The sequence below is a fragment of the Cajanus cajan genome, chromosome 8 (assembly GCF_000230855.2).
Source record: "Cajanus cajan strain Asha chromosome 8, NIPB_CcT2T_4, whole genome shotgun sequence".
In the NCBI taxonomy this organism is placed as follows: domain Eukaryota; kingdom Viridiplantae; phylum Streptophyta; class Magnoliopsida; order Fabales; family Fabaceae; genus Cajanus; species Cajanus cajan.
Window position 1 is genome coordinate 15,047,170 of NC_138524.1, and position 71,910 is coordinate 15,119,079.

General features: G+C 33.3%; 6 protein-coding genes across 6 annotated transcripts; 4 read left to right on the forward strand and 2 right to left on the reverse strand.

Moving 5' to 3' along the window:
- The first annotated feature begins 10,602 nt into the window (after positions 1–10,602).
- On the forward strand, positions 10,603–19,522 carry LOC109799433 (vesicle docking protein). The gene is made up of 7 exons (XM_020359992.3): positions 10,603–10,949; positions 11,955–12,098; positions 14,221–14,370; positions 15,397–15,885; positions 17,094–18,629; positions 18,879–18,947; positions 19,201–19,522. Exons 1-7 carry the CDS (start codon positions 10,902–10,904, stop codon positions 19,327–19,329), a joined length of 2,565 nt encoding a protein of 854 aa, XP_020215581.1. The 5' UTR covers positions 10,603–10,901; the 3' UTR covers positions 19,330–19,522.
- A 1,384-nt stretch (positions 19,523–20,906) lies between these two features.
- Positions 20,907–26,986, forward strand: LOC109799337 (Ribosomal protein L1p/L10e family). Its single transcript, XM_020359867.3, has 10 exons — positions 20,907–21,543; positions 22,810–22,887; positions 23,457–23,498; positions 23,572–23,674; positions 24,137–24,204; positions 24,298–24,342; positions 24,437–24,544; positions 24,641–24,728; positions 25,002–25,048; positions 26,643–26,986. Exons 1-10 carry the CDS (start codon positions 20,983–20,985, stop codon positions 26,718–26,720), a joined length of 1,218 nt encoding a protein of 405 aa, XP_020215456.1. The 5' UTR covers positions 20,907–20,982; the 3' UTR covers positions 26,721–26,986.
- Positions 26,987–33,575: 6,589 nt separating this feature from the next.
- Positions 33,576–35,908, forward strand: LOC109799567 (peroxidase P7). Its single transcript, XM_020360148.3, has 3 exons — positions 33,576–33,869; positions 34,138–34,329; positions 35,247–35,908. Exons 1-3 carry the CDS (start codon positions 33,588–33,590, stop codon positions 35,802–35,804), a joined length of 1,032 nt encoding a protein of 343 aa, XP_020215737.3. The 5' UTR covers positions 33,576–33,587; the 3' UTR covers positions 35,805–35,908.
- Positions 35,909–39,805: 3,897 nt separating this feature from the next.
- On the forward strand, positions 39,806–44,841 carry LOC109799441 (shaggy-related protein kinase eta). Its single transcript, XM_020360007.3, has 12 exons — positions 39,806–39,992; positions 41,337–41,429; positions 41,897–41,956; positions 42,070–42,342; positions 42,430–42,504; positions 42,581–42,637; positions 43,023–43,163; positions 43,272–43,322; positions 43,403–43,498; positions 43,757–43,840; positions 43,994–44,095; positions 44,317–44,841. Exons 1-12 carry the CDS (start codon positions 39,876–39,878, stop codon positions 44,410–44,412), a joined length of 1,245 nt encoding a protein of 414 aa, XP_020215596.1. The 5' UTR covers positions 39,806–39,875; the 3' UTR covers positions 44,413–44,841.
- Positions 44,842–49,895: 5,054 nt separating this feature from the next.
- Positions 49,896–56,178, reverse strand: ASP1 (aspartate aminotransferase 1). The gene is made up of 10 exons (XM_020359873.3): positions 55,952–56,178; positions 55,543–55,628; positions 53,185–53,391; positions 52,984–53,089; positions 52,775–52,879; positions 52,504–52,676; positions 51,276–51,435; positions 50,756–50,851; positions 50,429–50,523; positions 49,896–50,321 (listed from the first exon to the last, which is right to left on the reverse strand). The coding sequence occupies exons 1-10, from the start codon at positions 56,123–56,125 to the stop codon at positions 50,249–50,251; spliced, it is 1,275 nt and encodes a 424-aa protein (XP_020215462.2). The 5' UTR covers positions 56,126–56,178; the 3' UTR covers positions 49,896–50,248.
- Positions 56,179–62,760: 6,582 nt separating this feature from the next.
- TPS7 (trehalose-phosphatase/synthase 7) lies at positions 62,761–67,859 on the reverse strand. The gene is made up of 4 exons (XM_020359953.3): positions 67,534–67,859; positions 64,979–67,012; positions 64,091–64,364; positions 62,761–63,305 (listed from the first exon to the last, which is right to left on the reverse strand). The coding sequence occupies exons 2-4, from the start codon at positions 66,964–66,966 to the stop codon at positions 62,985–62,987; spliced, it is 2,583 nt and encodes an 860-aa protein (XP_020215542.1). The 5' UTR covers positions 66,967–67,012; positions 67,534–67,859; the 3' UTR covers positions 62,761–62,984.
- Positions 67,860–71,910: the final 4,051 nt, after the last annotated feature.

The window sequence follows — 71,910 nt, forward strand, 5'->3', positions numbered from 1 at the left end:
CGTCAGATGTGTCGTTTGGCTGACACGTGCCGTGACCGTTTTGAATTTGGGGAGAAAACCTTTTCTTTCTCTCTCCCGCGTCTCTTCTTATTCACTTTACTTTCTTCCACTCTTTGGCTTCTCGAGTACGATAGTTCTCTTTGCTTTCTTGCTTCCGTTCGTTCTCCGTCTCCATTTTCGCGAACCTCGTCGTCGTTTTTGGTAACCAAGTCATTGTTAGGGTTATTTTCTGAGGAAGAGTACTAGGTACTTTCTTTCTGCAGTTTTCTTTTTCTTTCTTCCCCACTCTTCTTTGGGTCTTTCTTGTCGTCTTTATGGCTGGAGGGAGTGGTGCTGGTTCCTCCGCGCCTGCCAAGGGCAAGGCACGGGGTAAGGCGGCGGCTGCCGGAGCGGCTACCGTCGCGAAAAAGAAGGAGGTGGCTCCGCCATCGGACCTCGTTCCAGGAATTCCTGGGTACGACTGGGTTCGGCGCGAGATGGCGGGGGCCCAAAGCGTTTTTCGGTCCTTTCGTGAAGTCAATGCGGTTTTGAGATCCCTCAGAATCTGTGACCCTTCTATGTCCCGAATGATCCGTCTTGAACCGTGTCAGGTCGGAGAGGGCGTATATATGGGGAAGTCCACTGACTCTCCCCATTTCTATATGTACCATTATTTTTTTAGGGATTTAGGTGTGTGCCTTCCCTTCACCCAATTTGAGTGTGATTTTTTGAATTTTGTCAACTCGGCCCCCTGCCAGTTGCACCCCAATAGTTGGGGTTTCTTGAGGGTTTTACAAGTCCTCTGTTCAGTGCTAGGGGTAGAGGTGTCCCTTCCCGTTTTTCTTCATTTTTATCAGTTGAAGATAGGCGTTCCGCCTTATCGCATACTGTCCCTGAGCGGGAGTAAGGATGGGGGTTTGTTTACCCTCTACGCCCACTCATACAAGAATTTCAAGCAAGAGTTTTTCCGGGTTGCTCTTGTGGGTGTCGACCCATTGGAGGATGGGGCATTTTACTTCGGCGGGCTGCCGAAGTTTCCTTTCTATTGGTGCTCCGAACCGTCCAGGTTTCATGGGGTTGGCCAATTGAAACTGACGGCTTCGGAGGCGGCCGCCGTTGAGAATCTCGCAGCGCTTCCTCGTCCGCTGGATTGCAAGCTCGTTCTGTCGCTTGCGAACTCAGCATACAGGGAGAGGGGCCTGGAGAGTGAGTAGTTCGCCCTCTTTTTAGATTATTAGGGTTTGTGAAAATCCTTTTTCTGATGTGCTTCAGTATGTTGTGTTTGTAGGCATAATGGGCAGGAATAAGTGGCGCGAGTTGAAGCACCGCTACAACGTGACCGAGCTCGAGGTCCCTGAGCCTCTAGAGGAGGAGGTTTCCCCCCTGATGGTCAACCGAAAAATAAAGAGGGGCGATAAAGAGATCGGGGAAACCTCTGCCCCTCGCAGAATGGAGGAGGTGACCTCCAAGGCTGCATATGCCAATGCAGTCGATCTCACTGGGAGCCCTCCGCCTGGGGAGGTTCCCCAAGTGGCTGTTGCAGGGACTTCTAAACAAGTTGTTCCCTCTGCCGAGGTAGGTGTTTTGTGCATTAATTTATTTTCTATGTTGATTTGGCTTGGTTTGTTGAGGTGATGTCTCTCTTTGCAGGCTGGGGTAGCTACCGAGGTGGAGGTCCTGGTTGCTGAGCAGGTCGTCCAGGCTGCCAAGGTGAGTACCTCGCTTTTCGCTTTTCCCTTTATCCTGTATGTTAGATTCTTGTTTCTTGACATGAGGTCGGTTTTTGCAGGAAAGGGGCGTTGTCGAGACCCCGGTGCCTTCGAGGTCGGAGGTGCCAGACGTGGACCCCCCTGTTGCCGAGCAGGGGACGCCGGCTTCTACTTCTGTTACGGCTCGCGGCAAGGGGCCAAGTTCCGAGGTCCCTCCGACTATGCTTGTGGCCTCTGCACCATCGTCAGGGCCGTCACAGGGGGCTTCCCAGAGCCGATATATTTCTCACCGGTTCGGAAAGGGTCGCTCTGATGTGCGCTTGGACCATGTGAGCGCCTCGGCCGACATGAACTCGCTGTGGAGCGCTGGGGTGACCGCCGAAAGATTCTTCCCCGAGGGCACGCTGAGCTCGGAGGATCAGGGGATGATCGAGGAGGCCGGGCCTGTGGAAGGCTTTGACGCTGCTCAAGTCTTCCTTCAGAGTACTATGGCTTTTGTGGACCACTGGAAGCACAAGTGGTCCAAGCAGCAGGAGGACCTGGCCAGACTGAAGGGTCGAGTTAAGCCCTTGAAGGAAGAAGCCAAGGCCCTAAGGGAGGGGAGCAAAGCTTTGAAGGACGAGAACCGGGCCTTGGCAGGTGCTCTCGGGGAGGCTAAGCTGCGTAACGAAGCCGAGCTTCAAGCTACTCGGATGGAGGTGGAGAGGCTTCGGAAGTCTCTGGAGATTTCCCTACGGTCGAACGAGACCTATGCTACTCAGGTTCGCAACTTGCAGGAGCTCTCCAGTTCCTCCCGAGCTCGTATGCGTGCCTTAGAGGATGAGGTCACTGCACAAAAGGCTGAGCTGGTGGCGGCGGCCGAGAAACGTCTCTACGACGAGGTGGTTCTTGGCGGCCAAGTGGAGGAGAATGCCGCTTTGAGGGTGGACCTCGCGAAGCTGGAGGAGGCCAAAACGGGGCTTGAGAGGAAACTCGAGGAGACCGAGCACTCTGTTGTGGTAGAGCATAAGAGGGGTTTCCTCAAGGCCGCTCGCCAGGCCAGGCTCCTTGCGTCGGGGTTTGACTTCTCCGCTATGCATGTGGAGAAGGTCGTCCGCTTTGGGAAGCTGGTAAGGGAGGATGATGTCAAGGACAGCTCCAGCGAGAATGCCTTTGAGTAGGCTAATTTTGTAATGGCTTAGCTAAATTTTTTCTGCTTTATCTTTCTGTTTCGAATTCGAGTGTAGAACTCTGGAAACATCACTTGTATATATGTATTTTTGTCTTTTTGTTGCGTTTTCTTTCGCTTTTGCGTTTAAGCCTGATTTTTCTTTTTTGTGTGTTTTGAGAGATATGCCCGGTGTCTATTGTATCTTTGTGAAGGTTCGAACTCGACCTCCGATTTTTTGTTAACTAATTCTTCTGAGGGTTCGAATTTGACCTTAAGTCGATCATGCCGAGGTCCTCGGAAATTGGAGTAAAATGATTTTATTAACGTTCGAACTCGACCTTGGATAAGAGTATTAAGGTTCGTATTCGACCTCAAACTTTAACGAGGTTCGGGCTCGACCTCGGATAAGAGTACTTAAGGTCCGTACTCGACCTTAAATTGGAGTAAAATGATTTTATTAAGGTTCAAACTCGACCTTGGATAAGAGTATTGAGGTTCGTATTCGACCTCAAACGTTAACGAGGTTCGGGCTCGACCTCGGATAAGAGTACTTAAGGTTCGTACTCGACCTTAAATTGGAGTAAAATGATTTTATTAAGGTTCGAACTCGACCTTGGATAAGAGTATTGAGGTTCGTATTCGACCTCAAACTTTAACGAGGTTCGGACTCGACCTCAGATAAGTGTGCTTAAGGTTCGTACTCGACCTTAAATTGGAGTAAAATGATTTTATTAAGGTTCGAACTCGACCTTGGATAAGAGTATTGAGGTTGGTATTCGACCTCAAACTTTAACAAGGTTCGGGTTCGACCTCGGATAAGAGTATTGAGGTTCGTATTCGACCTCAAACTTTAACGAGGTTCGGGCTCGACCTCGGATATGGCGTGCTTAAGGTTCGTACTCGACCTTAAATTGGAGTAAAATGATTTTATTAAGGTTCGAACTCGACCTTGGATAAGAGTATTGAGGTTTGTATTCGACCTCAAACTTTAACGAGGTTCGGGCTCAACCTCGGATAAGCGTGCTTAAGGTTCGTACTCGATCTTAAATTGGAGTAAAATGATTTTATTAAGGTTCGAACTCGACCTTGGATAAGAGTATTGAGGTTCGTATTCGACCTCAAACTTTAACGAGGTTCGGGCTCGACCTCGGATAAGAGTATTGAGGTTCGTATTCGACCTCAAACTTTAACGAGGTTCGGGCTCGACCTCGGATAAGCGTGCTTAAGGTTCGTACTCGATCTTAAATTAGAGTAAAATGATTTTATTAAGGTTCGAACTCGACCTTGGATAAGAGTATTGAGGTTCGTATTCGACCTCAAACTTTAACGAGGTTCGGGCTCGACCTCGGATAAGAGTATTGAGGTTCGTATTCGACCTCAAACTTTAACGAGGTTCGGGCTCGACCTCGGATATGGCGTGCTTAAGGTTCGTACTCGACCTTAAGTTGGAGTAAAATGATTTTATTAAGGTTCGAACTCGACCTTGGATAAGAGTATTGAGGTTTGTATTCGACCTCAAACTTTAACGAGGTTCGGGCTCGACCTCGGATAAGCGTGCTTAAGGTTCTTACTCAACCTTAAATTGGAGTAAAATGATTTTATTAAGGTTCGAACTCAACCTTGGATAAGAGTATTGAGGTTCGTATTCGACCTCAAACTTTAACGAGATTCGGGCTCGACCTCGGATAAGCGTGCTTAAGGTTCGTACTCGACCTTAAATTAGAGTAAAATGATTTTATTAAGGTTCGAATTCGACCTTGGATAAGAACATAAAATAAGAATATGGATTGAACAGAATGAGTCATTTTATTGATTATGTCCGTGTGCCTCATTAAAAACCCTCTCAGTCAAAACAAAGACTGAGGCGGGAAAAGAGTGCACAACTCGTTCATACCAAATTAGTTGAAATGGAACTTAAGGTGCGTAGCGTTCCGAGTTCGTGGCATTGGCTCTTCGCCGTGTTCTTGTAGTCGGGGGGCTTCGGTTTCTTGAGCTTTCTCTCCGGGCTTGCTAGCGAGGCTCGATTTTTCACTACAGGGATCGGTCCTCGGGCCAAGGTCAGTGGCCTCCCTGCGGGTGATGTGAGCTACGGTGGGGGGATCTCCCTTGCTTTGCTTGCTGGACGAGGATATCTTCAGACTCTCGGCGTAGCACTGCCGAGCCGTCTTCTGATTTGCTTTGACGGAGATGATTTTACCGTCGCTTCCTGTGAACTTCATGGTGAGGTGCGGAGTGGACACCACTGCCCCAAGCTGGTTCAATGTCGGCCTCCCAATGATGATGTTATAGGAGGTGTTGGCCTCCACAAGGAGGTATCGAACCATGATTCTCCTTGTATCCGGGGAACTTCCGAAGGTGGTCAGTAGGTCCACGTATCCTCGAGTGTGCACTTACTCTCCTACGAAACCGACTAGGGGCTCTGTGTGAGGTTGGATGAGAGAATGAAGGACGTCTAACCTGAGGAACGTCGGCCAGTACAGGACGTCGGCCGAACTCCCTTGGTCAATGAGTGTCTTTTGCACCTCCCAGTTGGCTACTTCTACGACGATGACCATGGGATCATCTTGGTTAGGGCTGACGCCTGCGTAGTCCTCGTCAGCGAAAGAGATCGGCGGTGAGCTCTGGTGCGAAGCCGAGGTGGTAGAGTGGACACAATTGATGTTTCGCAGGTGTCTCCTCCGGGCCGAGCTGCTAGCGCCTCCCCCAGCGAAACCACCTGCAATTATGTTGATTACTCCCCGTAAGGGAGCTGACCCTGTTTCCTGGCTTATCTCGGCTTGTACTGTGCCGCCGGAATTTTGTTGGGAGCCCAAGGGTTGGTCCGTGCGAGCTCCCGAACCACGACCTCTGCCCCGTCCTCGTCCACCATAGCCCCCTCGGTGACCCTGCTGTCGCTGGACGTACTGGCCGAGGTGACCTGCCTGGATGAGCTCTTCGATACGGTCCCGAAGCGTGCGGCACTCCTCCGTGGTGTGACTGTGGTTCCTGTGGTACCGACAGTGTTTGGACTTGTCGGCACTGTTGGGAGTGTGACCTAGTGGTGGAAGGGCGAGTAGGTTGCTGTTGCTGGCTTCCTCCAAGATGTGGACTCTGGGTGCGTTCAAGGGAGTGTAGAAGTCATATCTCCCCCCTCTGCTTGCCCTAGTCGACTTCTTGAACTAGCTGTCGTTATTGACTTTGATTTTATCCTTGTGCCCCTGTTTTGGCTTCGCTGGTCCTTTTTTGCGAACCTGGTCACGGAAAGCGGAGTGTTCCTCCATCTGGATATAGCCCGCCGCGCGAGCGCGAAGCTCGTCCATGTCGCGAGGAGACTCACGACATAGGCTGTCAACGAATGGTCCGGGCTTGAGTGCCATAAGCATTGCATGCACGGTGACCTCGGGGTTCAGATTTCTGATCTGAACCGAGGTGGCGGCAAATCGCTCCATGAACGCCCGGAGTGGTTCGTCGTCGTTTTTCCTGAGACTGGCCAGGGCGGCTGAAGTCACATGGTGAGGTCGGCTCGTCGCATACTGCGCTATGAACCTTCTGACTAGGGTGCCGAAACTATCAATGGACTCGGCAGGCAACTGGGTATACCAGTTGAGCGCGGCCCCCTTGAGCGAGGTTGGAAAAACCCTACACAAGATAGCGTCATTGTTAGTGTAGAGGTTTACCTATGTTGTATACAGGTCGATGTGCTCATCTGGGTCCGTCGTGTCATCATAGCGATCGAGGTGGAGAGGCTTCCACCCATGAGGGAGTGGTGTCTCCATGATGCCATCCACAAAAGGGTGGCGGCGAAAGGTTGCCTGATCCCCTGGGACATGAGTAGGGGCCTTGCTGACTTCATGGGCCGACTTGTGCGTCGGTGCATGAGACCGATGCGTGGCAGGTCGTTGAGTCGGTGCCCTAGTCGCGGTTCGGGGTTGAGAGACTGAGTGCTCCTCCTCCTCATTGTGGTTGCTCGTATGAGGAGGATGGTCAGAGTGCCGCCGAGGGAGTTGGGCGCAAATCCGCTCGTTTTTCGCGCGTAGCGCCGCTAGGTCAGCCTCATTGGCGGTCCGCATTGCGGCTAGGTCGATTTCGTGCTTGGCGTGCATGTTCTGCAGATCGGCGTCGTGTTGTTGCCGCATCTGTTCGACCTGATCGATCAACCTCCTCAATGCTGCTTCGCTATCCATGGCAGATGGTTGATCTAGGTCGTGTGTTGCGCGTTTGCTATGGCTTCTGGTGCAAACCATAAGCGTGGCTGATAAGAGCTGTCTTGATCGGCCCCACGGTGGGCGCTAAATGTTCTTACCAGAAATCTGCTGTAGAGATGATCCTCCGAGTAAAATTGGTGAGCCTCCTTCGCTGGTAGGCTTGATGCTCCAAGATGGGGGTGGTACCTGCAAAAGAGACTCCGATGCTAAAGTTAGGGTTTGTATGAGTATGAGTCTCGTATAAATAATGCACGTACCTTAGTGTGAGTTAGGGTTGCGTTGGGCCTAAGATAAGATATGATGTGATTAGATAACGGATCTCATCTAGGGCGAGATCCCCTAAGATCGGTTATGATCTATTTAAGTGCCGAGCTGACGTCGTACAATGCGCGTCCGAGGTCATTCTCCGCTGCAATGCCGAGCTCGAGCTCGGCGTGGCGGTACAGATAGTACAACTTTAATTTCATATTTTTTACATTTTTCATTCTCACTTGAATGTTATTTACACTCTTTTAAAAATAAGTTTATATATATATATATATATATATATATATATTGAATAAAATAATGTATTTCTTTTAGAGAGGGTGTATTTTTGTTTTCTAAAAAAAAATCTATATTTATTTTAAAGAAAACCAATTAAATTGAACCAAATCAACCCATCATTGATTGGTTTGACTTGGTTCGAATTGTAATTTTTTTTAAATTAATCCAAATCAAATCATTCAAAATTGATTAGTTCGGACTTTAATTTATTTTATGAACCAAATTGGTCCATGAACATCCTATTAAAAAAGATGAAAAATATTTTAAAAATTAATTTAATTTTCAACAAATACTTTTATCTAATTATAGTTGTGTTGTATAATAGGATTATTAATTATTTGAAATAACAACTTTAAAAGTATATTCAAAAGTAGTTTTTAATTAGTTTATATATATATATATATATATATATAAGATAAAATTATATCTAAAATAAGGTTTGTTTAAGTGGTTTCGGATTTTGTGGTCATTGAAAGAATGAGTGGTAGTGTTTAAGGGGTGTGGTGGGATGAGAAATGGATTGGGGAGGGAGATGTGAGATATGGAGATGCTTTATGGAATCATGGATGGATGAGGTTGACCCACCATTAATGTAGTATAGTGTCTTGCTAGATGGTTGTTTTCCATTTTCACATGTACCTGTCAACATCCTCTTCCTTCAATTATAAAACAATGGCTTGCCAAAAAAAAAAAAAACAAAGAAGAAGAAACATTTAAGAGAAGACAAAACCTAGATGTATGAGTTTTTGTTCCTATTTTATTTTAATCAGAATGGAAGTTTTGCATATGTACAATGTGATACAGATTTTATTTAAATTAAATATAAGTATAAATAACTTATGTGAAATTCTAATTTTGATTAAAAAGTATATTTAGTTCTTTTTAATAAAAATGCTTAAAAACGTGTTAGAACATGTTTAGCCCTTTTTCTCACTCATGGTTTTCTTGTGTTATTTTTTATTATTATTTCATTTATTCCCCGGTTTGTGAAAAAAGTTTCGTAGTATATAAATTTTTTTATAAGTCTTGAGTAATTTTCTATATCGAGATTAAGACGTGGTGGATGCTTTATTTCTTTTCCCTAGTCAAGATATGATGAATTCATTGTAATTAGTGGATAGAGTTTTTAATTTGTGGGCTATAAATATGAAAGGGAGTAAGGAACTTGTACTTTCGAAACGAAGATGAGAAAGCTTTATCTTGAAGGCAGACATAATATCATAAGATTCATAACATGATTTTGTATAAAAACTAAAAGCATAATTGTACACTAAAATTTCCGCATACTATTTTTATCCTTCATAGGTTTATTCGAATAGTTAGTGACTAGCACTTCTTTTGTCCCCTAACACGTCTACGGTCTAATATAATTTTTTTTATGTAATTTTTTATATATGTAATTAAGAAATATATTTTATAATTTTATTATTTTTAGTTTATGTGGATCAATGGAAGTCGAAGTTGAGATAACTCTAAATTAAGTTATAAATGATATAGTTTGAGTATATAAGAGTTGGTCTGATGAGAGTTGATATTAGGGGTGAACAAAATGAACTAAACTGAAATAAATTTATAAAAAGTATATCGAACTTAAAAGTAATTTGTCTAAATTGTAGTGTATATTATTTTAAATGAACTGAACTATTTTATTATTTCGTATCATTGAATTGAACTAAATCGCACTATAAAAACTTGAATTGAAATGTAATTCAAATTACAACAAGTAAGAGTTCAACGGTTGAGATTAACTTTTCTTACATCAAGGAAGCTTTTCTCAAGATGAAATGAAGAAAACAAGCTTTTAGACAATTCTTTCTTATGGAGAACAAGGAAGACGAACTAGAAAGTTCAAACTAAGTGATTTACCTTGAGTTTGGGTAGAACAAGAAAAATAGTTATAGAGAAGAAAGAATAATGAAGAAGATGAAGAGAAAAGATTTTTCTCCCTCTGTCGATTTAGCAAACCAATGCCTTAAGCCACTCAGCCATACCTCCAAGTTGTTGATCGGAATTGGATGTGCGATTGGTTGCCCGAAGGGCTATCTGATCCGATCAAGAAAGATTGAGCCGAATACAATACAAAGACACTTATTGTATCTATCCATATATCTATCTATATATCTATATATAGATAGATATATTAATGTATCTTTTTTTCGTGTTGAAATAGAAACGTAGTAAGCAGACAATATTTTACGAAAAAAGTTAAGTTATAACAATTTCTAAGAGAAAATGACTATTTCGTTTTTCTATGTGAATTTCACATAATAAATAGGGGGTGCTCTATTTTCTTATTATTTTATTTATTTATTTCTATATTAAATTTATATATATATTTCTCATTTTTTTTTAAGTTTTTAGTTTAGAATATAATCCATGTAGCTAGAAGGAAGAATGAGAATAGAGAGGTTAGAGGGTTTGACTTGAGTTGAAGGGGTAAGATAAGGTTTGGATAAATTTAAGCCGAATAATGGATAGTCATTACTTTTTTTGTTTTGTTATAGATTTTAAATCTTCCTCTTTATTTTAAACTCACAAGACTATAAAAATAATTAAGAGAAAGAGAAGAGTTAAAATATTTTAATTGAGTTTTTTTTTTTAAATTTAGGTGTAATAAAGGTGGGTCAACCCATTATTTTTAATTGACAAACTCACTACAGTGGTTTAACATATTATTAAATGAGATAAATTACATTTTTCAATCCATTTTGCTTGATAAACTAATTTGTCTCTTTTTTCTTTAAGTGAATTGACTTATTTTACAACTCCTAATTATATATAATGAATTTATTGTTTTAATAAATCATTTTTGTTGAAAAATCTAATTAATCATATTGAATATATTTATTATTATTATTATTTATTTATTTATAAAACTTGAGTTTGAGTTTTTATTTAAAGAAATTGAATTGTGATAATATATATAATAACTATCAAACTCATATAAGTATAGTAAAAAAAATCATTAAAATACTATATAATAAAAAAAAATCATATTTTGAAATACTATATTACAAAATCATTGAAATTTAAAAACAGAAAAGAAAAAAAAAACGGTGCGTGAACCGTACCGGTGAAGCGTGGTGGAGGAGACTGAAAAGAGAAGAAGAACGAGGGAGTAGGGAGATCTGCCTCTGATCGCAATTTCCGATTGCAATTTGCAAATTGCGATTTCTCTTAAAACCAGAGCTCTACGGCGTGTGCGATTCGTTCGAAACGAATGAAATTTTAGCTCAATTCCACGCTCTCACGCTCTCTCGGGACTCTGTATTTTGTTCGAAGAAAGTCACGTGGTTTGTTACCTTCCGTTCAAGCGGATAAAGAAATTAGGAAATGGCTACGGTTGATGTTATCAAATCTTGCATCGATTCCATTAGACAGGTAGCACAAGCCTTCTGAAGTAGAATGTTCGATTCATTCAGTTTTATGTCCATTTTAGCTTTCGCCGAATGATTCCCTAGGGCTCTGCGATGATTTAATTTGAATAATCTTAGTTTCACAAAATTAAGAATCCATTGGATATGAGTATAATGGAGGAATATTGAGATACCGGCTTTGTCGCTTTGATGATGTATGTATCCTTTTTACTGGGATGGTTTATGTGCTTCACTAGCCAAATTCAACAATGGGAGAGATTGGATGTAGCTTGGGTTTATATTAGTGTTCCTAGACCCTAGATAAACCTTGAGCAACCATTTTTAGGTGAAGAGCTATGACTTAGGTTCAGTTTAATGTGATTTAGCAAGTTATTTTGGCCTTAAAAGAGTTATGGTATGAATTTGGAGCAATGTTTTAAATTCTGGTTGTGGTTGCGGTCGCAAATTTGTCAATATACTCAATATTGCGGGAAATTGTGATAGATGCGGCTGCAATTGTGGTTGCGATCACATCGCAGTGACCCCATTAAGAGCCATGATTCTTAAATTTGCAAAATTAAGAATATTAGTATTGTGGTTGCGGGTATGATGTGGCTAAAATCATGGTTGTGGACTGTTTTTTAAAACCTTATCTGGGAAAAGCTAAAAGTTGTCACAGAACTAATTCTATGTTGAGATTGGAAGAAGTGATATTGGGTATGTTTGTCTGGCTCTGGGGAAGATAGCTTCTCGATGCTTTACTGTTGGGTTTCAGCTTAATCTTTATTTATAATCTTAATTTTGTACTTGTAACGGAGTAGCTCTTTATTTTTCTTAACATTAAATAAAGTTCTTCGTTTGTGGGTTTGTGATCAATATAGTTGCTGTTAGCCATCTTATGTTGCACATATGAATTTGAATTTTCTTCTGAAAATATTACCTGGTTGGTTATACTTGTTACAACAACTATGTGATACTTTTCATTTATTTTTTTCATGAATAGTAGTCATGCTCTATTTTATTTTTCCAGATATCAGAGCATATTCAAGGCGCTATTGTTTATTTAGATGCTGGATCAGTGGAGAGTTTCCAACTTATTGGGGCATATCCAGTGCTTCTTGAACTTGGAGCACGGGCTATTTGCAGTTTGGAAAACATGTCTGCACTTGATGCGGTAAGTGCTGGTTTCATATTCAATTGTTGAGTTGTCTTTCTGTGCTTCTGTGAGCTGCTAAGATTTGATTATCACCTCATTGAGTGATTTGCTTATTAAAAAAATTGAGATATTACTATTTTCCTGTTTTTGAAAAATATTATATGGCTTGCTATGACATGGAGTGAATATTTGTTGATTATCTGAGGGTTGAATTTTCACTTTATGGATACTTTCCTGTAGCCAAAGTTTGTAGCCCATTAATTTTGAGGGTGGTCTGATGGTGAATATCTGTGATTCACCTAGTAATAATTATCAAATGTGTGGTGTTTAGAATTTTGCTTTGAACTTTTTATATATAGAACTGAAAATATTATTAAATTAATAATTCTGAATTCTTTTATTTAATTATAACTGTTACTTAATTGCTAGTAAAATCTTCCAAGGCTTTCTAAACTTGAATTTTAAAATCCTTCTTGCTTCTTCTCGTTGTTATGGGGAACTGTTAATACCCTATTGTCATTTGTCAATGTTGTATTCCTGCATTCAATGGGTCTAGTCCTTTTGTGATCAAATGGTCTGAATGTCTCCAAGTGTTTGGATAATAGGAAGGTCTGTTTGAGTAGTTAGATTACCCTTATTCAGACAAGCTTGTCCAGTATTCCCTTCATTACATTTTCCTCACTTTGATACATGTGGGACTGGCATTTTGAAGTATTTTCTCTGGTCTTTCATGGCCAAGCAAAGTAGCAGAGACCATTTCATCAGTTGGGAGGTTTGTGGATAACCTCAGATTGAGGTATGGGTTGAGTTTTGATAATCTGATATGCAGAAGCACCACTTTGGCAGCTCAATGGCTATTGTGTATTTGTATGTTGAGAAATGCCTGTTTGCAAATTGCAATGGTGTCTCTTTACGCATAAAACTATTATGGGATAAATTGTATTTGTGGCCTCTTGGGTGCTCATTTCATGATTGCTTTGAGAATCTCTCTATTAATGATATACAAGGAGATGGGATTGCTTTGTTGCATGTTTAAGACTTTGAGCTGCTTTGATTCCTTATACTACCCCAGATTAGCCTCTTTACTTTCTTTTACTAAAATTTTCTTCTATTTTATAAAAATATTGTAATTCATGCATATAACATGAAATGTAAAAATTATACCTTAAATATAGTCATGTCACATTGCAGCTGTAGTGTTTTCATTCTGTGAGTGAATGGAGGCATATAATGCATGTTTGCTGAATGGAGCCTGTATGATGCATTAAGCTATTTATTTTTCTCTATAAAGATGTGAACTCTTCAAGCCAAAATATGAAAGGTCATATTTTATGTTTTCTCTTGAGATCCAAATTCCCATTCTTTAGACATTATTTTCTTAATATTATCTTCAGAGACAGAGGGAGGGAGGGGGTGTCTTGTTGGGGTCATGGTTACCTGCATCTTTTATGTGTATTTAAATCACCATAAAGATTATTTTGTAGTCCAGTGGCCCCTCAAATATATGTATAATTTCTGTATCTATCTTATCTAATTCTTTTGTTATGTACTATTATTGTACTCAATAGTCGATACTCAATACAATTACTAAGGGGGTTAAACTCGGTTGAATAGTGTGTATGAGGTGTTATAAACCTTTTGGTATCAAGTTCAATTCATATGGATTAAAAAAAAAATAGTCAATACAATTATATTGTTTTATTTGTAAAAAATATTATTTATGTATTACATTTCTTGCATATGTTATGCATGTGAAAATTTAAATTTTCTTTATCAAGTCATGCCTTTTGTTTTTAGCTTTAAATCCCCTTGAGGCAAAGTTCTGACTCCACCTGTGATTATCTTGATCTCCAAAATTCACATACATCTTGTTTGAACATACAAAAGTTTTAAGTTTTGATGTTTGCAGATAATGATGTCATAGAATTTGTTTTCTGTCCTTTCCATGTTTCCATCCTTTTGCTTAGTAAATTTATAGTTGATGCTGTAATGCTGTATGTAACCAGGTGTGTATATACTTTTCATTAGCTGGCTCAGATTTCTGTATGTTTCCAATGTGTTTGTACTATAATAGTCTATGACTACTTTGAGGTAAGCCACATGGATCATGATCTACTTTTATTGATGGTTTCATGTCTAGGTGGTTGATTGGAACTCACAATATGATCCTGCAAGGAAACTTGTGGTTATCACTTCAAGTCTACTAAGTAATGCGCACCGGTATATTTTACGTTGCCTGAGCACACATCAAGTTGTTCGTCATTGCATTATATTTACATCTATCTCAGAGGTGCTTATTTGTAATTGTCTCATTTTTCAATTTCATTGCTTCGCTAGACACACACACATTTTATTGTTCCATGTTTCATAAACTTAATATTGGCTTACCCATCTATTGAAAAAAATATGGTTTTAGCTATGGATTTGAACTAGTCATTTTTTCTCCTTCTTCTAGATGCCTGAAATAATAGTTTAATTTTTATCTACTTACAACTTACAAACCATACTACACATTTTTTTCCTTTTTTTGTAAAAATTTCATCTGGATGAAAGCAGTGTTTTTTCAAAAAGAGGTTAGCTTTATATGTAAATTAGAAATGGAGCTTGATCATCTTTTATTATTGTTATTATTGTTATTATTATTATTATTGTTATGTTTTAATTTAAACATGTCATTCTAGTATCAATTTTTTCCCCATAACATATTTGACACTTGACAGTTTTAAAGAATAACACATTAGCTTGGCCTGTACTATAATTACTCCTTTTCTTTCTTCACTATAGTAATAGGTATCAGTTTTTGAAGAATGAATTTTAGTTGCACCTTAATCCATCGCTATTTGCTAGCATGCAAATCTTAGTATAACATGAGTAGTTGGTTAGTTGCAACCCCAGTAATAGACTGATAGTATTGGTGGTGTTATGAAGTAAAATTGGTTTCCAAGCTGTTGAAAAAGAAATGTTGTTATAGTAGAAATAGAAAGAGAATTTATCAGCCATTGCATAATAGTTTGGTCTGTCTCTAGTTCATTTAGACATAAAATGTCGTATGAATAAATTAGAAGGTCATAAGAAGATGAGGCGAATTATTTAATTAACAATAATTTCTTCAGTTCTAAAATAATGTCAGTCTGGATAGCAGAGTTATTTTGGCTTGAGTAAAGACATGAACTCATTATTTATCACCAATGATCAACATAAGGATGAAATTATTTTATCTATAAATGTGATGTTAGGGTAGCAATTTTAGCTATTTTGTTCCAATACCTATTTCCCAACCTTTTGTTCGAAAATTCTAATACTAGTTAAAATGCAGACAGCCCACTCAGCATTTCCTGATTCACCTCTGGGGCCAGATGCATATCATGAATATGAATCCTTACTAGTTCAAGATTATGAAGAACTAGTTAAGAAATCGGGGACAAAACCTGGACAGGCAAAACTTAACTTTGAAGATGGAGGACACTCACAGTTTCCTTCCGGTGGAGAGGATGTTCCTAATCTTGAAGCTAGTTCAAGTGGAAGAGACATTTATGAGCATAATCCATTAGACTTCGTTGAAGATGCAGTGCTGAAATTGGTTGTTTCTGTTCATCATTTTCCCATGATTATATGTCCCATTTCACCAAGAGTATTTGTTCTACCTTCAGAAGGGTTGGTGGCTGAAGCATACTTATCCTCTGAGCATGAAGATTTCATTAGTCCTGGTTTGCCTCCCTTAAGTACTGGCATGCTCTCTGATGCCGATGATGTGCCTTCAGGGGCTACCCTTACTGCACACTTTCTATACCATTTGGCTGCCAAGGTAACAAGTGATGTGCATTCTTTAGCTGAAATGGGTGCATACTTATAATGGTTTTATTTCAGGATTTTTGTTTTAATTTCTCAGGATTCTAGTATTGTGTTAGTGTATTGCATATACTTAATGTTAGGTTCCATTGACCACCATATTAGATCTGTGATAGAAATGCTGCGTGCCATATCATACTGTTTTGCCAGGGTGCATGTTAGGAACCCAATTAAGGTAAACTGAACAACTAATCAACTATATTATTGGTTGAAAATATAAGAAGTATTACAAGATAAACCCTTGTAATCCCAAAGCAAAAGCTCCTCAGAGAAGAAATTCCCTCTCTTCCCAAGTCAGAGCATACACTCTAGACTCTCCATTGAAAATACAAAACTGCCCACTCCTTTCCTTCTCCCCTCCCTACCTATATAACATATTCCATTATCTTTTTTTTTTCCTCTCTCCTTAACTAACTCTCCCTCTTTTCCCACCTAATCTGATTCTAAGTGGGCCTTGTATATTGGGCTTGTGGTAGAGAACCTATCGGTGCACATATTTACTTTTTGAAAAATATTCCTTGAATAAAACTTTAATAGTAAGAGTGTTGCCCATTAAAATAGATCTTGCTCTGAATGTACTTTTCAAAAGCTTGGTATTTAATCAAACACATTGATGTTGTTTGATTCATGTTGCCAACCCCATTAAGGGGAGAAAAGGCTTTGTGCTTTATTGAGAGTTTATTGTTATGAACCTTCACGTAGGATCAAGCCTTGAGGCCTAGACACGGAACAATCCTTATTGCAACTAATGACAGCTCCCCTCCTTAGACTAATACAAGTTTTGTGAAAATTATTTCTCATTGATAATATTTTATTCAAGTCTGCCCTTTATAAAGGCTACAAAGATATCCCTATTTAATAGAATCATAACTAAGAATTATCCTAATTGATAAAATAGAAAATAAAGAGATCCTGTTTAGTAGGATCATATCAAACAATTTTCCTAATTAATAAAATAAGGATCCAAATCTAACCAAGATAGGAGAAGATGAAGAAAAAAGATAAACTGAAACAAATCAATATTTAAATTTAGAGATATGATAATCCTAATTAGTAGTCCACATCATTTTCTGATTTTCCAGTAGTGACAGTATCTTTTGTCTTGTTTGTTGTTTGTTCTTTAATTTGTTACCTTGATCATTAATTCTTTTGTTTATGATATAGATGGACTTGAAAATGGAAATTTTCTCCCTTGGTGATATATCAAAAACTGTGGGAAAACTTTTGACAGACATGTCAAGTCTTTATGACGTAGGCCGCCGTAAACGATCAGCAGGGCTGTTACTCATTGATCGTACACTTGATCTTCTCACTCCTTGCTGTCACGGGGACTCACTTGTTGACCGTATGTTTTCTTCTTTGCCCCGTAGAAGTAGAACGGTTTCCCATGCCCAAATTAAAGGTTCAGGAAGCCAACTCAAACTTGGTTCTTCCTACCTGCAACGTTCTCCTTTAGATGTTCAGATACCACTTGCAGAGATCCTTAATGAAAATGATTGGAAAATAGACAATTTTCGGCTTTTAGAAAGCATTGAAGCTTTTTTGTGTGGGTGGAATTCGGGTAATTCTGATTCTCAGATTGCAGGCTTGATTAACCTTAGCCAGAAAATTCATGACAAGCCTAGTCACTCTGATTTAGAGAAACTTACCGGGTCCTTTGTCTCCTCTGAAAATTTCCGCGGGATGCCATTATTGGAGGCTATACTAGATAGAAGAACAAAAGATGGGGCTTTACTGGTAAAGAAGTGGCTACAAGAAACTCTGCGCAAGGAAAATCTCACTGTGAATGTGAAGTCTCGTCCTGGTCTTGTTACAAGACAAGAGTTGCAAGCTATGATCAAAGCTTTGTCGAGGAGCCAATCATCTTTGTTAAGGAACAAAGGAATTATCCAATTAGCTTCAGCTACGATATTAGCTCTTGAGGAATCAAATTATGCCAAATGGGATGCATTTAGCAGTGCAGAGAAAATTTTGAGTGTAAGTTCTGGAGAAACAAGTCAAAGTCTTGCCATGCAAATTGGTGATCTCATCAATAAGAGTGCTTTGTTGGGATCACATGTAAATGAAGGGAAAAGGGAGACCTCAAAGGGGTTACTTTCTTTGCAAGATGCTTTGCTGCTGATGATTGTTGGGTATATATTGGCTGGCGAGAATTTTCCAACATCTGGTTCTGACGGGCCATTTTCTTGGCAAGAGGAACATTTGTTAAAAGAAGCTGTTGTAGATGCTCTTCTTGAGAATCCATCAGTAGCAAATCTCAAGTTTTTAGATGGACTAAGGGAAGAGCTTGAAACTAATGTAAACAAGTTAAAATCAGAGAAAACTACTGAAGATCCTTCAGAACTAGATATTGATGATTTTGATGATGATCAGTGGGGCAAATGGGGTGAGGAAGATGGTGACGATGACAATAAAAATGAACAAGTGTATGGTGATGCACAACTGAAGTTGGAGTTGCGTGATAGGGTTGATAACCTTTTCAAATTTCTTCATAAGTTATCTGATCTGAAAAGAAAGAATATACCATTGAGGGATGGATCATTGACCACGGAAGCTAATTTTGATGAAGATAGAAAAGGTTTACTTTATAAGCTACTAACAAGGGTGTTGGGAAAGTCCGATGTGCCTGGGTTAGAATATCATTCTTCCACCGTGGGGCGCTTGTTTAAGAGTGGGTTTGGAAGATTTGGCCTTGGTCAGGTAATTATGGTTTCTTAACTTATGGCTATGCAGGACGTTGCTTTACAGCGTGTTTGTTTTCACGTTTTAAAAGTGAAAAATCACGTTTAACGTGAAGCTATACGTTGTAGTTTCCACGTTAAACGTGATTTTTCACGTTTAAAACGTGAAAACAAACACGCACTTAGTAGTCCAATTCAATTATGCTAATCGTTCCTTGTTTTTTTTTTCACCCTTTGCTCTATTCTTCCTTGAATACAAATGCTGCAGGCCAAACCAAGTCTTGCCGATCAAAACGTCATATTGGTTTTTGTTATTGGGGGCATTAATGGACTCGAGGTGAAATTCTTGAATACCTTTTTCTCCTCTATTCCTGTTATTATTCCCCTTTGTCTGTGAGTAACAATATGGACATGGTACTGCCAGTAAAGTTTAATAATATGATAACTATTCTATAAATGATGAGACATTGGGTGTCTTTTTTCTTTATACATAAATAACCCTTTTCGTGTTTCATTTAAAACCTGATCCTTGATGAGTATGGAACTGTAACCTGACACAACTTTTTACTTCTGCTGTCACTGCCACATAGGTGCGTGAAGCTCATGAGGCATTGGCTGAAAGTGGAAGACCCGATATAGAGTTGCTTGTGGGTGGAACAACTCTTCTTACTTCCAATGACATGCTTGATTTACTGCTAGGGGATTCAAGTTACATTTAATTCGTTCATCAATTAGATAAAGTAGTAGATAGAAATTAAATTGAATTTGGTTTTGCTAAATCCTGTACGTTGTAACTTTTAACTGTTGTATAGGCAGTTCAAATTGTATTTTCTTTCTTTCCAAAAAGAAAATAGAGAATAATAAATTTTCTTTCAAAATTAGCTTTCAGAAATATAAATCACAGTTCAAGAATTTGGATTAGTTGGCATTCAAGGAAGCATGAAACAATATTGCAGAAGAGCCAGCGCATTGGTGTCCAATATACTTTCAATTAGTATATCTTGAACAATATACTCTTAAGTACTAGTATATCTTGGACAAAATTGAATATGTCTAGACAGTGTCGATCCCTTGCATTTTGATTTCCCAGTGTTACAGCATAAGACATGATGTGGACACGGTTTAATTCAGTAAAAAAGTTGAATGGACCAATATGAGTTGGTATGTGTATGAACTTTTAGATTGAGTAATCTACTCAAAAAATATATTTTTTAAAAATATTATATTATATCAGTTTCTTCAAAATCAAATAGCAAAAATAAAATTATATCAGCTTCTTCTGTTCTTTTGAAACTAAGAAAATTCTTGGTACTTTTAATTTTGTTTTATCTTTCCAACTCCTCTCATTTTCATTGCACAACATTATTAACAACACAAACAAAAACAACTTCTTGATGAGAGAAAATGAAAGAAAATAACGAGAAAACTGTTTCTAAATTCTAAATGCAGAAGTTGCAATGACTGACTTGAGTTTACAAAAATCATGGATATGTATAGCTTGAGAAATTATTGATAAAAGACAAACTGATTAACAGACCAATAGCTAATTAGGACTTCGCTTCTCCAAGTGAGGAAGAGTAAAGTAATCTTACCTGTTTATGACAACATTGACAAAGCATATTCTAACGTAATTCAACATGTTCAGTTTTATATTTGTTACAGATGTAAATCACGTCAAATACACATTTATTGTATTTATACCCTTTCAATAAAAGAAATCACGTTAATTCTTTTAAAATAAATGAAATAGTTAACATGACAAACCATTACATAATCATGTACCAAACCTAAATTAAATTACAAATCACTTACTTCGTAGAGAAGTCGGATTTGATTTCAAATTCTAATTAATAAAAATAAAAAGACTTAATTCATGTAATCAAAAATTACATACACATAAGATTACTTACTTTTTAAACTGAATTACTTATTTTAAAAGAGTCAATCTAATCGGACTAACATGTACTAGTTGTTAACTTGTAATCTGTGATAACCGAACCAACCAAAAGGCACCTATTAGAAGTTTCTGCTTTTCAAAATTCAAACCAATGTGGGTTCCCTCTCTTGTACATAACATTGACTACATAATCAAATTAATACGAACAATGGAAGAATATAGCAAATACAGTATAGTGCATAAGCAGTTATTTGAGGACATTACCCAATAAGACAAGAATTTGTTTTTCCATACAAAAATTAATTTTTAAACAGGTGTTAATGTACCCATTTCGCAAGCTTAAACTTAATCTCCACGGTTAATTTCTAATAACAGGACCAAACAAAAAGTACGTATGAGAAGTCCTTTTTTTTTCTTCTCAAAACCCACACTAACCCCATTTCCCAAAACCCCTCTCTTTGAGTCTCACACTACCATGGCGGCACTGAAGGTTCTCCTCTGGCAGGGTCGGCGCCACTCTCTCCCCAAATGCGCTTCCCAATTCTACTCTCTCACCTCTCACCGATCCCTCTCCTCCGAATCAAACTCTAACCCTCCCCGAAGACCCTCCGAACCCATCCCCATTCAACCCGTCTCCTACCCCGTCAAACCCAAACCCTCACCCTCGCCGCCCCAACCCCAATCCTCTCCTTCCGAGCCCCAATCCCTCCGCCCCGCGCCTCCGCCTCCGCCTCCGGACTCTTCGCGCTCGTTGACGCGCCAGGACATCCGCTACATCAAGGACGCGCCGTCGATCGCGCCGGTGGCCTACTCCTCGCGCGTGGCGCCGCTCCCCGACGACATAGATTCCGCTGCGGCGGACGAGGAGGCGGAGAGCGAGGGAAGGAAGATCGAGGCGGAGAATGAGCTGAGGATGAGAATTGCGAAGGCCGCCGAAGAGGAACGGATGAAGGTGCCTTTTCCGCTGCTGATTAAGCCCAAGAAGAACGACAAGCCGCCTCCGCTTGATTTGGCCGATGCCATTCGCCAAGTTAAGGTGAGAAAAACGATTCAAATTTAGATAGTTTGGAGTTTATGTTCGTTTTTGGCTTCTATGAATTCTGTGATGGTTGGCTTGTGTTGCTTATTTAGCATTAGGATAAGAATGCTAGAGTGATGGGTGTATTGTGGTGGAACTTAATTATTGCTTGCTTAATTTGCAAATGCAAACCACAAGTGTGTACTGTACTGCCTAGCAGTTTTGTTTGGGCTTTGGGTAATGCCATGGCTGGATTATTGGTTATGAGAAATAAGTTATTGTATGGGAAATTATATGTGAAACAAGGAGTGTTGGGTCACCTTATAAGTGATGAGAAAGACGTGTATAAAATTTATAAAATATTTTTTGGGAATTTGTGGGTGGCTTAGTAAATTTTATTTGTTTCTAGGCTGTTGGTCTTTGTGGAAGAGCTTGTAGGTTGTCTCTTTAGCTGCCTGTGAGTTACAGCACCTTGTCATTTGGCAATTTGTCGGGAACCAATTGCAGGGTATTGGACTTGAGTCCCACACTGGAAATATGGGATTCTAATGTGAGGTTTATAGGGCCTTTTGGGCTCTCCAAAACTACAGCAGTTAACTTTTGGGATGTGGTTCTCCCAAGGTTCTTATCACCTTCAATACTTGGATTACACATATTAGGGGGGCTGAAACTGAATAGACAAGTCTGTAATTAGGTATGTGATACATCCATGACTGACTGTTGTGAAGAAAAAAGTTGAGGATCTATTGCTATAAATTTCTAAATGCTGCAGCTGCAAATTTTTGATACAGAGATAGAAAACCATGTGTTTCTTATGTGTTCTACTCTGATCCTTGTTAGGGAGACCAATCGAGAGTATAAAAATTGTGATAAGAGTTTAATAGTAACAACTGCTATTTTTTTCTTCTTCTGATTCTGTATGTGTACTCATAGCTGTAAATGTGTTTGCATGCAGTATGCAGGTATATATGTTATAGAAGTATTCTGTAGCACCACCACCCTGCTGATGTTTTTAATTTCAAATATAAATATTTATAATTTGTGACAACTCTATTTGTTCATAGACTCTCACTAACATGTACCATTTTCTCAATAATAAATAGTGCTAAATTGACGAAGTGTTAGGAATTAGGATAGCTAAATGGCTAAATATATTCCCTTATATCTAACTTTTGGTTCCATAGATTGGATTAGCACATCCTTAGTAATGATCTTCACAGCATTTTACCTTGAATGTTCCATCAGTTGTTGTCATTTAATCTAGTTACATTACATGTTTTCCAGGCCAATGCCAAGGCAAAGTTTGATGAAACTGTTGAAGCACATATAAGATTGGGAGTTGATTCAAAGCGTACAGAAATGGTATATATCAATTTTTTCCCTCTTTCCTGTCTTGGATGTGTTTGTGTGCTTTGGGTGATTTGTTAGCATCATATAAATTTTGAATTTGACATGTTGATTTAAGGCTTTGTCACGTTCAATAAATTGATACTTCAGTCATAATACTTGGGAGGCATATGCTTTTTGTAGATCATTGTCCCGTTATTTCTGCTGACTAAAGAAATTGATCCTTGAATCTATATAGCTACCATGTTCTTGAAGACTTGCTCTGTCTACAAGGACTTCAAATTACCTATCCTATATATTTATATATGCATTGAATTGATGGCTAGAGAAATGGGCTCTTATTATTTGATATGTTCATCAAATATGGACATCTCTATGTTCTTCCTTGAAACATGCTGAATAGGATTAACTTTGCTGTGGACTGTGTTTTTATAAATATATAATTTTGTAATTCTGTTTTCTTTAAACTTTTTGTGCTTATACATCCCATATCACTGTTATATACCTTTTTTTCTGGATAAAAATGTCATATGCTGTTTCCTTAATCCTTTGCTTTAAGAAGATAATGATTTCAATTCTGGCAGGCAGTTCGTGGTACTGTGATTCTGCCTCATGGTGCTCCCAAGGTAACTTATGAATGTTAAGCAATTGATATTGATATATTGGTAGGTTTATCATCTAATCATTCATATCTTCCAGGCCGTCAGTGTGGCTGTTTTTGCAGAAGGGGCTGAGGCAGAGGAAGCCAAAGCTGCAGGAGCTGATATAGTTGGTGGTAAAGAGCTGATTGAGGAGATTGCTAGTAATGAACTGTTCTCTTTCTCCAAGTAATTTTATACATCATTTTGATAGATATTTCTCATAATAAATTTATGAAAAAAAAAAAAAAGAAGCAAATGTGCAGATGCATTATGTCCCCTGTCTTGTTGGTTTTATTCTTGTTAGCTACATTTTCATCTCCTGCTGTATGTGCATGCTCACTTCATAATATATGCTTGCTTATATGCGGTTATTTTTTTTCCTTTTTTCTCTTTGTGCACACACCTAAACCTAAACTTATGCTTTCATTTAGGCAAACATGTTACATTAATTTTGTTTTTGATATGATGTGCTTAAGTAACACTTAGTGTCACTCAACTGTGCTGGAAATATTCTAAAATTGTCTTTGGTGCCTTGGCAACTATAATTTTCCCCGTTCGTGCCAGGAATATAAAATTTTTAAACTGTGTTATCCACATCTAACAGAGCTTATATACACTTTTAGGTGGTAAAAATAAGCTCAAAGTTGACAAATGCTTCTCGACTCCAGGAATGGCACCTCATCTTGGAAAGGTATTTTTTTTTTCAAGTTAAATGGTCATATACTTGTAAAATCATCTGAATTAATAGTGTCTTATTCTAAAGTTTATATGAACGGTTTTGCAGATAGCACAATATCTTAGAAAGCGCAGATTGATGCCAGATAAGAAAGTTAGTTTATCAACATTTGATGGCATTCCTTTTTAATGTCTGGGCATAAGTTGATTGAATGTAACTATTGTTTGGTTGTATTAATGTTTTGCAGCTAGGTACTCTTACTAGTGATATTTCTGGGCAGTTGAAAGAGCTAAGACAAGGCCGTGTTGAGTTTAAAATGGAAAGTAAATCAATTTTGCATGTGGGACTTGGAAAGGTACTGTGGTGTTAACTTCCAACTCTTTATATACTTGATTACAAAAGTAATAGGTGTGTTGCATGAGATGTTCTATGCTTTCAATAATGTCCACAGGTAAGCTACAAAGAAGAGGCTTTACGGGAGAATATTGGTGCATTTATGAATGCTGTATTGCTTGCAAAACCTACTGGCTTAAAGAAGAGTAAGTAGCATACATGTCCTTATTCTTTTCTTCCTCTCTCTCTGCTTTGAACAAAAATTGATAAAATGTTAGATCACAACTGGTAACTCGCCCCCTCCCCAAAACAAGCCTATTCGCAACAAAAGTCAGAGTACAGAATATTATTTACAGCGAAAACTTCAAACATGCAATTTTAGGGGATCAATTTCTGCTTTAACTTGGTGTAACTTGATCACGAATTTTATGTGCTAAGGTTACTTTCATTGTCTTACAATTTTCTTCTTTGTTGTTCAGCTTCCAAATATGCTGGGTATGTGTTGTCGGTCCATATAAGCAGCACAGTAAGCTCTTGCATCTCATTCTTGTTTCATTATTCCATGTCGATTTTATGTATTTAAGATTTAAGGTTACCATTTCATTCTTGCATTTCACATTAATGATACTGAAATTTACTATGGGTGTACATATAATTCTCCTTCCCCTATCCTTATATTCCCTTCTGAAAACAGAAAGATGTTAGTAGACTTTGAATTTTGAAATGATGGAACATCTGTAAACAGTTTGCTGATAATAATTAGGCTGGGGGGCATGTTTTAACTATCTAACTTCTCCATTATGGCAGATAGGAAATTATGAAAGGACTTCTGTTTGGAAATGGCCTTCTGTGGAGGATAACGTCTCCACCATGTTTTGGCCTTTTATATATCTGTATAACAGAACCATAAATGATACAGTGATACACCTTTTTTTGTGATGTTTTGTTGACATCACCCATCAACAACTTGCCCCCTCAGCAAGGAAACATGAATTTAGGAAATGATGGTTGGTCACCTTGTGCACTAAGTATCTCATACATTGGCAAAAGTAATTAACCCCTCAATACAATCCCTTATAGCCTAGTTAGTGTTTTACGAATATTGGTAAAAGGCACTAACAAACTTTGCTATCATTCACTATTTAGGCTACTAATATTGGCAATATTGTTGGTGTTTTACAAAATGCCAATTTCTGTTCAGTATGCGAATACAACACCATCTCCACCTATTGAGAAATTGTTTGGTTGACGGTTGTTATTGTTGTATGCAAATATAACTTCACGGATATTGATAATATTGTTTCAGATATAATCAGGATGCATGTAGTTGCTCTGATTTAGTAGCATCTGATAGAGGCTCGATCAGTAACACATGGTATGGGTTGATCAGAGGCAGTTAGAGACTATATCAGTAACAAATAATGTAGTGAAAATTTCCACGTTTTTATTTGTGGTAAGGTGGTTGCTCAGAGGTAGTTAGATTGATTTAGAGCTGCAATGCAATCAAATTTACCTCTGATGTTTAAAATTTTTTGGGTAAAAAATTGAACTGTGGAGATAACATAATGATTAGATCCCATTCATGGTACAGAAATTGAGTTTAAGAAGTATGTCCATTGAAAGTACTGTGAGGATGCCCTTAGAATTTATGATGAAAATGTAAAGAGAGGGGGTGGGTGTAAACAATTGAACTTTAGTGTAATCTTGTTAGAGATTTTAAGAATATAAGCTGTGGAAAAAGAAAGTGTAACATGAGGCTGAATGGTGGAAAACAACGAGGTAATCCTTATCCTTGTGATATCAGACTCGTGCTAAAGTAGAGCTTATAATTTTTTTTATGCAAAAGTTATACTTCCCAAGCATACAGGTTCATAAAATTACATGATTACGCCTGTTAGTGTGAGGATATAATAATGATGGTTAGTTATTAAGATTTAAGATAGGAGAATCAACGTGGGCAGTGAAGAGAAAGCAATAAGAGGGAAAGTAAAACATGACAGTGAATTGTAAAAAGGGAGAAGTGAAGAAAAACGTAAATTTGCTTGTGGCATTAATTGCAGTGATGATGCACGTTTTCTTGTATGCCTCTTTTAAGTTATTTAGCTATTGCGTTGATGCAGATGGGCCCCGGATTACCTGTATCAATACAATCATTATCTAAAGCAGCAGATAACTACAAGAAAATGCATGTGGTATGAATCATGTGGATTTGGCAGTTGTGGGCTTTTAACATGAATCCAAGTTTAGATGAACATATGTTGTAGGTTTTTGTTCATTACCATTGATTATGTAAGTTTTGTTTACTGATATATGTGCCAATAAGTAAAATTTTTGACATTTTTGTGAGCTTGATAAATTTTCTGATGGCCTTACTGGTGTTTCATGTTCCTCACTGCAACATTGAAAAATGTCTTGCTATATTTATTATTTTAAAGCGATACCGGCTAACCATTTGATGTCTGCATTTAATGGTTCATTTTTTGGCTTTAAACAATGTTATACTGACCATTTACAAACTGATTTTATATAATAACTTTTTAATCAATCATTTACAGCTTGGGTTAACATATTTTTTAAACTTAGAGGTGAATATACAGTATTACTTGAAGTTTCATATTATTGTTCCCTTTAAATGATTCAAGCCCCGGAGGGGGATATTTTATCTCAGGCGTATCTCATCCAAGTGCTGATAAAATAATAAACCACTCACATTTGTTGCGTTTGATTCTAAGTTTGATATGCGGGATGGTAATTTCATTTTTTTTTTATATATATATAAATTACATCTTAAAATGTGTTTTCTCATTTCATGTTTACAAGCAAAAGGTTTGGGATGCTTATTTTAGTTGATGCTTATTTAAATAGTGATTTAATGTTTTATGTAATGAATTGAGATTTAATTGCGTTTGAATGCTGCATGTAAGATGTTTAGTGTAACTTGCCGCATGTTGGCATTTAAATGTCAACATACTTTAACCTATCTTTGAGGCCTTGCAATTAATTTAAGGTTAAAAAAGTAATAGCAGTGTTGGACAATAATGACGTTTTAGGAATAGTACGAATGATGTTTCTTTTTGTAACAATTATACTAAGGAATGAATGAATGGAGAAAAAAAATTACGGAGAAGTTATTTTTGAAGAAAAAAAATTGAATTTCACGTCTTTGATAAATAATTTTCGTAATAAACAGCATTTTTTAAAATGTATTTAGACCAAAGTTGATTATATTTTCCATCAATTCTTCAATCAAAGTGGAATGAATGTGGGTCAGGATGGATATACCTATTTTAAATCCTATCATATTCCAATTTCATTTCTAGTTAGAAGTCACTACTTTTCTCACATTTAGCATTTTTAATCTACAAATTAGATTGATTTAAGGTTAGGATTTTATTTTGTAAAATGTGTATATCAATGCTTTTCGGTGTTGCTTCGTTGTGTATACACTTCATTGTGATTTCATATATATTAAATCCTTCTTATGTATAAGATCAACTTGAAATAACTGTCTGTTTTTTTATATAAATTTAATTCATATTATCTTATATATTAATTTTTTTTAGACTAAAATATTTTGTATGTTATCTTAATTTGATAAAATGTATTAATTATGAATTTTTTTTAAAGATATATGTATTCTAATTGGTTATAAAATATGAGTATTAATTAGGAAAGAGAAGTAGTATAAGGGTAATTTTAGAGAGAAAAAAAAGAGATATATAAGTAGGACATATTTATTATTATCAATTAAATTAATTAACTTTCTTAATTATTATATAAGAACATTAATTCTTTAAATACTTATGTGAACTTTTTTATTTTTTTAAAAATAATTTAGGAAGATATTAATATCATCGATTTTAATGCGCTAGAGGAAAATGCCTAACAAGTGGAGCATGTTGAATCGTTTACATGTAATTATTGAAGTATATTTAAGATCTTAATTTGATGATTTATGAGGTCTACATTTAAATACAAACACAACTAATAAATTTTTGTAGTTTGATTGAATGTTTAATTAATACTGACTCATTCGACTCAATTAATAACCTTTTCAGATATGCTCAAGAGTCAAGAGTATCAAAGTGAATTGGCGATGGTTAGGTCGCAAAACAAGCCTATAATATAATAAGATATTAAGACACTTGTTTAGTAACATTAAAACTGTGGCTACGCACCATGAAAATTAAATAAAACCGTGGGCATGTGAATTGGTACACACAAGTTTTTAAAATATCACATTTTTACCCTTTTTTTTCTTACTATTTTATTTTCTTTTTCTACAAAAAGTATGCGCTATTAAAATTAATGAGATTTAATTAATTTTAACTTTTAAAACGTTTTCAACATAGTCTTGGTCATGGGTTATTTATTACATGCTTGACTGCCATTCTTGTAAGATATTTAAGTCACAAATATGAAAAATTAGCACAGCGATTTTATGCGTCATTCATGTTCACTTTCCCATATGTTAATCTATTATATGCTTTGTTAATAAGTATGGTTCTCAAAATTCATATTTTTATCAATAAAAAATAATAATGATAATAATAAAAAGATGGAACATAAATCTTCGTGTATTTATCCTTTACCACTAAAAAATAATAATGATTCTCAAAACTCAATTCAATAGTAAACGAAGTCAATTCAATAACGCCACCGTACTCCATTTGGGCACCATCTCTTTAATGATTTTATACAATTATTGGCATTATTTGATTATTATTTCCCTCTCATTTTTGTTTTCTCTGCGATGTCGATATGTTGTTAGACTACATCGCTGTTAATCACTATATGGTGTTGTATAATTGAATATAATCATGTTCTTTAAATACGCAATTAGAATTTCAATTCATACTTTCATGTTATGAAAGTATATTTGTTCAGAAATATTAATTTCTTAAATAAATTTTAGCACATTAATTTTTGTTTAATTTACTCTCTTAGTCTCAGTTGAAGAATATTCTTAGAAAAAGAAAAGAAAAGAAAAGTGTAGGTGACTATTACAGGTTGGCAACAGAACGAAAAGGGAATACCTACATATATCAATCATGTCGTGATTCATGATCATGGAGACGATATCTAAATAAAATTAAATAAATTATCGCTGAATTTTCATGAAAATGTGTGACTATTAAACATTGAATCCCATTTTTAATCAAATAAGTCAATGAGAATCCATGTTTCAAATTTCATCTGGTTTACTTAGGCGCCGCTGACAAGTTAGTTTATATATGTTTCCTAAGATTAAAACATATACTAACAGAAAAATTAAATAAATAAAAGGTTAACCATTGAGCTTGTTTTCATGGATATAAATTAGCTAACGAATATGTCATATTATTATATGTTTATAGTATATATGCTGCATCTTATTATTAGGTATATCCATAATGTTTGTATTAATATATAGTTCAATACTACTAGACGTATGTATTAGGTATAGATTAACTAGAGCAAAGTTTAATTGGTAATTTTAAGTTTGAAATTTGTTTATGTAATTAGTTATTGTGATGAAAGTTTTCAAAGGCATTAATTTGGTATATATTTTGAATATATCCCATGGGCTAGATTAATCGGAGACATGCATGGGAGCCACGATGATGACACATCCTTATCCAAGTGTTACACATTGCATTATTATTAGCAACCACTAAAACGTGGCTTACAAGTATTTTGTCTAATCATATCTTCCTTTATCAATAAAGTCTTGAGGCAGTTGATAGTTGATACATACATTTTAGTGAGAGTTTTATTTTTTAGTTATCTACATATATAAACAAATATTATATTCACTTTTTCTTCCATCTCATTTTTATTTATTTGTTGTAAATCATTTATTGCATCTATTCAATTATTTTTCTCTTCTTTTTTCCTTGTATCTAAATTTGGGGTGTACGTCCAACTTTTTTGCATGTGAGATATACTCTTATTTCATATAATCATTTCATTTTCAGTAGTGATCACTTTTGAATCTGTAAATTGTTTTCTATTATTTATTATTCAAAATTTTAAGAAAATTTTACTTTTAATAACTTTATTCATTTTTGGTATATTAACTTAATTAATAGGATAGGGGAAGAGTATGAAGTATTTGGTTTTTTTTTTTCTTTCCTCTATTTCTCGTGTGTAATTTTGTAATGATAATTGTTTGAAAATAAAATATAAGATATAAAGTATGAAATAATTAAATTTTCATCCATTCTTTTGTCGGCTCATGATAAATTCAACGAACTTGGATAGTGGGATTCTCATAAAATAAATGATGAAGGAAAAATGGACGCAACAAAACTTAAAGCCAACTGTTTAAGACAACTATGTCTTTGACTAAAACTTCTATCTAAATCAAGTTGATCCTCAAAGCAAAGTTCTCACATACTATTCTACTCTCTAACATGCACTTCTACTAAGTCAATCTATTTTGAGTAAATGAAAACAATTTTTTTAAGATATGGTTATTAAGATACTGATTTCTCAATTATTGATGGTAGAAATGAATGTATGTTGGGAAAGATTAATTTCTTAAAAAGATTTCGGTACATTGGATTTTTATATCATATTAAGTACCTTTAAATTTTAATAACCTTAATTATATTTTTTTGTCATTTATTTTTTATATTTTTGCAAATTTTATCAGTGAATTTTTATATTTATACATTTTATCATTTCGTGAGTTGATTATTATATGTTGAAGTCGTTAGTTTGTTGTTATGTGATGAATGTGTAAAATTTTTAAAATTGAATAAAAAGTGTGTAATTTTAAAAATTAGATGGAAAAGTTGCAAAAATATAAAGATAGAATGGAAAAATCCAATTAAGCCATTTGAATACGATTTCAAGAAAATTATAAATGCGTAGAAGTTGTGACTTATCACATTCCTTGACATGTAACTTGCATATCGACCTGGTAAAATCTGGTCAAACTGATGATCATTCACATGGGATATTCAAAACACGACAAACTAATGATTATAACTCTGCAATTTTCGTTAATCGGACAGAATTAAAGTTCTACATTTTTATTAAAATTTATGATTGGATTGAATAAAAAAGTTAAAATAAAAGCATATTAATAATATTTTTTATAATGTTTTTCTTTAAGGATATTTATTAGTATTTCCTTAAAATTATAATATATTTTTTATTCTTTGTTGATGAATACAAACGATAAAAATATTTATAAATATATTTAATTAAGTATTTTAAATTATAATTTAAAATAATTTTATCTTTTAACATAATATTTTTAATTTTAACTTTTATCTCCCATAAAATAAACTTCACACTTAGCTTTATAAAATTAACTTATAAAATAAGAATTATCCCTTTATTTTTATATTTTATTAATATCAAGGTAGTTATTAGATTTCAATTACATACAATAAGGAAAGTTCAATGTAGAGATAATTTAAATCCTATCGAGCGTGCAAAAATTGTGTTGGTATGGAACTAAACCCTAAATACCAATCAATCTAACTATCCTCACATACATAGTTGACTTGAGAAAGGGTTTATGTTCCTTAATTAAGTTCTTAGGGCATTTTCAATGGAAGTAACTCATTTGAATTGTTTCATGCATTGAAAAATAAAAAAAGTGGTCTCTAATGTGCCATGTCAGTATTAAGCAACTCAAACACAAATTTACTCTAATGGTAAGAAACTTTAAGAAATTCAACTTTTAGAATTTTTTTTCTAATCATTTATGAACTAATTTTAAATTTTTATTAAAAAGGATAATTGCACTACAATGAAAGAAAATAAATTATGAGAAAAAATACACAATAAGTAGATATTAAAAATAAAATAAAGCAATAGTAAATACATAGACATTGTACGAAATTAATTTTCATTATTATTATTTCTGAAACCTTCCCAAATATGTTCAATAAGATTTGCTTGAAATTTGGTAAGGAATGGTTGTTTGAGGAAGCAACTCTTTCTTTTCTTCAAGCAACTTATGTTACCACGTCAGAGTCCTCCAATAGTAAGAAAGCGGAGCTTGAGTTGCTTCATGGGACAAGCAACTCCCATTGGAGTTGCTCTTAGCCACTTCAAAGAGTTTCCTAGCGGTAGTGATACTAAGGCTTCTATATTACACTGCTCATAAGAAAATGCTATAAAAGAAATTAGGTAAATGACTAAAAAGGATAAAATAAATTGTAAAAAAATGATAAAGGAAACAGTAGATAAACATCTAAATAGCTTGGTTGAATTGATTTGGCCGGAGACCAAAAATGCACCCTTTTTACTATTTATATGGCCAGAAAAACTAGTTGTTTTACTCGAGCAATAAACACTCACTTTCCTCTTTTTTATGAAAGTAGGTTTACATTTTGAACTTCCTACTAACTGCTAAGAATTGTGCGTGCCACCCATTTTGATTTGTTACACTTTCGATATATGCTTTCCGCTTGTATTTTACAGGGACTTATGTAACCAATTTGAGCCTAACTCATTGTTGCATCCACTATTGCAACCTTCAGTCTTCATAGAATAGCTAAATTAGTTATCCATCATCAATTTTACCTAATCTTATTGACTAACATTTTTGGTTCTAACAATTCTGAAGAGAATAATATTATATTTTATTGCATTTATAAAAAAAAAATTATATACACATCTTCATTCCTGGGGTTTCTCCTTGATTATATATGGGATATTTAAACTAAAATAGAATCACAATTATACAACAAAATCACAAAGATACAAATCCATTAATTGTGAATCCATATTATATTATAAGTTTGAATAAATTTCGGTAAGTGGAAATTGTGTTAGAGTTTAAATGTAACCTTTCTCAATTGAAAAATGCTAAAAACACGGTTTCTTCTTAAAGCAATAACCCAGAGCTAGCTTGGACTTGCATGGTTAATGAATTTAGATCAAGTCAACTGGTCTTACTATTTTGTCTTTATTTATTTTGCGATTTTTCTTAAAGTAAAGCGCGTTAAGAGCAGACAAGTTTGAAAATTGGAGCAAATCATTTCCTACTTTTTTTTTCTCTTACATCTAACTCTGTCTGCATGCATTATGCAGAAGCACCTTTGTCTCTATATATACCATGCATGCTCAATTCTTCTAAAACCAACTCACACACCCATTACTCAACACAAACACAAGTCATAGCTATAGATATGGCTTCCCTTAACCACTTGTTTGTTGTGGTATCTATCATTCTTTCTCTTCTATCCTTTTCTGGCAATGCACAACTATCTCCCACTTTTTATGCCACAACATGCCCCAACCTTCAAACCATAGTGCGTAGTGCAATGAGGCAAGCCATTGCTAAAGAAGCTCGCCTTGGTGCCTCCATTCTTCGCTTGTTCTTTCATGATTGCTTTGTCAATGTAAACCCTCCCACTTTGCATCATCTATGCATGCCTCACAATTTTTTTTCATACCATAATAACAATATGATTGAATACATTTTAAAAGTTTTTTTTAGAACTTCTCTATCAAAAATAAAAAGTATTTTTCAACATAGAAGTTCTTAAAAGCAATTTTGATAATTTTCACAAAGGGTTTTATTCTTAAGTTGAAATTGTAAGTTTTTTATGGTGTCCCACTAAGAAAATCCTAGTTTTAGTTTTGATTATTTGTTTGTTTAATTTGCAGGGATGTGATGGATCCATCTTATTGGACGACACTGCGACCTTCACGGGGGAGAAAAATGCAGCACCTAACAGAAACTCAGCGAGGGGATTCGAAGTTATTGATACCATTAAAACCAATGTTGAAGCTGCTTGCACTGCCACCGTGTCTTGTGCAGACATTCTAGCACTTGCTGCAAGAGATGGAGTAGTGCTGGTGAGCCAATTAATCTCCATTATTCATTTCACAAACTCTAATTTCATCTATACCAAAATGTTCAATACCCTGTTATAAATGTATATTTTGCATAATTTGTAGCTTAACGTGTGCGTGCATGTAATAATAAAAGGCATTTAAGTAGGGATCTAAGATGAAAAAAGAAGTGGAACGCGTTATTAGAGATTGAATTTGCACACTCATCCCATGATCAGATTCATGTGCCACAACTTAAAGTAATGTTATTTGAGGAAAATGAGCCTAATAAATTCTTTCCTTTTCTGGCAAAGTAATATTAGTGCCTAGTTAGGCCGAATAGAGAATGCAGATATTTTAGTAGGATATTTTAGAATATATAAACTTTTTTGATATATTGTAATATTCAGATTTATTTAAAAAATTGAACTTTTTTTAGAAATATTTTTTCATACACATATGTGGAGCTAGCTTTGTAGGCTACGAGTACGACCCCCAATTTTTTTTTCTTTAAAAATGTGTAAAAAAAAAAATTATGCATTATCTTTAAATAATTTAAAATTATGTATTTAAGTATTTTGTGCTTTTGAAGATATTTGAGTAAAGATATTTGGGTAAGATTCGGCTATGCATATCAAAATGGAATATTTCATCACATGCTTAGAAGACTTGTATGACAATTATGAATTATGTGATGAATGCAAGTTGAAGTGAGGCAAGTGTTGATGTTGGTTCCTTTATTTGCATTTCCTTGGGCATGCATGAGTCTATTTTCAAAGCATGTCCCCCACTTTCGGTTTCACTTTTCCACCCTAATCCATCATCATGCAACGTAGCGGGCCATCCAATAATATCATGCAAAACATACACATTAAACAAAACAAATTAAAAAAAAAAACTAGTTAATAATTAGAAACACTTTTTTGATGATGAATTTGCAGCTAGGTGGGCCCTCATGGACAGTTCCTCTGGGCAGAAGAGACGCAAGAAGCGCGAGCCAGAGTGGTGCCAACACCCAAATCCCTTCCCCCTTCTCCGACCTCTCCACTCTCATCTCCATGTTTAGGGCCAAGGGCCTGGGCCCACGCGATCTCACCGCCCTCTCGGGGGCCCACACCATAGGGCAGGCCCAGTGCCAGTTCTTCCGAAGCCGCATATACAACGACACCAACATCGACGCCACCTTCGCCGCCGCCAGGAGGGCCACCTGCCCCGCCACCGGCGCCGACGCCACCCTCGCCCCGCTCGACAGCCTCACCCCCACGCGCTTCGACAATGGGTACTACGCCGACCTGGTGAACCGGCGCGGGCTTCTCCACTCCGATCAAGTGCTCTTCAACGGTGGGTCCCAGGACGCGGTTGTGAGAAGCTATGGGGCGGGCAATGCTGCGTTTTTTAGAGACTTTGCTGCTTCGATGGTGAAGTTGGGTAATATCACCCCTCTCACTGGGACCAGTGGTGAGATTAGGAAGAATTGCAGGCTTCTCAACTCATCCTGATAATGTCTAATGCTGCTTTTCTGTTGCCTTTTTTCTGCAAGTGCTCATTGTGACGCCCATAAGAGACCCATCACTTCCAATAATTTAAATTAGTTTATATAAAATTAGAGATAAAAGCAATTATTAAAAAAGGTCTCATCTTTCTCTAATTATTTAAAATATTAAGTTGTGATTTATCAAATAAATAAATAAAAGTCAAATAGAAACTTTTTTTTTTCATAAAAATAAAAGAAATTATAAAGGTCTTTGTAACGAGGATTGAACCTAGATTATCATGGATCTTACTATCTTAATCTCTTCACATCTAACTATTAGGTTAACCTTGGTGATTGAAATTAATTTATTTAAACACCAACTTGTGATAAATTAATTTGAGTAAATTATTGAAAAAAATTTAAATCTTATATTAATTAAAAATATATAAATAAAGAGTAATTTTTACCTTATAAACTAATTTTATAAAATTAAATTAAGTTTGATTAAAATAAAGTACATGTATAGGTGCTACATTTCAAAAATTAAATATTTCTCTTTGCATAACAAATAAATCACGTCAAATAACTAAAAAATACAAAAGTCACGAGTCAGGAATTTCTATATTGAAATAGAAAACAACATGATTAAGTGTGTGTTTGGTTTAGATTTTTAACGTGATAAATCACGTTAAAATGGAAGCTATCAGTTATAACTTTTACGTTTTAAACGTGATTTTTGCTCTGAATCACGTTTTGGACGTGTAACTAAACATGCACTAACACTTGAACAAACACGTCATAACACTTATCTATTCTATCTCTTTCTTCCTATCCATCATATTATTGAACATATTCCTCTATTCTTTTTCTATTTCTTATTAGGAGTGGTCATTTATAAAAGTCTTTTTTTTACAATATTATCTAACTATAAACTATCACGCGTCAATGATAAAATTATTAGGTTTTATATTAATTGATGGATTGGTTGACCACGTAGAAATTTTCATTTGTCAACTCTTTGATGTTGTTTGCTTCAATATTTTGAACTACGCGGCGCAAATTTTGTATCGTTGAAGCTACAAGTCACAAGACTCGATCAAGTTGTTTATATATACACAAAAGTTAGGGTGAGCTTTGAATTCGTATACTTTGTTGACTTCTTATGATTTCAATTAAATGCTTTTTCACTTTGGTTGCCTTTAAAGGATATTCTGATTGCAGCCACTAAAAAGAAAAGAGAAAGCTTACACTGTTCAATTACTTTCACATCATCACGTCTAGATTATGATTCTAGCATCCAAAGCTAGCTACTAGCAGCACTAAAAGGTTTATTAATTTATTTATTTAATATGAAGATATAATTCTTTCATACTCAACTCCTATAAGATTAAAGTGATAATACTTCCAATCGTGACTCTAGTAATAATAACATGTCTTATTAATTTGTTGAATAAAAGCAAAAGTAGCTAGCAGGTTTCTGGAATTCTCAGCTTCTAAAAAATCTATATATGATTGCCAAGTGTTACATTTTGGGTTATGTAATGCGAAAGTAAATTTAATTGAAGGCTATGGTATGTCATGCCAATACATTAAAATTTAAAATAAAATGAGAAATTAAGCTATATATATTATCAACGAATTGTTCTACCCTATATGTTTCTTTGGCTAGAGAGTCGAACCTAGACCCCACTTTTGTCAAAGGGTCATTTTAATTTCTTTTCTTTATGGTTATTGGAAAAAAAAAAATTGTGTATCTCCATTCTGCTTCTTTGTCCATTTCTACTTTTCGTATACTTTTGTTAGTTTGGTTATTACTGCTGCTTTATTTGTTTAGCAGAAAGCAGAGGCATACCATGAAAATGGGAAAGACAGTGTCTGCCAAATTTTTTATTTTGTATTCATTTCAAATTTTTCTTTGTCGTGAGTGTTGTCATGACATGAGCAACTATTGACCCAAATACAGTTTTTTCTCTTCAGTTGAACCAATGGGCACTCCATGTCGCATGATTGTAATACTACGTTTCAATTAGTTGATGAATCATATCATTTTCTTTATTACGAATTTGCCCCTTAACTTCTGATTGTTTTAATTTTAGTTTATATATTATAGAAAAAATAGGTATGCAATGATATAAAACAATTTTATATTATCATCCTCCAGTCACAGTTACAGTTACATGTTATTAAGTATGATAATTCTTTTTATACAATAATATCTTATTTATCATACTAATAGTGATTTTTTATTAGTTGACATTATCAAATTTTTACATTAATGATACATATATATAATAGATAGTTGAGTTCTTTAAACACATCGATAAGAGTTCAAATTTTTTATTGAATGAATAAAAAATTAAAACTCACTTTCACACGCATGTTGTCATAGGAAGGCAAAACTTAGATATAGTCTTTAATTATGATTGATGTTCTCTCACAAAAATTAAAATTTTACACCTCACACTAAATCATTGAGATTGGTTCATTAGTGAATGATGTATTGTATAGTATGTATCAGATTCTTGATTTAAATTTAGGTGTAATCTTTAAGTATGATTGATGTTCTCCCATAAAAATTAAAAATTTATATTTATATTTAATGAATATATATTATTGAAGTTTACACCAATTACAAATAAATATTGTCAAGATAAAATTTCAATTTTAATATGAGAAAAACAAGATCATAACTAAAGAATGACAATTGAGTTTTCTCAAAAAGAAAAAAAAAGATACATACTTGTCTAAATCATTTGTCCACTTAGTGTTACAATGTAATAAAAAATTGACAAAATGGCCATGATTACATGATTACAATAATTAAAGGGTTTAACGATGATACACAATGATGTAAAATAATTTTACATAAACATTTAATGACAATTCATTATAAATGATACTCTCTATTGTTTATTATATGAAAAAATTTAATTTTATGCATATTATGAAAATTAGTTATTTATATTAAATTTGATTAATCGTATAATATTTTTCCAAATTATTTTTGTTATAAATGTAAAAAATAAAATGTTGCAACTAAAATATCATATTTGAGAGGGTATAATTAAATATTGAGTAATTAAAATTTGAGATACAAAATCACAAAACTGCAGTAATTACCGAATTAAAAGTGGTTAAAGCTAAACTTTAAATATATCAAGCTGTTCCTTTCATTTAATGCCATTTCCTTTTTTATTTCTTAATTAAGTTAACAATCCATAAACAAAGCCATTAATATATGTAGGACAACGCTTTCATTTTGAATACATTTTTTTCTTCGAGACGTGTTAATCAACTTTTAAAAAATATAAAAAATAAATAAAAATTCAAAGCTGTTGAAACTCAACCATATGGTATTTCAAAGGAAGTGAAAATGATAAGAATGTACCGTCAACTCTGACACCTTTTTTCCCCAAACATATTATTTTATTATTTAAAACTTATTAAAATTATAAAATTAATAAACAGACACATTAAATAAAAGAAGAACCCACAAAAAATTATAATTTTTAGTTAATAATAAAAGCTTAGTTAAAAATGAATATGTTTCTCTCCACAGAATTGTACATGAATGCTTTTTAGATTTTTAGTTAATATTTGAAGTATTAAATAAAAAATATTATACATCTTTTAACGTTATTAAATATTAAATATATTGATAATCAAAAGTCAAAATACTAATTAAGAACAATAAATATAAAAAATACTTTGGAAGCACCTTACGTTTGAAATTCTCTGAATGAACTAGAGTTTCTTTTCTTGTTACGTTTGTATTGTATTTACAAGCACGGTATCTATAACAGTTACGATGCATTGCATGCAACGCAAGTACGTAACATTATACGAACATCGAAGGAGCTTCGGTTACCCTGCACCTCACCACACCGGATCACAGGTCCATGTCAATGCCATCACGATCACCGCACGCACCATCTGACGGCTGTGATTCGCGCGTGTCCCCAATCTCCCTAAAGTCGCGTGAGTTCACTCTCTTTCTCTCTCTCCTTGAACAAAATGGAGAGAGCAAGAGAGAGAGAAAAGAAAAACGAAGAAAAGGAATAGAGAGAGAAACGGAGAAGAGTGTTTCTCACATCACATGGCCTCCATGCCCTTGGGGCACCACCACCACCACCAAACGGCGGCGGCGCCGTCTACGCAGTTGCTCGCGCAACCCGAAGTGGCTCGCCGGAGCTCCGATATGGAGACCGATAAGGTACTTCCGCTCATTGCACTCATCCAACCCTTCTCTCTCGCTTTGTTCAACTTTTTAGTTGGTTCCGACTTTCCCTAGCTCCGATCGCCTTCGATTCACCTCGGAAAGCTTCGGTGTAACCGGAGCTTCGAGCGATCTACGGGTTTTATGTGTTCGCCGGAGATTATTCTCCGGCAACGCCGCTGATCGGAGTGATTTTAATGTTTTCTCGGAGAGCGATGATTATTTTCCTTGACGAATAACAAAAATAGTAATAAGAAAGTTAGGTTTTACTATTTTGGTGTGTATTTTGGTTGATGCTTTTATGGTAGAGATCTTAATGCTGAAGAAAATTGAAGCTAGCGAGATTTTCTGTGCTTTTTTGGCGTTGGAGAAAAGGAAAGGAATCAATATAAGGAAGTGAAAATGTGGAATCCTGTGCTTCAATTTCTTTTTGTTTCGTTTAATTTAAAGATAGAGATTCTGAATAGGTGTAGTTAGCTGACCTGAGAAAACATTCTGAAATTTTCGCGCCTATAGTAATTAATAGGTTTTTGGTATATGTAACAATTATCTTTTAGAATATAGACCATTTATTTTTTAGGTCATGTTTCTTTCACTTATCTCTAATCTACTGTTTATTGTCTTTAGCTATGTTAATTCTGTATTATTATCTGATCTATTATTGGAGTATAGTTTTTGTTTTGATTTTTTTTGTGCGTGTTTGATTTCTCGTTCTTCCTTGTGGTGGATTGTTGTGCAAAAGTTCAAACTGTTCTAGTTTGCTTTGCTTCAGGGAATTAGTGTCCTTAGATTCTCTCTTTATAGTGTCTTAAGCTATATGAAAGCTTTATGCTTTCTTGTGAGCTGCGGTAACCTGATTTAACTTTAGCTGCTGCGTGTGCTCTTTGAGCCCTTTACCTTTATCTTTCTTCAACTTCACATTCTGATATTTGGCTGATTTCTTTTGGTATCCCTCAGGTGCTTATGTTCCATTTGCTGTGCAATTTTCTTCTCGTTTAACACTTGTTTTAACCAATGGACTATCTTGAGATACTACACTTTCTTTCTTATGTTTGTACCTTCTCAAATTAACTTCACCGTGTATGTGCAGTTCGTTAGTGGCTTTGCCACGGTATGCATATGATACATGATAGGCACATGGCGTTGCCTTGTTTTGTGAATATGTTCCTAAACCAAATTATTGATGACAATTTCTATAAAGCTAAATTTAGAAGTTACTTAAATGAATGAACAAGTTATGATTGATATTGTATCAATAAAAGTCTGACATTTAAATTCAAGTATTGTATTAGGAGCTTTGCTTTACAGCATTAAATATCTATTTCTTGTTATAACTTGCAGGATATGTCAGCTACTATCATTGAGGGGAATGATGCCGTCACTGGCCACATAATCTCCACCACAATTGGAGGCAAGAATGGGGAACCTAAACAGGTGCGGATGTGTTCTAACCCCTTTCCTTCTCAACTTTCAAGTTTTAGTGGAAAATTCATTTCATACCCTCTTGAATTGTGTGTTTTTGTATATTTGTATTATTGTATATAATGATCACGAGTATTGTTTAGACATCGATTCACTTTTTGATGGAAATATAACTGAACAACAGTTAGGGGCAGAGAATCAAAATTAATAAATTGCACATTATATAAGGCTTTCCAAAATTATAATACTGATTATCAATCAGAGGTTGGCTTATTTCCCCAGTGCCTACTGCCTACCTCATCTGATAATTTTTTATTCACCAACTATATTTTAGGTCTTACAAGATGTATACTTTTGAAGAATTTAATGATGATGGTCCTAAAATTTTATGCTTAAAATTGATGATTTTATCTGAGTTCACTATTAATTTATTCTTCATAACTTATTTGTTATGATTCCTTCTGTGATACCGCTTGCAGACCATCAGTTACATGGCAGAACGTGTTGTTGGCACAGGATCGTTTGGAGTTGTTTTCCAGGTATGGATAAACAATCTCCATGTTGACAACTATTCCTAATAAGTTTTCTCTTCTATTAAGTATCTGATTGTTTTCCACTGCTGGATGGTGTTCCTCTTTTACCTAATACACAGGCAAAATGCTTGGAGACTGGAGAGGCAGTGGCTATTAAAAAGGTCTTGCAAGATAGGCGGTACAAAAATCGTGAACTGCAGTTAATGCGCTTAATGGATCACCCAAATGTAATTTCCCTAAAGCACTGTTTCTTCTCTACAACAAGCAAAGACGAACTTTTTCTAAACTTGGTTATGGAATATGTCCCCGAGACTATGTACCGAGTTATAAAGCACTACAATACTATGAACCAGAGAATGCCTCTCATCTATGTGAAGCTGTATACATATCAAGTATGAACTCTTCTACTCTATATTTGCAATTTAGTTCATGTGTTGCTTTAAAACTTTGTAACAATTGATTTTGGATATGATGTTCAGATCTTTAGGGGATTAGCATATATCCATTCCACACTGGGAGTTTGCCATAGGGATGTGAAGCCTCAAAATCTTTTGGTATGTTATTCTTTCAATGTTTATCCTCTACAAATTGTGTTCATATATTCTAAACCTTTTGCATATATTACTACAGGTTCATCCTCTTACTCACCAAGTTAAGCTTTGTGATTTTGGGAGTGCCAAAGTTCTGGTATGTTGGTCTGCATGGTTCTTGTACATATCATTGCTTCATGCACATATGGCACCATAATAATGGAGGACTGCTAAAACATATTCTGCCTAGTGAATATTGCTATGCTAAAGATCTTATAAGATCTTTCCATAAATGCAATATTAATTTAACCTGTTTATGTGATGATTTTGTATCAGTAAATAGCAATTAGAATGATAATGATGCCAAGAATCTCGATTCTGACCCATTTTTCCTGTTATATGAAAAATAAATGCTAGAAAGGTTATTGATTGATGTAACATCTGAATTTTTTATTCAATTATCAATTTCATGAAGCTTCTCATGTTCACAACTTGCTAGGATATAATTATGACATTATTTTTCTTCAAAAACTTTATATCAGGTCAGGGGTGAAGCAAACATTTCATACATATGTTCACGTTACTATCGAGCTCCAGAACTAATATTTGGTGCAACAGAATACACAGCTTCTATTGATATCTGGTCGGTTGGTTGTGTTCTTGCAGAACTTCTTCTAGGACAGGTTAACTTTCTGGCAATCTATGCATTAATGTTGCTGATACTTAATATTTTTGGCCTTATTTCTGAGACCTGTTATATTGACTTACCATAGTTTCAAATGTTTGTTTAGCCATTATTTCCTGGAGAAAATCAGGTGGACCAACTTGTGGAGATTATTAAGGTGATTTCCCTTCTATATTGGGGTTTCTATGGATTGCTGAATATATCTACAGAGATCATTATTTAGGTGTCTTCTTGTAGGTTCTTGGTACTCCGACTCGAGAGGAAATCCGTTGCATGAACCCGAATTATACAGATTTTAGATTCCCTCAGATTAAAGCTCATCCTTGGCACAAGGTAAAGGCATCTCTCATCCATCCTCCATTTGATATTTCAACAATTGCAGTTGGGCTTTAAAATGTGGATTAGAAAGATGAAAAAATAGTTGTCAAAGTCAAATTCAATAGCTTGCTTTACAAGTTACAACTAGGTTTGGAGAGTGCTTTTCATTTTATATGTTTTGTAATTGATGAGCTTGATAGCATTGATTGATGTAACCTACTTCATCCAGTGGGATAAAGCTTGGTGTATTTATATTGGTGCTTTATGTTCCAGGTTTTCCACAAGCGAATGCCTCCTGAAGCAATTGACCTTGCATCAAGGCTTCTCCAATATTCACCTAGTCTCCGCTGCACTGCGGTAAGTATGATAAACCATGATACCTCCCTTCACTTCTCCCCTTTTAAAGGAAGGCAAAATAACATATATGATACCTCTATATGCCTTATGGTATGTTTTGGATTTAGTCAACTCAATTGGCATAATTTTCACTAATGGCTTTTATTATTTCAGCTGGAAGCATGTGCACATCCTTTCTTTGATGAGCTTCGTGAGCCCAATGCCCGCCTACCTAATGGCCGTCCACTGCCCCCCCTTTTCAACTTTAAACAGGAAGTATGTATCTAACTGGCACTTTTTTTTATTAAAAGTGACGTGTCAAGGCTGTTGCTTTGTTTACCGTTCATCATGTGTCTTTATGACTAATTACTATGCCATCTGTTCTGCATGATCCAAACACTTGGGAATCCAATTAGCAATTTCTCATATATTTAAATTGTGAACAGTATCTAACACCCAAAAAATTAATGATTCTCTAATGAAAACTTTGACTACAGTTAGCTGGAGTATCACCTGAACTGATCAATAGGCTCATCCCAGAGCATATTAGGCGGCAAACCGGTCTCAGTTTCCCTGTTTCTGCCGGTACATAGGTAAAGGGATAATGAAAATGAGTCAATCGATCTTGCAATCAATGTGAAACAACAGATGGGCTTGTTTGTGACCTATATAACTGGGGGTCCAAGCATAATCTGCAGTTTTCCCTCCCCCTTGTGAAGGTGTATACAAATGCTGGCTGCTCGGCATAAAATGGAAGTTGGTGATTCTGTCTAGTATTTCATTCTAGTTATAAAGCATACTTATCCCTATCCCTGCATCTGTATATTGTTTTGGTCAGATTTCAGAAAGCTAGGAGTATAAATGATAGCAATCACGTCTACATAGGTAGAGGGGCCCCACCTGAATTGAGGGGCCCCTATAATAGTTTGGCTTGCTTTTTATGTGATCATATTCATGATGTCGTTTCTAATGTGCTTATGACAATCTCTTGATTCAAAACCCAAAATTTCCTCATTATTTAATACTCTGGTACCTCTTTCTTTTTGTAAAGATTTCGTTTGACCCGATTTGAGTGTGCTTTAGGCCGTTTTCTGAAAAGAGTCACCAGATTGTGGACAAGAGGAAAGGATTCATCCAAAAGTTTATCACGGAGGAAAAAAAAATGAATTCTTTCTCAATGTTCGTGATAGGGTCATAGGGATGTGCACTGCCACTGGGTGACGTGCTTACTGTTAATCTGTTATTAGCAATATATGTTGAGATGCAGTTAATAGTGAGAAGGTATATGTTGAGATGAGGGTTAATATATACGTTGCTATATGTTTAATTATATTTCAAAATCTGAAAAAGAAAAAGAAAAAGGTGTTTCTGATTTGAACCATAGTCATAAATAATCAAAATTTAACATTGTTACCACTTAAACAATGTGTAACCTTTTAAAAATCTGACATGACTTTATTATTTCTTGACTATTCATAATAAGACCTAGTAGTCGACATTTATCTCTCTTTAGTATAAAAAATGCCCTTACTAAATATGCTCTCCATTTATATTTATCTATCTATGATTTGACCAAGCGATATCTGTATCAAGTTTTAACATCTTCATTTTGGCCCAAATTACAGAGATAGTGACGAAAGAAAAGTGGGAGGTAATATTTTGAAAAAAAAAGTATTAAAACACAAGGGAGTACAGTTAATTTACCTACAATAAATCAGTTACCATTAGATGCAATTCCTAACTTTATACCCATTATTTTTATGTTCTTTTAGTCTTATAAGTATGACTAAGTTTAGTTTTAGTCTTCTAAAAAAATTATTAGTTTTGATCAACATATATTTTTGAAAAATTTAAAATAGTTCTTATCACAATTTATCGGTAACATGAAATGCCACCATGTAAAATCATCTGGACTATTCTCAGGCAATGTTTAAAATGTACGTCACATTATTAGTGAGTAGCATTCTTTTTTTCATACAATAGGGACAATGAATTTTGAAGTTAGTATCTTGTGCAAGTTCAAGGTGATTTCTACCGTGGACTTTCTCATCTTTCAAACTCTTGTTTCTGATCAGGCATCACAACATGCGCGCAAAGGTCCCCAAACATCTTTAAAGACGTAGTTGTGTTTGCATGCAAGCTCGGTCCTAAGGGTTGAGAAAAGGGGCAACTCTCCTAGGCTCATCATTGATAGGGATTCAAAAACAAAAAATACAGTTATAATTTTTTAAACAAAAAATTTATGTTTAATGTTAGCTTTTGTGATACTTTTTACCTTGCATATAATAATAAGTATAGTAGTAGAATAATTTTACAAATTGAGTTCATGTATAGATAATCATATGAATAACAAAGTTTGAAAGCATAACAACTAAACTTATCACTATTCCAATAAGAACACTTAATGAAAAATAACTGAAAAATAAGTCTAACATCATATCTTAAGATATAACTAATAACAAAAAAGAATCAAATCTTAATTACGTTGCGATGTCATATCTTATTAGAATACACCTAATATAATGTTTAAGTTTCGTTACAATATCATAAGCATCATGATGAATCTTATCCATAACAATATACACACAAAACAGATACAAGAATGAGAAGTGAGAAAATATCTCACTCTAACTCATAATGTGAAATATAGTTAAATAGTCACACACACAACATCAAGATATATAACAAAATATAATAATAATAAGATATAACAATAACAATACATAACACTAGCAAGGTATATCATAACACCATCAATCGATGAGTCACATTATAGTTCATCAAACAATTACAAATTCATATATATGATACAATGGACACAAACTTCAATAAATTTTGTGTTTTTCAATAAATTTTAACTAATTAGAGAGAATATATTTTAAAAAGTGTGTTAGCATTTTTCTTTTTATTTTTTCTTCTCTTGTTCAATTTTTAATTAATTAACCACAAATTCTAAATTTTTAACGGAGTAAACATTTAGTCTTTTTTAAAACATTAAAGAAACTTTCATTATTTTTTAGTTGGATAACTTCATGGATTATTAATAGAACAAAAAAAACATATAAGAGATATATGCAAGTTCTTTTTTTCTTTTTTCACATACCACATACAATTACAAATATATTTTTCATTTAAGGTAATGTTATTTGAGTCTAATAGGATCATTATGAGCGACAAAGTCTTATCTTTGAATATTTAATGTAGTTGCATAACTAAAACTCAAACTCGAGATTATTATATAAGATAGAATATCTCACACTAGTTAATGTACACATTCAATGGTATATATCGTTTATTGTAACCACACTAAAAAGATATCTATTTCTTTTCTTTTTCGTTTTGTCATGATACATTTGCTATGTGGAATGTCTCTTATTGAGTTTGGTTTTAATATAACTCTCTTTTTAATGATTCTTAACCTTATTCTCATGACTACAATAAGAACAACTTAGATCTTAAATACGGGCATATAACTTGCCTGCATTATTTAACTAAAAGGTCAGGTTTAGTTTTTTAAAAGTGGAGTAAGTTCACCAAAACTTATTCTTGGAGTATGGGAATTTCTTCCTTCTCTTTATGTATACACACATACATATGTGTGTGTGTTTTGGAGATGTTTTCTAAGGAAAGTGTAGACGTGTGAAAACGTGAAAGAGATATACAAAGAGAAATGAAAAATCTATCATTGAAATTTAGGGGTTTTGAGAACAACAAAGGTTACTCTAGTGGAATCAACTCCTCCATGGACCATGGATGTAAGTCACATTAACTGAAACACGTAAATCTGTAGATAATTTCTACCATGGACTATCAACTCATGTGGTGCATCTATTGGGTATCAATACTAGCTTTCCATCATATGATTTGTCCTATTGGGTGTCGATAACAGTAGTTGATGCTTGATACCATTTTCAAAAAATCAAAGTTAATGAAGAAAAAATAAAGGACTAAAACTAAATTTAACTATATGAAAACTAAAAGTATATTTTTATTTGTTTTTAATTTTATAATTTATTCACTTTCAATAAATATATGATGACTAGGCTTGAGCATCGGGTGATTTTGGACGAGTTCGGGTGAAAAAAATGTCCAATTGACGCAAATTGATCATATAACAATATTTACATCAATTCTAATCGTATGATCTCCGAGTTTTGGCAGGTCTCAAATTAGTTAACCGCAAAATATACTCGTGGATACACATTAATTGGTGGCAGTAGGACCATACATTCAGACTTGCATGACAACATTATGCACCAATCTTATCATCTAAAATGTCGATGAGGAGCGATGAGGTTCAACAATGGTAGATACTAAAAAAGAAGAAAAACAAGAACAAAAAAGAAGATAGAATGAACTTGCACATCACCATATAATAAAAGTAATGTTTGCCTTTTCAATTTCCCATTTCTTGACCCCTCCCTACAAGTAACTCACATGGGAAAAGAAATAGTGTAGTGTGATGTACTCATTGCTCAATGCTTGCTGGAACAATTTTAAACTTTTATAATTATAGGAGAAGGCAAAAAAAGCCCTCTATATAGGAAAAAGTCTTTACTCGGTCGGGTGTATGTATGAACGGGATTTTTATTTCAACCCACACCCATCCAAACAAATTCAAATTAAATCGCATTTATAACCCAAAAAACAAAAGGAAATCACACTGCTTGAGAATTATTGATGGTAATATTATACTCAACTTCTATATTAAGTTGAGTTGAAAATGTTTGTGCACGTGTAAGGACGCATCTAATAAAATCAAAGCAAAAAAATTATATTCTTACCAAAATATTGATACAATACTTCTTACAAATAAGAGAAATAGTTAGAAAACAGTGAGTAATGCGGATAATGTGATAAGGAGTAAGACACAAAAATATTATTATTATTATTATTATTATTATATTTATATATATATATATAAATATAATTAATTACAAAAAGAAATCATTATGAACTAGCTTTAGAACTTGGAGACAACATCGTCAAATTAGTCTTACGGCCACTCACGGGTTTTACTGTTACAATTGTTTCAAAATCTTAAAGCATAGGTTCATAGTTTTCCAGAAAATTTACTGTACAACTAAAAAGATCATTCTAAAAATATAAATGAACGAGGTATACCAGATGCATAGTAACAGATATTAACTTAATATTAATAAATATTATCCTATATATATATATATGTATGTATGTATAGGGGATTGCTGACATACTCCCACCTATTTTTTAGTTGGAATATGTTAACAATCTATACCAAAATTCTAGGACAAGCAAATTATTCATTTTTTTTTATTTGGTTAATTTATATAAAGGATATATTATAATAATTTAATTTAATTTTAAAAGAAAATAAAACATTTCCTCTCTCTTATTAACTTCATTCTTCAACTCATTTCTCTCTTTTATGTGAGGAGGGATCCGTTTATTCCAGGAATAAGTTTACCTAGATTTACTCCTTTCAATAACTTATATTCTACATCAAATTTCAACGATCTAAATCCAACCATTGAATTTAAAGTTCTTAATGCATAGATCAAATCTATAAATTTTAAAAAAATTTGAAAATCATTAATTTGATATTTCATTTCATTAATTCAAATTGGCGAATAATCATAAAACATGTTACCCGTCAATTTTAATTAATGAAATAAAATATCAAATAATTTTTAAATTTTTTAAAAATTTACAAATTTGATTTATACATTAAGAACTTTAAATTCAACGGTTCGATCGTTGAGATTTGATATTTCACAATGTGTAACATTTAGTTGATAAATTTACTTAATTTTTTTGAGCGACCTAAATACTAATTTGAGTTTTAATCACTTAAAGAATACTCAAGAACATTGATCACAAGTCAATTTCCCCACGTTTAGATTAGAGAACACACTTTTATTCTCATTCAACTCTCTTTTAAAATTACATGGTGCAAATTTGCACGATCCAACTAGTCTATACGATGTCAACAAAGTATATCCACATTTTGATTAGAACAATTGCATACAAAAAGTTGTTATTCCAACACCATAGGCCAAAATATAGTCATGGCGTCAAAACAAATTCAAACACAAAATTAGCCGCGGTCATTAATCTCATTCGAGCTTATATTCCAGCTTCAACAATCGCAAAGGTTCACTAACAATAATAATTCACTTCAATCTACTACTCAAATTATTTTATTAAAAAAATGATGATATGCGGTGGGGCACATCAAAGTACTTAAAACGAGGTCTATAAAAATGGATACAATGCCATAAGGGTCTTCAATATGCAAGGTAAATCCCGAAGGGTGTGACTACCTAACTCCGAAACAAGTTGAAAATGTTTCGGAGCTTTATTGAGTTTATTTTGCTCCCCTGGACAAGACTACTTCTGAGGTGTTTGTGTCCAAGGACAAAAATTTGGTCACTTGAGTAATTGAATAATCTAGGATGATTTTGTAACCTCATGGATAGCGTCAGCAACATATCCGACGTTGCCCGTATTAAGACCAGCCATACTGCAATAATCACATATATGATGAGTAAGAAACAGTAAAGTCCCATCTTCATCTCTAGAATGTTAGGAAAATGGAAGTGGAAAGAAACTGATTATTGAGTGTATTACCTGATACGACCATTACGGGTCATGTAAATATGAAACTCGCTTGTCATACGATCAACCTGTTCCGGTGTCAATCCACTGTAGCAGAACATACCAATCTGCAAAAGTAACAAAAACATGTGAGTAAAATAGTCAACCAGCTTGTAGTTCAAATGTCACCAATACTTGGGAATGAAAATGATGTTGGAAGTTTAATCCTAAATTCTTCACTTGCTTCCACTCCAATGTAACGAGGAAAAAAGGATAAAAGAAAACTCAAGGCACGAAACTAAGCAAAGAAAAAGAAGACAGAGGCTGAAACATTTGTGCACTGAACAAGTTCAACCGGACCTGATTGGTTATGTGCTGCCATGACAAAGGAGACCCCCTCTTTTCCAAGTTCTCTCGTAGTGTGGTTCGCATTCCGATGATGCGGTCTGCCATAACCTGTAAAGATACTAACAATGTAAGTCCAATTTCAATCTATTACCACAACTTCTTGATGTTTGTAAATTTGTACTGATGATTTATTTAAATTAAATAATATTGTCCTTACTACAAAAGGATGGATTTTACTCATGATGTAGCATCATACTGAAATTGCATCCTTATGAAGGTTATGTTCAGTCAACGACAATCCAACAAAGTAACATATTATATGATATAGGATTTGTAAACTTCAACAAAACCTTGTCCAGTGCATTCAAAATTAGAATTACTATGTAGCTGTAGTTCTATCGCCCTATTCATTATTGGGAATCCAGGCCTGTTCCATATCAAGACCTCTATTCCTTAGGTCAGGAATAACGGCCTTGTTACTATCTTAATCAACTAATTGCAAGGTAAGACGAATGAAAACACGGCACTCTACCTTGACTTCTTTAAGCCATAACTTCTTCAACTCTGGATCACCAAGGACAGTAGAAACTATAAGCGCTCCATGGAGAGGTGGGTTACTGTACATGGGTCTAGCAATCAGCTGCAACTGACTTTTTACGGCCACAGCTTGTTTCTCATCTTCACAAAGCAAGCTGCAGAAACTCAAAATCATGAGCACATGTCTTTGCAGAATGTAATTCACATTTCACAGTCAAGTCAGAAGTTGTGTAAAGCTGCCTAAGGTTTCAAACTTAGGAATTTCCATTGTTCAAACATAGATTAGAAAGAATGTCCAATAAAAGTCGTTCAAAGTCTTGAAAAAATAATTCAAATTTCAAATAAATTGAGTAAGTGGAAATTTAAGGAGTTATTTTAGGAATTTGTAATTTTAAGGATATTATTTAAATTTACAGATTTTTATTTGTTTTGATATCTTTTAGGGATTTGTTTCCTATTTTTTTAATTAGGATGATTATATGATTCAAACTTTGTATTACAATTCTGCTCTAAATACAGAGAACTAAGAAATAAAATCTATACATATTCCATTTAAGATCTTTAGATGTGTGGATAATTTTATTGTGTGAGGAGTTTTTCCCATCACAAAGCATTTAAAATAATTGTTTTCAGTTCTTGCATTTTAATTGTTGTTATTTTAGTGTTGTTGAAAGACCAATATTGGGAGAAATGGTGTGTTATGCTACGCAAGTGTTCAAGTATTTATTTGTTGTTTACAATAAAATAGAGAGTAAACTCAGTTGACAAAAAAATAATCTCTAGCCTAATAAATTAACCATCAATAATCAGTGATTAATTATTCTAATCTAACTGTCTTAACAATTATATATTATAAAATATATTAAAAAATTCTAATATTCTAGCAGAAAATGTTCGTATCCTAATAAGTCTCCCGTTATTTCTGTTGCTTCATCTAGAGATAAATTGAAGCCATCTGCAGATACAGATGATTATAATAATCACTATTAGAATGTTGGAATTCAGAACTCCTGCTGTCCTGCACTATTATACCCTCAATACACAGACCTTATGATATAGGTATGAGGTATCAAAATCAACATTCATGCGGGTTATCTACATCCAATGTATTAGGAGAATCATCAAGGTCCAACATATGTCACTCCCCAACCACAAGAAATGCCACTGAAGAGCCTATACATAGCATTCTGCTCCAGAGTTAAAGAGTAAAATAGTCTACTTACCTCAGGCATCCTGCTCGCTGACCATACAGTCCCATATTTTTTGCATATGACTGAGCAAGTCCTATTAAATGACCATCGTCGAGAAAAATCCTGATGGCTTTTGCATCTCTCTCTGGATCACCACTTGCAAAACCTTGATATGCCATGTCAAAGAAAGGGAAATGACCCTTGGCCTGGAAACAGTCATTACAATTTCCAAGAAAAGAAGTCAAGAACTGAAACAAGAATAACAAAATCCCATGATTTTATATATTATTCCACAAGTTTTTACCTTTATCTGCGAAGAGATCTCTCTCCATTGTTCTTCTGTAGGATCTACTCCAGTAGGATTATGGGCACAAGCATGAAGCAAGAAGAAGGAACCATCTGGAGCATTCTGTATATGTAATAATTAAGTAAGAAGAGAATGGAGTATTAGCAAAGATTCATAATAGACCTACAAAGCAAGTCTAAGAAATGTTGCGAATGAGAGCAATATACCTTTATGTCATCCATCAGTCCTGCAAAATCCAATCCTCTAGACTCAGGATAATAGTAACGTAAAGTCTTCATAGGCACTCCAGCATCTCTCCAAATGTTATGGTGGCTGTAATTTCTCACATTAAAAATAAATATCCAGCCAACTGAAGGCTCATAAAGTTGAAAGGTATATTAAGAGGAAGATTTGTCATAAATACTTACTTGGCCCAGGTAGGCACTGGTATATAGATTTGGGTATTAGGATGAAATCTCTGTTGAAATGCAGCAAAAAGTCGACATGCACCAGTCCCAGATAAAGCCTGCACTGCAGCTATTCTTTTATCCTTGATGAACTCAGAGTTGTCTCCATAAGCCAACTTCAGTGATTCTTCTACCATTTTTATGCTTCCACCAATAGGAAGATACTCCCTGGCCAAACATTTGCGTCAGTGCAAAGTAATAGCTAAATGCAGTAAATTAGTACAAGCATGTGATAAGCTGAAATCGTATGAACTGACAGATAAGACCGTTGTTTTATTGCTAGTGTAATAAAGATATTGAAGAAGAAAAAAATAAAACTGTTTCTGGAGAATGTCACTAGGTGCTTAGCTCTGTTTTCTTTAGAAGCTTGTCCTGGAATGCAAAATCTGATGTAACATGTAGTTCTATGAACCCTGAGAATTCAAGTGTTATTTATTTATTGCATGAATTACTTTTTAAAAAAATGCTACCATCATCAACTGCCACTTTAACAATATATTCAGGTTATGTGGCACTTAATTTTTTACTTTCAGAATTATTTAGACAACAGATTAAGCCTTCATTCAAATATAAAGGTTTAGGGTATGTTTGGATAAAAACTTCTCTAAAAACAATTACAAAAAAAATAGGAAGGAAAATCTCAATAAGCTAAAATTAGTTTATGCATAAATTAAAAGTATGATTTTAAAGAAACTAAAAGGAAAGAACTTCTAGAAATTAATTCATGCATAAACTAATTTTAGTTTATGAAAAAAAAATTGTTTTATTTTTTCTTCTTATTTTTCTCTTTTAAAAGTATTTTTTGGAGAAATTTATCAAAATTGACTCTTAGTTAAGATGGCTTTAGATGCCAGCAAGACACAGGCCCAATTACTTTTTTATCATCAATTATATGTATCAGGAAAGAAGCATCTAAAAGGATAGAATTCTGTGGCATTTGAACTTTATCACTTTAAAATTTAGACACCATAAATTTAAAAATTTTCAACCACTCCTACATTCTACCTAACTAATTACACCAACATTGTATTTCTAATGTTGCTCATATTAAATTCGACCACTCACATCTACAGATAGCATCTTAATTATAGTCCAGTTTGGCACGTTCTAAAACTGAGGGTGAAAGATTCCAGATGGGGTTTCAAAAAGTTTCCAGCTTTCACACCATAAAAGCAGCAGTATTCCCTACATTATTTTCCCAAAAGACCTAAGAAACTAACTAAACATTGCAAGGAATCGTAATTCCGTATAAAGGGTAAAAAGTGAGTAGTTCTCAAAGGACACATCAAGAACAACTAGTAGCATCACATTCCCAAAACTGCGTTATACAGTCCATACACACCCAAAAAGAAAAATCATCTAGTGGGTGAACTTTACTTGAAGACCACAAATTGACACATTGAAGCAATTATAATTTGCATTCACACAAGTGTAGACAATCGTTAATAAGAAATGAATAGATAATATTTTTTAATTAAAAATCACGGTAAAAACATATTAAAAATCTAATCTAACAAAGCATATATTAATAATACCTTCTCAAAAAGATTTTTTTTTTTAATAGAAAAAGATCACAAAAACAACGATAAAGCTCAAACTTAAAATCTTCTACATATTACTCCAACTTCACCATCATTAGATCGATTCTCTTGATTCTTAACCAGTATTTGAAAACACTTATTAACATTCTCTTTAAATAAAATAAGATAACGCTAAGTGAGTGCCTTGTGAACATTTAATTAAATAATAAAATATTTTTCTCCTTAGGTACCTGTTTTTGGTACATACATTTTTATTTTCTATGTGTAATTCAATAATACAAGAGTTTAATTTTCCTATATTTATAAACTAATTAATTTATATAGTAAACTAACTAAAAATCATCTTACATACAAATTTGAAATAATGATTACAAAATTTAATAATTTTATTATGCATGATAATCTATTATTAGATAATTGACAATAGTGTAAACCGTAAAGTGTATTCTAGTCAAGTTCATTAGAAAAAAATATTTAATGAAAAATAATGCTTAACGCAAACCTAAGAACAAATTAAAAGTATATGTTGAGAGTTTTTTTTTATTAGAAATAAAAAACATGTTTAAATATAAGCTAGAAACACTTCTCAAAGTTTTTTTTATTGGGAATTGGAAATAAAAAAATATTTAATAGTAGATAAACTCTCAAAATTAAATCTAAACTTGTATTCAACTAGATTTAAAAGAGTATTTTTTAGGAAAAAAAAAATTCAAAAATTTTTATATCTGTATTCAAAGAGGCTAAATAACAATAGCAGAGATATATATATTTCACTAACATGAAGTCGTTTCCAGCAATTCTCCTCTCTGCTTCTCTAACACATTCCAAAACCACAGGCTTTCCATTGTCATCGCGATACGCACCCTTCGTACATGAAAAATTGAAAAATTAAGTCAATAAATAAATTTCACAAAAACGTGAATCTGAATTTGAACATGCACTAAATATGTTTTCAAAAATTACATTCAAGACTACTTTCCGTTGCCTACAAAATGCGCGAATAGTAATTCTGAAAACAAAACTAATCCAACAAAAAGAGATAACAGTAAATTGGTAATCGCTCTGTGACGAATATAACAGTGCTGCTTATGTGATCTGATCGGATTGGATTCGCTCACTTCAATAGATTCAGTTTTGCGAGAAGAGAAAAGAGCGCGAAAATTGATGGAAAAGGAGAGAGAACTGACCACTCCGACGTTGACCTTGTTTGGACTCTGATCGGCGAGGAAAGCTTCGGTGACTCCGAGGATCGGGTCCTTGGGAGCGGGCTCGATGCTCCGGAACCAGGAGGAGATGGACCTAACTCCGGCGACGGTGCTCCGGCGGAGAATTGGAGCGGTGAGCGAGTTAGGAATCGGCATGAGTGAGTGAGGCGGAAACAGGGGAGACAGAGGAAACGGTGAGTGTCATGTCTTACCGTTGAATGTTTATATATATTCATATATTCAATGCTAATGCCAGTGGGTCCCTCTCACCTATTGCTCTACCATTTATACATTGTCAAATCAATTTCCAAAATATTAAATAAGTATTTAGTTTTAATTATTTATTATTATTTTATCTCTAAACATATTATTTTAATTATACATTTCTACTACTCTTATAATTATAAGTAATATAAGATAAATTATTAAAATTTAAAAAAGTAATTAATATGATTATTATTAATTATTTTTACTATTAATTCAAATGTATAAAAAATATAATTAATAATAATGAAAAGATATAAAAGAAATTTAATCCTATTTAAAATGTATTATTGTTTAAAATTTATAAAATTCACATTTCTTTTAATTTTATTATGAATCTCTATCTTGATCTTATATTTTTAATAAATTTTAGCATGCATGTTATTAAAAGGAGTTAAATAAACTTTTAACCCCTCAAATTTGTAAGAATTTAATTTTTAGTTCTTGTTAAATTTTTTACCAAATTTTAAATTTTTATTATTTTTTTTCATATAAATTAGTTTTTAGGATGAAATTTTTTCTATTAAGTGATGATGTATACTAATAAGTCATGAATAATTATATTATTGTGACCGCATAATAGATACTAAATATATGATACATATTATATGATTTGATATCTAGGTGAACATTAATAATCTTATCAATTATTAATATATATTATTATTTAATAGAAAAAACTTAATCACAATAATTATTTTATGTGACAAAAATTAATGAAAAATTAAAAATTAAAAATAAATAAATTAATAACAACTAGAAATCAACTTCTTAAAATATTGAAATACTATGAACTTATTTAACCCTACAAAATGTATTGCTAATCTTTTTTAACAACATGCCAATAGTCTAAAAAAAACAATATTCATTCATAATGATGGGAAGAGAATGCATATAATTTTAAATTTAAATATTAGTGTTGTCATTGTAATTCTAGATAAAAAAAATCTCAAATTTAATATTATATTAAATATTTAAACAATAAAATTTTGTCTTCTCCTATAGAAGATGCATGCGGTTCTGTTGATAAATAAAAAATATTATTAATATAAAGTTTAAATTTATTATTATAAAAGTAACATATTTATTATTATAACAATTTATAATTAAAAAATATATATCCTTTATATTATCATTATATAATATTATTTTTATAATAATTGTTAGAACTATTATAGCAATATACTTTTCCTTTAAGTCAACATAGTTGTATATCTAAAATTTAAACTCAAGCTGGAAATCAGTGATTCAGACAAAAATAAACCTTAAAATCTAAACACTAAATAAATTTATACAAATTGAGTTAGGTGCTTGTCCATTGTCCAATTATTATACTTCGCTTAAAAATTATAACTATTACAAAAATAGAAAAGATTAAATGTATTTTTAGTCAACTAAATTGAAAGATAACTTATTTATAGTTTCTAAATTTTAAAATTATTTTTTTTAAATTTTTATAATTTTTAAAAATATTATTTTAATCTCTTAAGTCACTAATAACATATTTAAAGATGATAAATTGAGACAATTATATAATATCAGTTAAATTTAATGTGATATTTTTACTAACAAAGATACTGATAGGTATATTTTATAAGATGATTATTTAAAATAAATATGATTAAAGATATCTTAATAAATATAATATATATCTTATATAAAATTTTTAAAACATTAAATATATTTAATTATTTTTTAATTAGTGTGAAATTAACTTTAAATTTATACAGAGGGAGTAAATTTTTTTTATTGATGTACCGTATATGTCTCGTTTTTTACACGGAATTATACTATTATATAAGTCTGATCAAACAAAACTATTATTATAATTTAGTACTTGTATTTTTTATGATTATAATTTGACCCATGGTTGAAGCCAATCGTTTTCACTGTGATTTTATTGCATCAAGATTCTAGCAAATGATGAAGTAATTGCAACGTTATACTGATTTAAGAGTGCGTTTACGTCAACACAGTACAGACGCATTATTTTATATTATATCGTTTTCAATGTTCCATTATAATTCATCCATCTAATTTTTTATATACTTCAGTTAGAACTGTCGCATGTATTAGACGTGACATAAATTGATTTCTGAAAAGCTTAAATTAACATTTTATTTCTTATAAAATATTAATTTAATGTTCCTATATCTGATCGCGAAGGTTAATTTTTCAAATTCAAAATTAAAATTCTTCTCATTATGTTTCTTTATACAAAAACTATTAAATAGAATTAAAATTTAAATTTTAAAGTATTTTTTTAATATAATCGTATTAATCAGTTATTTATATATAATTGGTTAATGAAGATTAAGATAATACTTATAATATTTTAAATTTAAATATTTATTGATAAAAAATAATAATATTTTAAGTTTATACTTATAATATATATAATACTTTTTATTGGTGTATCAAAATTCACAAGAGTGTAGTAGCTCTTTAAAAAACTCGTAGATTAAGATACATACAAATTAGATAATAAAAGGGTCAAAATTAAATCAATCTCTACAAATTATTCATTAAAATGTAATATTATTTTTGCATTGTATTAGGCTGAGGCCCATTTGACCCAATCACATGTGCATGAACCCATGTCTCTTCCTTGTTTGACAACTATATTTTTATCCATACTATGTCTTTTTTTTCTTTTTTTTTATGTGCATATTCTGTTTATCATTTTATCTTTTAACTTTCAAAAAATTATCTTTTTCATACTTTTTTATTTTTTTTATTTTTTATTTTATAATTTTTTTAAAATATCTCACACTCTTTAAATAAGTATTTAAAAACATTCACATTTTCTAATTGATGATTACTTATATATATTTAACATCAATTATTTATTTTTATTTTTATTTTTTTTTACATAAAATACACAGATAAATAAAGTTATTTTTTTTTACTTTAGTATCTATAATCTATAACCTAAAATATATATAAAGACAATACTTTGGCTAGGTGTACACAATTTATTGGATAATTTTGTCCTTATAACAATTTTCAAACTACTTTCTCACATTATGTTTCTTAATTTCATAGTATTTTTTTTTAAGTAATAGAAGTATGTAGTGTCTCTCTTCCCTAGTTAATATAAAGAAGTTTGGACACAAAAATCTTTGATAAATTAGCTTTTTTTTGTTTGCGTATGATTACTTTTTTTCTTTCAATTTACTCATTCTTTTCCGTTCAAAATAAAGATAATTTGATAATTAAATTATTTACATTTTTTTTTTCTTTTCAAGTAAGTCAAATGAAATTTTGCAATCTACTTCAAAGTAATTAAGCAAAGTTCATAACAGTTTATATTTCCATCCAAGTTGATAGTCCAGGAAAGTAATTATAACTAATTAACATGGAATTTGTATATTCACAAATATTTTGTTAATTTATATTAATTTATCAAGTGTGATTACGTTGAGAACTTATTTGTTTGGACACATTTTTTATTTTTGCATAAAGTAAGGCTAGTAAGACATTTCAAAAATAATGAACATGGACAACTAAATTTGTACTAGTAGCCATGAAAAATGATGATTCCAATAGATAAAAATAAATTTCCTTTAAATTTAAAGATTAAAAATATATTTAAACGTTATTTATTTAAGTTGAGTGTGTTGCATGAAAAGCATTTGACGGTGCTTCCTGGTCTCTAGAAATATTGCCTTTGCTTTTAGCTTACTCTATGTCCGGATCTGAATAATTATTATCGACACTATATTACTATATAATTTTTCATATTATAATCAATTATTATATGATTAAAAGTTTATTGTGATACTAATTACTTTAAAAATTATGCCCAGATCTAGAGTAATTTTTAATTAATGGTATACAATATACATATAATATTTTATGTATTATTTTTGTGTTTAATTTTTTTATCATATTATTTACTATAATTAACAATTTTTCTCTCTCAATTAAAAAATTATTGTACAATAAATTAGACAGGTTGGACTACAAAAAAAGTTAGATTCAAAGTCATTTTGGTCGAACCAAATTTTTTACTAATTCGAAGTGGCTTGACTTGTTAGGGATTGGATAGCTTATGACTAAATTTATTTTATAAATTTTTAATTATTATGATAATAAATGATAAATTTAATCTTATATATATTATTAATGTCCATTTAAAAATCAACATTTTATACTTATTGAGTTTTATTTTTAATTTTTAGTATTTATGTATTGTTACAATTAATATATTTTATTTTACTTCTATTATTATGTATTATATTTTGCTATTTTATAATTAAATAAAAATATATACTTTTATTTTAATTTATAGTGATTAAAGAAATGTTTTATTATCTTATTATATAAAAATCAACTTATTTTAATAATTTTTATTTGTTTAATTTAAAATTGATTGGTTCATGGATTGACTTGTCTGATACGAGATCCATTATGGATTAGACTAGATTAAAATTTTTTTAACCTATTTAAACATACTTAAATGAGTTTGGGTGGTCTAAATTGACAAGTCTAAGTACAATCATGTTAGATAATTAAAAAACAATTGAACAAATTATGAAAATATTTTTTTTCTTCTTCTGTCAGCAGAGCATAGAAAGAAGGGAGAAAAAGAACATGAAAAAAAGAATTGAAAAAAATTAATTCGAGCAACTTCTGATTGGGATTGTAACAGGTGAACGACAAGAATTGCAAGCAAACAAATTGTAGAAAGTAAGAAGAGGGAGGAGAGGAAATTAAGGACCACTTGATTCAAGTTAAACCATGCTCAATGTCACTTTCAACTTGTTCATCTTCTTCACGCTCACGCATGCCTTCCAAATCATAAAAAGAGAAACATGCATGCTATTGGTTGAGCACCACCTTACCACTTTAAAACATACCATAATGGCATAATTTCACACCCCTTTTCTTTTCTTTATATTTTCTCATCACATTACATGCATGTCACGTTTATCACTATGTATTTTCTTTCCTTCCGAGACGTGGAGACACTACCAAAGGGTGGGAAGAAACTTTTTTGATCAACTAATTGCTGCTCCATCATCAAAGTGTCATTTCTTGTAAAAATTTAAGTCTGTGGACACACGAGAATGGACCACATTTTCTGAAAGTGGTGCCTTCTAATTCGGACTTCCAAAATGGTTCATTCTCGTGTGCTCAAAGACTTCAAATTTTGCAAGAAATGGCACGTCGATCATGGAGCAGCAATGAAGGTCAATTAGTTTATCAAAATAAGGTTTTCTTAACACCCTTTGGTAGTGTCTCTACGTCTCAGAAGGAAAGATAAATATACTAATAAACGTGACATGCATGTAATTGGATGAGAAAAAAAGTGTCTATATATATATATATATAAACGGAAGCGGGTGTAAAAATTATGGTATAAAAAATCATGTTTTTATGTGGTAAGGTGGTGCTCAACCAATATACCATACATGCTTCTCTTTTTATGATTAGGAAGCACAATTAAAACAATTAATTTTAGTTATTAATAAAAAAAGTTAACAATGGAAATATTTTTAGTAGAAAAAGTTAATAATTTTAGTTAAAAATATTTAACAATTATATATTTAAGATTTGAACTTAAAATAATTAGCTAGCTAAATTAAAATAAATTCATACTATTTGATTCTCGCATTCAACGATATCGATAGATATAGATATTTTATTACATCTATAATTTCTTAAACATATACATGTAACAACAACTTTGAAATTATTTATTTTTCCTTGTTCAACTAGAAGAACGGGATCCATTGAACATATATTTCCATGAAATACAGTTTGGGTTTAGCAACATTAGGTAGCTGCCAGCGACATTTAAGCTGTAGAAAACCCTTTGGAAGAATCTTCCTAATCGATATTCCAAGGAATACAAAATTTGTTGTAGTTTTGTACATAGCACAATAACTACGCAGCATAATGTTAAAATTAATTTTTTCAACCTTTTCAATGATATCAAGCCAACAAAATCCTTGTCTATGTTTTTTCAAATAACACAAATTTAGTTAACAACTCGCTAAATGAAACCCTTACTTCATAATTAATTTATTCCAAACCTTGTAAATAGGAAAAACATAAACATAAAAAGAACTACACCACCTCCGGTGAATCTAACATATCCAGCAAATTAATCAGAACCCAATATCCCCGAAAGCCTAATGAAAATCTCATACATCAATATAGCTTCATCATCATTACTCAATATAGCTAAATTAAAATTTGATACATCAATATGCTTAATTTACTACTATCGCCTAAAGTCCAAAGCTATACGCCAGTGTATTGTACACTTATCTGACTATCATTTTGTTTTAGGAACATTTAATACCCTCTTGTGCACTTCTCTTGAATCGTTTTTCCAAAATAAAAAATCTAGTTTTCCCTTATCCTATCAATTGTATAAATATTAGGCAAAATTGTCAATGCCAATCAAGAGCTGTCAGTCTTTCCTTTGTTACACAGGATATAAAAAAACCAAATTAGCATGTTTATCTGCTACTCCACAACTAAAATAATAAAATTAGCAATGACTGCAACAGAAATAATGACGGGATTCTCCCAAAAATATATGTAATATATAATAGAAGAAAAACCAAAAAAGTAAAAAGTAAAAAAGTAAAACGTAAAAAGTAAAAAGTAAAAATAAAAAATAAAAAATAAAAAATAAAAACATACTCTGCAAACGACCCCAAATATCATCACCACGAATATTACATTCCAAATAAAAAAATGATCCATCCAACATCTAAATGAGAGAAACCTCAGGTCACACTTGCCTCCGAGAGGAATCTCCAGTTTCTTCTATGTAGGGTGAAGAATCTGATTCTTCGGCCAAAGATTCTAGCATGCTTGTCACCTCAGTGGTATCATCCAGATAATACTTTGCTTTGCTTGGTTTTTGTCCAACCGTGCAAGCAAATACAGAAGCATTGGTGGCAAGAATATTCCTTGAGATGGCACTACTAACTATTTCAAACATGTCCTCATCTGATCTGTCATCACCAACACACAGCACAAAGTCAGCCTGTTTGCCTTTTGCAACCATTGACGAAAATATCCTTTCTGCAACCAACCCTTTGCTCACTTCCTGCAAAAAAAAACAAACAGACAATTATATAGCATATCAAATCAATTATAAAGTTCATACCATGATCAAGTAACAACTAACAACCACCAGCTGCTATGCTGGCAGTACGAATTCAATATTCGAGTTGAAAATTTTAACCTCTAAAAACCCTTTAAAAAGCATCATTTGCATCCAAAAATACAGGGAGATTTGTCAAACCAGAACATCAGAAGAATGTAAGAAAGTATCTGAGTCTAGGATGAAATATATTCCATTTTTCTTTGGTCTGCTGGATGGAAAGTTCTCTTATTATATGCTTGTAGTAGAACCAAATAAAATTGAAAAAACATAATATTCTTAATAAGTTCCAAAAAGTTCCACCCTACATATAGTTTGACATCAATTTGGTTCCAATAAATCTAAATACCCTTTAACACTTTTTTTAAAAAAAATTAATGGCAAAGTATTAATGAGCCCTCAGCAGCTCACACAAATCATATTTATGAAGAAATAATCGGAATAGGGTTTAATAGTCAACTGTATGATATCTATAGCTTTATATTTGCTACCACAAAAATGTGAGAGCAGAAGGAACAAATATAATGCACCAAATAATGAAAAATGTATATAACTAAATCTTACTACATATGCTGCATTTTAGAATATGACATAATTTTAGAATGACATAACATAGAAACCCAAACTCGGGAGAGCACTTTAGAAAGGAGATTTTCACATTAATCAATAGTAAAATAAAAAGTCCCATTTTTCTTTTTGGATGGGTCATAAAGACAAATCATATATACCTGGGGTTTCACTTCAACAATAAACTGGCCACTCTTCACAGCAACAGGCTCATTGGCCATAACACTTTCTAGATGATCTAACATTTCCTTAGCTTGAGCAGATCCAAAACCAAGGTCTGCATCACGGTATTGCCAGACCAAAGCACTTTCTTTTCTTTCAATTGAGGAACCATCAGTTGCCTCTGTATATAGTTTCATTACAGGTTCGGCAATCTGCATCCATCCAAAGTCGGAGGACTTGCCACAAATTTCCCAATCTCCATTATGGGACCATCTGAAAATAAAAGAAACAAGAAATTTTTTTTACAAAAATTGCCATGTTATCAAATCAGAGAATACAGGACAGAAGTTAAGGACTAAAGATCAAGAGAGAAGATTTGAGAAACTACATGTTAGAGAGTGCAAAAGTAGCTTCTAGATTTGATTAATCATCACATCCATAAAGGAAGTAGTGAAAAACATCTTAAGAAATAAAATATCATTTAATAGGAATTTCCTCCGGGAATGACTATCAAAAGCCAATGCCAATGTTCTCAACAGTGGTTTAAAATATACAGTAGCATGACTCACTAACAACATTTGCAAAACCAGAAATAAATGCCTCATTATTATATCATATTGGAAAATTGGATACTATTAAATTATACTTCAAAATCACTTTGATCCTCACCTAATGGGCCTTGGTCAAACTGAGAATAAAAGGAAATTACTGCAATCTGATTTATTTGGATAAAAAGAAATGGTAGTTTCCTACTCAATTGCATTCATCATATGATGAAAGTGCCTAAGATATGTTTCATATGACACAAACAATAAGCAACCTTTGGACAACTAATATGAAGCAAAACAGAAAAAAGAGATGACATGTCAGAGAGAGAGAGATCAAACCTCAAGAAGTACCCATGTTCTGCAGCAATTCCAAGTTTTTGGCATGAAGAAAACCAGTCACTTAAGCTATTCCTTCCCCGTCCACTAACAATGAAAACAATATTTTTGGGGTCTGCACTAAGTGATTCCAAAATAGACAATACCTCCTTGCTTGGACTCTTATTAATGGAGTTCTGTGGCATCACAGTACCATCATAGTCCAACAAAATGGCCCTACTCCTTGATCTCTTGTAAGCTGAAACCATGGCATCAATTGAAAGCTTTTTAAAATTAGGGTCAAGTGCCACAACTCTAAATCCAAAGCTAAGACCTATTCCCCAACATCTTTTCCTTAGAAGGTCTGTGCAAGCCCGCTCCATGTCTTGCAAGAAACTACGTGACCAGTAAGCCACGTCATGAGTGCTGACATATCGGTAATGCTTCTCATGCCGCAACAGTTTCTCTCCATCACTCATTGAGATGGCCTCATTCATGGCCTCAGCAGTTGCTTCGACATTCCATGGATTGACTCGGATTGCCCCACTAAGTGATGGAGAACACCCAATAAATTCTGATATTACTAGCATACTCTTCTTTGGGTCACTGACATTGGAACATGATTCAGAACCAGATATTCCCTGTCTACATGCAATATATTCATAAGGAGTTAGGTTCATTCCATCCCTTACAGCTGTGACGATAACACACTCAGCAATGCTGTAATAGGCAACTTTTTCAGCAATAGGAACTGCTCTATCAACAAAAACAATAGGTTCGTAACCAGGTCGCCCAAACATTCTGTTAATCCTGTCGCAGCTTTCTTGTATTTCAGCATGTATCTCCTCCAGATGAATCCCTTTACCTCTAGCAGGATTAACTATCTGGACCAGAACAGCTCTTCCTTGCCATTTGGGATGTTGTCTGAGCATCTGCTCCATAGCCAAAATCTTCAAATTTATGCCTTTAAAAATGTCCATATCATCAACACCAAGCAAGACGGTTTTCCCTTCAAATTGCTGTTTGAGCTCCCTTACCTTACACTCCTCATCTGCCATTCTCATAACTGATTCAATCCGACCCATGTGAATTCCAACAGGCATAATCTTAATACTGATTGTTCTTCCATAATACTCCAATCCTAAATAACCCCTCTTTGACTGATACTCCAGACCCAACATACGACTGCAGCAGGAAAGGAAATGACGAGCATAGTCAAAGGTATGGAATCCGATGATATCAGAGTTAAGTAAAGCTTTCAGTATCTCTTCCCTGACTGGAAGAGTCCTGTATATCTCCGATGATGGAAAGGGACTATGCAGGAAAAATCCCATTTTAACCCTGTTAAAACGCCTTCTTATAAAAGTTGGCAGCACCATCAAATGATAATCATGAATCCAAATGTAATCATCCTCTGGGTTTATTATTTCAACTACCTTTTGAAAAAATAGTTTGTTTGCTAGCACATAAGCTTCCCACAAAGTGCGATCAAATCGATGGCTTTTATCCGTCGAAAATGGTAACATGTAATGAAAAAGTGGCCATAATTGTCTCTTACAGAAGCCATCATAAAATTTTGCCAAAACGTCAGCAGGTAGAAATGTCGGGACACACTTGAATTTATCCAATAAATACTGCGACACATCATCCTGTTCCGCCGGATCAATGTCAACACGCAAAGATCCAACATAAAGAACTTCCATGTCATCCGGAAGTCCATCCTTTAGCTGTAAGAGCAACGAATCCTCGTTCCAACTGAAACTCCACCCTTTGTTGTCCTCTTTTCGCTTTGCCTTTAACGGTAACTGGTTTGCCACAATGATCATTCTATCTGTAGTAACTGTTGACGGATTATCAGAGGAAACACTAACTGCCTGATCATCTACCTCAGTGAGAAACCCGGGGACACTCATAACCCTCGGCAACCGCCTCCGTTCCCTAGTCTCCCTCCCCATTGCCGGGAAATTCCCAGAGGCCAAGTCTAAAAGATTGGTATACGACCTGGACATCATCTTTGCGGCTTCCTAACAATACACAATCCCACAAAACTATTTCACTCTGCAAAATTGACAAAAGGAACAGCAAACACAAACCCATCAATCACTGAAGAGGCAAAAACAACCTAACTCAAAACCCACACACATTCTCAAACAACAACAACACGTGAGAACTAGATTCATTAAGTGATAACCCACCACACTGTATAACGGTACATACTTCCCTGGTGGAAAATAGTCATCACTATACCAAAATGCAGACACATCACACACACGCACATGGTAATTGGGCAAGACATATTCCAATCTTAGATACTATGCAAAAGCCCCAAATTCTTGACCCCCCACATAGGTTACATCACATTGAGCATAGGAACAAACACCCTCTACAAGGTTTTCAAAAGAAACACTATTACCCCAACAAAACCCGAGCGACTTCCCGTCACAACAGGATCGATGTAAATAAAAACCCGATTAAAAAACAAACACAGAAAAACAAAAAAAAGAGACCTTTCTTATTCACCAAAACAGAAAAGGGGCACAACACGGAGAAATTGAGAAAAGGGGGAATTGAAAACAGACCTTGTTCGATTGAAGCAATGACAAGAGATTCCTTATTGGTAACAGTAGCAAGGTTGGAGCTGAAAATGAATGGGAAAATTTGGAAAAACAAGCCAAAAAAGGAAAAACTAGGGTTTCCTTATTTACAAGATCCCCCCCTCTTCGTTCTTTCTTCTTCTTCTTCTTCCAAAATGAATTACGAATTGGGAAAGCGTTGTAGTGAAATATAAAAACGCAGATTCACAGAATTAATATAATATGTCGCATACCGATTATTAATTATTAATTATTAATTATTAATTAATTAATTCATATTCATACGAATTGAGTTTGAGGCGAACGAAAAACAATAATCAAATATTTCCGATTTAAAAGAGAGAGAAAAAAAAAATTCATTTGTCTCTCTCTCTTTTAATTTTTTTAAGCACAAGTTAATCGTGGCCTCTTATCTACAGTGGCGTACGGTGGCGGCAGAGGGGTGAGGGAGTTGGCGTGACGGGCCAATGAGAGGTGGATTTGGCACGTGCGAGGGAAAGGTGGAGGAATGGGAGTGACGGTGAGGGTGAGGTTAGTGAGAAAATGGATAAGGTTTTGGCGAGGCGAGTGAGGCGACAGAAAGGCCAGCTGGCAACACCCGGGGAGAGCATTGACCACGCGCTCTGCACGTGCTGCGGACCTAACACGTACGTTGGTGCGTCACTGTGTTGCACCCACCACGCGGACAGGGGTAAAAAGGGCATGAGAAGTGGAAAATCACCGCAGAGCAAAAAGTTTAACCAACGCTATTGCTACTCGGAAACACTCACACACAATCATTGTACCACAATTTATCCCTTTCAAGTTTCAAGTTTTAATTCATTTTACTTTTTATTATTGTTAATAAAAGTTTATGTTGATGTAAGATACTATTCATCTAATATTTGAGTTAATAATAACCTTTTTTAAGATTTTTTTTTGAGGATTACAAATCTTTTATTTTATTTTTAGCTCAAATAAAAGAATGTAAAATATAAGAGAAATCTAATTCAAATTTTAAGAAAATTTGCTCACATTAAATATAAGATTATTAAAGATTATAAATATTTTTTCTAAATTTAATATAATTACATATGTAAGACTCAAACTCAACTTAATTGATTAAATATTAAAATAATCTTATATGTTCATAATCATAAATATTTCACAAACAACTTATATTATGTCATATTAATGTAAATCCAATCATATCTTGATGGTTTGTTTAAATTTTTCTAATACAGAGAACAGAAAACATGCATAATAATATTTTTTTTTTTAGTTAAGAGGGAAAACATATTAAAAAAAAATCTTAGGAAAAATAATATTTTTAAATTTTCTTTAATTTAAATTTCATTTCTCCCTTTTCCTTTTTTATTTATTGTTAAACCAAAGGTGATTTTTATTAGAAAAAATTTAAGTCTCATATTGATTAAAAATAAGACAAATAAAGAGTTTATAAATAGAAGATAATTTTCACCTTACAAACTAATTTTGTAAGGTGAGACTTGGATTTTTTTTCAATATCCTATCGCATCCAGTACTATTAGACTTAATACATTTTAAGTGGATCTAAATAGACATGGTACCGTCTTAGGATGTGAGTTATAAGTTTAACTCAATCTTATAAAATTGTCTTGTAGGACGAGGGTTATCATTTACTTATTAACTCTTATTTTATCTAATTTCTAATCGATGTGATGAAATTTGAGAAACCATATTGTATTGTGAATTTTTATTTAAATTTGTTGTTGATCTAGCAAATCCAAAAAGATTACGTTGTTAAGTTGGTTTAGTAGGGTCAAACTACTTAAACTTCTCATTTGTGTTGTAAGAAATCTCTAAATTGAAATGCGTAACAACACATTATTTTGTTGTATTGATAAGTTGTAAAGTTGATATGAGTTGATATGTGGCGTTGTTGCTTAAGTTGTTGTGTTGTATGCAAGATGTTTATAAGTTGTATGTTATGTTGTAAGTTGTAGTATTGTTGTGTTGTTTTAAGTTGGAAAACCTATACGAGTTAACGTTATATGGTGTGGTTTATATGTTAATGTTGATTGTATAATTTTACTTCACTTCTATACTTGTTATGTTGTGTGCTAACCGTAGGTACTTCACTATAGCATCAACATATCCAAGTACTCTTTGTATGTTAATCCTAGGTAGTTAAATTTATGTATTCTACTACTATAGTTGTTGAGTTGTAATTTGCCACGTTGTTACACATTCATTTTCTACCATAATACTACCTTGTTCCTTTTTACTTTGTCAGTTTTTTAGCAAAATTTTATTTTTATTTATTTGATATTTTTAAAGTTTAAGACCATATTAATTATTATTTTGTCAATTATGTCCTTATATCTAATCTAACCTAACTTTTAATTAATTTACACTTACAACTAACATGTATTTATTACATAACAAAATGAAAGCACTACAACAAAATTTATTATTACCGGCAATTATTTAACGACAATAAATTAATTCTCTATTTTATTATTTAATAAAAATATTAATGACTAATATATAATGGCTATTAAAAATGTATTTACATTACACAAAAATGTACTATTAATGATAATTATTTATTGAAAAAAACTTAAACCTCATATCAACTAGAAATAAGATAATTAAAGAGTATATAAGTGGATGATAACTCTCACCTTCCAAGTTTGTTTTGTAGGGTTGAGTTAGACATATAATTTACTATTCTAAGTTGGTATCACTTGAGGGGTTGTATTGAAAAAAATCCAAATCTCACATCGACTATTGATAAAATAATTAATTAGGAGATAAGACAATTAAAAGAATAAGAAAATTAAAGAATATATAAGTAAAAGACAACCCTCATCGTACAACTTATAAGTTTCACATCAACTAGAAATAAGGTAATTAAAGAGTATTATGAATCATTTTTTTTTAACTTTTAGTGGCAATAACAAAAGATTTTAAATGTCAGTAAAAAAATGTCATAAAAAGTTATACACTTTTTTCGACAATTAAAAGAGTCTTTACTAGTATGTAGAATAATTGTCGATAAATATTTTAGCAACACTGCATATAATGACTAATATGGAAATGCCGATAAAAGATTTTACAACAATTTTTATTGCCACTAAAAGACATATTAAATGTAACTAAAAGTCTATTTTGTTATAGTGAAGAGAGCATAATCAAAAACATTAAAATCATTGTATGAAAAAAAATTGTATTTTTTAATTTGTGTATAACAATCTTAAATGACAAAAAAAATAGTATTAATTAAATTCAATTTATATAGCCGTATATGACTCATATATATATATAGTTTATAATTACAGCGGTGTAACTTTTACCAAGTATTACACTACTCAATAATTTTATATTAAATGTGAATTTTGTAAATTCAACCGTTAGATTGAAAGTTTATATCACTTTATATGTGTATATCAAATTTTATTAAAATTGAACAACAACTTGAAGGTAATCAAAGTGTTCATATTTTAGTGTATTTTGAAATGAATATATTACGTTAATTTTGTTTTATAAAAATGAAGTATCAAATTATCTTAAATTAATATAAAATTTTGTATATATGATTTAAGGGATATGAACTTTCAATCTAACGGTTGGATTTACAAAATTTACAATTAATATAAAATTATTAAGCAGTATAATACTTAGTAAAAGTTACACCAGTGTAATTATAACCCCCTCATATATATATATATATATATATATATATATATATATATATATATATATATATATTAATATAGCAACACATCACCGGTAAAAATTGTCGCTACCACTTGACATGTTTCAGAAATTGTGTAACAAATATACACTCTAAATTTTTTTTAGAAATACACAAAAAATGTTGAACAAATAATTTGTATCGTTAAATTTGTCTTGGCCAATGAAATGTGATAGCTCAACTTTAATATAAACATTCTCTGAAAGATAATACAAATCAAATATTTTGCCATCATTCTAAATGTTCAAAATTTGTTATATAGTTAAATAATTTGAACAATGAATTGAAGAATGATCTATGAATTTTACCATCTTACAGTGGACCAAAACACACAAGTGAAGAGTTGGCTTTGGGTTCCACAACTTTTTCTCGCTCAAATTTTTACAAACTTTAAATGCAAAACTTTTATGATATGAAAAATTCATCAAGTTATAGATATGAAAAAAAATAATTATAAGAATGAGTATTGACCCAAGGGCCATTTCAATATCTTATTCGACTCCTAGATTTGTAAATATATGTCCCTAATCACTTTTACTTTTTGTTAAAATGTGAAAAGGGGTGGCGTAAGTCTATGCTCTATAGACAACAACATGCAAGTAAAGTCAACAAAATGAAGAAACATGAAGTAATCAGATCCTTCT

Excerpts from the sequence above, each read along its gene's own strand:
- LOC109799433 (XM_020359992.3), top strand. The coding sequence starts at position 10,902 with ATGGCTACGGTTGATGTTATCAAATCTTGCATCGATTCCATTAGACAG. Across the intron at positions 12,099-14,220 it reads ACATGTCTGCACTTGATGCG|GTGGTTGATTGGAACTCACA; the intron begins GTAAGTGCTGGT and ends TTTCATGTCTAG. Across the intron at positions 14,371-15,396 it reads TATTTACATCTATCTCAGAG|ACAGCCCACTCAGCATTTCC; the intron begins GTGCTTATTTGT and ends GTTAAAATGCAG.
- LOC109799337 (XM_020359867.3), top strand. The coding sequence starts at position 20,983 with ATGGCGGCACTGAAGGTTCTCCTCTGGCAGGGTCGGCGCCACTCTCTC. Across the intron at positions 21,544-22,809 it reads ATGCCATTCGCCAAGTTAAG|GCCAATGCCAAGGCAAAGTT; the intron begins GTGAGAAAAACG and ends CATGTTTTCCAG. Across the intron at positions 24,729-25,001 it reads ACCTACTGGCTTAAAGAAGA|CTTCCAAATATGCTGGGTAT; the intron begins GTAAGTAGCATA and ends TTTGTTGTTCAG.
- LOC109799567 (XM_020360148.3), top strand. The coding sequence starts at position 33,588 with ATGCTCAATTCTTCTAAAACCAACTCACACACCCATTACTCAACACAA. Across the intron at positions 33,870-34,137 it reads TTCATGATTGCTTTGTCAAT|GGATGTGATGGATCCATCTT; the intron begins GTAAACCCTCCC and ends TTTAATTTGCAG. Across the intron at positions 34,330-35,246 it reads CAAGAGATGGAGTAGTGCTG|CTAGGTGGGCCCTCATGGAC; the intron begins GTGAGCCAATTA and ends ATGAATTTGCAG.
- LOC109799441 (XM_020360007.3), top strand. The coding sequence starts at position 39,876 with ATGGCCTCCATGCCCTTGGGGCACCACCACCACCACCAAACGGCGGCG. Across the intron at positions 41,957-42,069 it reads CGTTTGGAGTTGTTTTCCAG|GCAAAATGCTTGGAGACTGG; the intron begins GTATGGATAAAC and ends CCTAATACACAG. Across the intron at positions 44,096-44,316 it reads TTTTCAACTTTAAACAGGAA|TTAGCTGGAGTATCACCTGA; the intron begins GTATGTATCTAA and ends CTTTGACTACAG.
- ASP1 (XM_020359873.3), bottom strand. The coding sequence starts at position 56,125 with ATGCCGATTCCTAACTCGCTCACCGCTCCAATTCTCCGCCGGAGCACC. Across the intron at positions 53,392-55,542 it reads ATTGCTGGAAACGACTTCAT|GGAGTATCTTCCTATTGGTG; the intron begins GTTAGTGAAATA and ends ATGTTTGGCCAG. Across the intron at positions 50,524-50,755 it reads GGCAGCACATAACCAATCAG|ATTGGTATGTTCTGCTACAG; the intron begins GTCCGGTTGAAC and ends TTACTTTTGCAG.
- TPS7 (XM_020359953.3), bottom strand. The coding sequence starts at position 66,966 with ATGATGTCCAGGTCGTATACCAATCTTTTAGACTTGGCCTCTGGGAAT. Across the intron at positions 64,365-64,978 it reads GAACATGGGTACTTCTTGAG|ATGGTCCCATAATGGAGATT; the intron begins GTTTGATCTCTC and ends TTTTATTTTCAG. Across the intron at positions 63,306-64,090 it reads TTGTTGAAGTGAAACCCCAG|GAAGTGAGCAAAGGGTTGGT; the intron begins GTATATATGATT and ends TTTTTTTTGCAG.